Source organism: Haliotis rubra, unplaced genomic scaffold, assembly GCF_003918875.1.
Source record: "Haliotis rubra isolate DU_JTF1 unplaced genomic scaffold, ASM391887v1 Scf685, whole genome shotgun sequence".
Taxonomy (NCBI): Eukaryota; Metazoa; Mollusca; class Gastropoda; order Lepetellida; family Haliotidae; genus Haliotis; species Haliotis rubra.
Window position 1 is genome coordinate 87041 of NW_025767396.1, and position 72089 is coordinate 159129.

Here is a 72089-nt window from a genome sequence, read left to right on the forward strand (position 1 = left end):
GGTGATGGATTTATCATGTCTTGATGGGCTGGTGATGAATGTATCATGTCTTGATGGGCAGGTGATGGATGTATCATGTCTTGATGGGCAGGTGATGAATGTATCATGTCTTGATGGGCTGGTGATGGATGTATCATGTCTTGATGGGCTGGTGATGGATGTATCATGTCTTGATGGGCTGGTGATGGATGTATCATGTCTTGATGGGCTGGTGATGGATGTATCATGTCTTGATGGGCTGGTGATGGATGTATCATGTCTTGATGGGCAGGTGATGAATGTATCATGTCTTGATGGGCTGGTGATGGATGTATCATGTCTTGATGGGCAGGTGATGGATGTATCATGTCTTGATGGGCTGGTGATGGATGTATCATGTCTTGATGGGCTGGTGATGAATGTATCATGTCTTGATGGGCTGGTGATGGATGTATCATGTCTTGATGGGCTGGTGATGGATGTATCATGTCTTGATGGGCAGGTGATGAATGTATCATGTCTTGATGGGCTGGTGATGGATGTATCATGTCTTGATGGGCTGGTGATGAATGTATCATGTCTTGATGGGCAGGTGATGGATGTATCATGTCTTGATGGGCTGGTGATGGATGTATCATGTCTTGATGGGCTGGTGATGGATGTATCATGTCTTGATGGGCAGGTGATGAATGTATCATGTCTTGATGGGCAGGTGATGGATGTATCATGTCTTGATGGGCTGGTGATGGATGTATCATGTCTTGATGGGCTGGTGATGGATGTATCATGTCTTGATGGGCTGGTGATGGATGTATCATGTCTTGATGGGCAGGTGATGGATGTATCATGTCTTGATGGGCTGGTGATGGATGTATCATGTCTTGATGGGCTGGTGATGGATGTATCATGTCTTGATGGGCTGGTGATGAATGTATCATGTCTTGATGGGCAGGTGATGGATGTATCATGTCTTGATGGGCTGGTGATGAATGTATCGTGTCTTGATGGTATGTTCCAGCTTTGATGGGCTGGTGATGAGGTTTGAGTCCCCCAACCCTAGTACGAGATGGGACACTCCTCTGTTTGTTGTCCAGGTGGACGATGACCTCCCAGGTGACCAGATCTGCCAGGCGCTGTTTGATCGGAAGCCGCCACCCCCAAATCAGTCAACACAGTCGGTACGTTGCCATGGCATTCTCAGACTGACAATAATGATTATTGGCTGGCTTTATTCACAGCATCAAGCACATTGCTGTAAGCATCCCTGACCAAATCTAGACCAACAGGGCTCCAGATAAGGGCCGTAACGGCGTATATACGGATAAAAAATATGCATGATAGGGTAGGAAATAATTTAGAAAACGTAGCAGATATGCACCACAGCAATGGTGTACGGTCTTAGAATAATTTTCAGACGTACTTATCTGGAAAAGTATTGTATTTTTGTTTATTGACATGTTTAGACAAGAGTAGCAATGTTGTGGTGCATATATGAAACAAAACACAAGATTACTGATGCGCCATTAAATTCCATTCAGTATTGTATTTGTAAAGTTTTTCCAGTACTCCTATACTGAAAACATCAGGAGTACATACTCCTGATGTTGAAAAATTATCTGGAGCCCTGTACCCGGATGGGACTCAACCCAACAAAAGTACTTAGAATCTATACTTTACTATAGTCCGTTTGGCTCAAAAGCGGACCGATGAATTGCAATCTAACTAAAAAATTAATAAACATATAATACTCAATGAAACACTGATCATAATCAAAACATCAGACCAACTCTGTGAGGTTTTTGCAGAATTTATGTCCTAAAAATAGAAAGGGACAGCCAGGTGTGCGAGAAAGGATGGAGACGGCACAGCACAGGTTCATGAATCAATGACTTTGTCGGCACTTGTGCACATGCTTCTCTAACACCTGGCTATCCCTTTCTCTGCACTCCTCCCTCGTAACAAATAGTGAACTGTGTCAATATTTTAATGATAGTTTGTTAAACAACTTTTATATTTTTAGGACATAAATTCTGTAAACAAATCACAGAGTTTGTCTGATGTTTTGATTATGATCAGCGTTTCATTGAGTATTATATGTTTATTAGTTTTCGAGTTAGACTGCAATTCATCGGTCCGCTTTTGAGCCAAACGCACTGTAAGAAAGTGTAATCCCAAATGTAACATATGTTATGTCATGTTTTTCTTGTAAAAATTACTGAAAACATTAGTATACAACCCGTATCTTACTGCCTAGTAACTGGTATTAAGAACTTTTGAGTTGTTTTCATCTCTTAACAGTTTTTTTCACTTTTTCTCAAACTCTGAAAATAAATTTTACTCACTTGGTATGGTGGTAATAGGCAACCCACTTTGTTACTTTCTTAATACCCAGGGCCCCATTTCACAAAGCTCTCATAAGCCTAAGATCTCGTAACTTTTCTCGTAGCATTCATACTCCCTATGTTACAGTATAGGAGGCACGAATGCTACGAGAAAAGTTACGAGATCTTAGGCTTACGAGAGCTTTGTGAAACGGGCCCCAGGGCACTTATTATGGTGAATACGGTATATTCTCATTGTCAGTTGTCACATTGCTTACACAACGGGGAGATGAATGTTATCAAGTTTTATGTCAGCTGTAAAATGAAAATTAATTAATTTTTAGCTGCTTGTTAAGATGTTTAATGCCTATTTCTGTTTGTCTGAAATCTAACATAGGTCAAACATGATATTTTCACGTATTTCTTTCCTTCTTATTGTGAGATTCTCAGTACATATTTGGTGCGGTCGGCTAGCCTAATGGTTAAGGCATCTGTTCGTCACGCCGAAGACCCGTGTTCGAATCCCCACATGGGCACAATGTGTGAAGCCCATTTCTGGTGTCCCCCGCCGTGATGTTGCTGAAATATTGCGAAAAGCGATGTAAAACCATACTCACTCAGTAAATATTTGTGCTAGGCTGACACTTGCTTGTGTACAACTAGTTAAAGCACCACACTTGAGCAGAGTTGTCTCCCCTGTCATGCCAGGATGCTGTATTTGTGGGTTTGAATCTCTGATGTTTATCCCTGTTTGTCAGGACCAGGGGCATGTTGAAAACTTAATAATGTTCTGAGTTTACTTCCCCACATTGGTACAACATTATCACTAATGCATGTATGGCTTCTAGTTTCCAGACAGAGTTACATCCCTTGGACATGCTAAAAACCTAGGAAACCTGATAGTGGGTTTGAACATCTTATGTTTTTAGGTTTGTCCAACTGTACTGATAATTTTTGCAAAGTGTTTCATGTCTTAAGTGGCCTTCACACGGCAAACTTAAGTTTGACAACACATGTTGTTAGAATTTTTAAAGTTATCAAACTCATGTTTTCACTTGTCAAACACGTTGTCGAGTTGACCAGACGGCAAAACTTCATGTGACAAGTTCGTTGATTGCGATTGGTTGTTTCTGAACAACACGGGTTTGACAATTGTTCACACATCAAACTCGAGTTTGACAACACCAAAAGGTTGATGGAATAGTTGGTGAGAATAGAGACTGACCCTATTTATCAAAAACAGTTTGACAACTCTGAAATCGGTGTTGGTGGCGAGTTGTTGGAATGTTCACACTCTCTAAGTTGAGTTTGACAAGATGTGTCATCAAGTTTGCTGTGTGAAGGCCGCTTAGGACATGAAACACTTTGCAAACATTACCAGTACAGTTGGATATGGTGCTGACAAACCTATATTCAAACTCAGACTTTCATCCAGCATCCACCCGTGAAGATCCAGGTTAGAATTGATCTTCAGTAACCCATGCTTGTCGTAAGAGGCGACTAACAGGATCGAGTGGTCAGGCTCGGTTTTTTGACACGTCATCGTATTCCAATGGCGTAGATCGATGCTCATGCTGTTGATCACTGGATTGTCTGGTTCAGACTCAATTATTTACAGACCGCCGCCTTATAGCTGGAATATTACTGGGTGCGGCGTAAACTAAACTCACTCACTCATCCAGCATCATACTGAGATGCTGAGATGTAACTAAAAATACTGTTCTAAGATGTAACTAAAAATACTGTTCTAGGATGTAACTAAAAATACTGTTCTAGGATGTAACTAAAAATACTGTTCTAGGATGTAAGATGTAACTAAAAATACTGTTCTAGGATGTAACTAAAAATACTGTTCTAGGATGTAACTAAAAATACTGTTCTAGGAGGTAACTAAAAATACTGTTCTAGGATGTAACTAAAAATACTGTTCTAGGATGTAACTAAAAATACTGTTCTAGGATGTAACTAAAAATACTGTTCTAGGATGTAACTAAAAATACTGTTCTAGGAGGTAACTAAAAATACTGTTCTAGGATGTAACTAAAAATACTGTTCTAGGATGTAACTAAAAATACTGTTCTAGGATGTAACTAAAAATACTGTTCTAGGATGTAACTGAAAATACTGTTCTAGGATGTAACTAACAATACTGTTCTAGGATGTACCTAAAAATACTGTTCTAGGATGTAACTAAAAATACTGTTCTAGGATTTACTTTGAGTGGGGACTATGGTCAATAAAGTAATATGAGGGTTCTATAAAGTACTGAAATGGTGTAGTGAATGAATGTAGTTTATGAATGGAAAATGAATGCCACTGAATATGGATTGTACTTGATGATAATGATATTAATTAAAAGAAAAAAGCTAAAGATATAAGATTAATAATTATTATCAAATTTAGCTGACGGTAAAAATAGTTATTGTCATGAACCTTTATTTCAAGACTTATGAAATTGCCTTACTTATGAAATTTTGGCATTCTTTTCATTTTCAATGTTTATATATGGAATAGCTTACCAGAGAAAATTTGACTCGCTTTTGTCTTTGGGCTAGTGGCTGCTTTCTTGGATTTTGTTACCATAATGTATTGATAACAGGAAGATATTTCCCACTTGGGGATTAATTGAAAGTTCCTCACTTTCAGGCGGTAATGGAAGCACAGAAGATGGGTCTGCCTGGAGACAAGATTACCATTCCAGGAGCCACAGAGAAAGTATCCTTATTGTACCATCAAGATCTATTTCAGATGTTGATGTGAAATGTTTAATGCCACACTCTACAATATTTCTGCTGTATGACCCCACATGGGCACAATGTGTGAATTTCTGGTGTCCCCCGCCGGGATGTTGCTGGAATATTGCTAAAAGCGGCGTAAAACCAAACTCAGTCAGTCAGTCTGCTGTATGACTGTGGCTTGTAATCTGTTCCTTGTTGAATAACACCACTACAAGCAATATTCGTGTTAAATGACAGTAAATATCTATGTATACATCAATCTGTACATAGTCTAGCCTGGACCAGACAGTCCCATTCAGCCATTGACGTCCTGAGGACATATCTAATTGTAGCCCGTGAAGATCTGGGTTAGAATTGGTCTTCAGCAACGAACTGTTTGGGGGTCCTGACACTTCAGGTATATTTTAGTCGGAAATGCGTGTAACGAACTACGGCTGTAACGAACGAAAATAAGCGGTCCCTCTGAGTTCGTTTTAACAATAGGCAACTGTTTGTTGACGAAAATATACACATCACTAACACAGCCTTTCTTTTGAATTTACCCGTGAAGGCCCGGGTTAGATATACCTTCAGTAACCCTTGCTTGTCGTAAGAGGTGACTAACGGGATCGGGTGGTCAGGCTCGCTGACTTGGTTGACACATGTCATTGGTTCCCAATTGTGTAGATCTATGCTCATGCTGTCGATCACAGGATTGTCTGGTCCAGATTTGATTAAACCACCTCCGTGGTGTAGTTGTTAGAGCGTCCACCCAGAGAGCGGAAGGTCGTGGGTTCGATCCCCGACCGCGTCATACTAAAAGTCGTTAAAATATGGTACTTGTTGGTCCCTGCCTGGCGCTCGGCATTAATGGGTACAACGAGGACTGGTCGGCTTGGAGTCAGTATAATGTGTCTGAGTGGGGTATTCATGCTTCACTGTGGCATGGTATCTCAGTGGGCTAGCACTATAAACCAGCTTAAGTCTGGGCTAGTACAAGCAGCCGCACATACACATACACACGCATGCACGTCGTCATATGAGCGAAATATTCTCAAGCACGACCTAAAACCCAATTTCACCTCACCTCACCAGATTCGATTATTTACATACTTCACCATATAGCTGGAATGTTGCTGTGTGAGACATTTAACAACAAACAAAATTTAATACAGGCTGTGGTAAATATTAATTTATTCAATATCAGTTTTAAAGTGAGAATGTCTCTCCAGAAGTCCCGTTGTTTGATTTCCTTAAGAAGGCCAGATGGAGCTAACAAGAACGATAACTCTGTCCGAGTTACATCGGCAGCGTCGTCAGTTCATCACGTACACCAAGATGCACCCAGTCGAGGATACCGCGCGACTTGCGAACATGTTTGTCCAATACCTCAACAACAGTCTAAGGTGACCCCAGCTGTCTTCATTAACAACCTGCTTCCTGAATTTTTATTTGTAAATATAATTTGTAAATAAAATTTATTTAAGAAAATCAAAATGTGTTCTTGTTTGCCAGTTTTCACTTCTTTTGATGGATATGTTTTGTTTGTAAATGACAGGGGACCTTTAAACCAAGTGAAAAACGAAAGCCTCTGTAAATATTCAAGACCAGACAATCCTGTGATTGGTTTATCAAGAAGTGTCCATGTGTGAATACACAATGCCGTTTGGGAAAGAGATCAAATGTAACACGTTATATTTGTAATTAAACTTTCTCAGTCAGAGAGGGTTCGAATCCCGAATGAGACTTAACAAAATCACAAATATGACATGTTACATTTGACCAATTTCTAATTGGAATTGTATATTCATAGTCATTGGCAGTGGGAGCGTTGCCAATGCTCATTCAGCAGAGGGGTCCTCAAAGTATGCAACACCTTTGATTTTTAAGACTCATATAGCCATTAATATCATAATTATGTTTATATGATTATTATTACCCTCTAGATTTGCCATGTAATTATTCCTTGATAGTATAAATCATGAAGGTCCGGGTTTAAATATCAATCTTCAGTAACCCATGTTTGTCGTAAGAGGCGACTTACAGGATCGGGTGGTTTGCTCACTGACTTGGTTGACAGGTCATCGGTTCCCAATTGCACAGATCGATGCTCATGCTGTTGATCACTGGGTTGTCTGGTCCAGATTTGATTATTTACAGACTGCCGCCATATAGCTGAAATATTGCTGAGTGCAGAGTGAAACTAAACTCACTCACTCAAACTCACGCATTAAAATTATGCAACAAATTGCATTCAAATGAAGGAACCACCCCCTTGGCCTAGTGTACACAGCTGCTGTCCAGAGTGTGATTTACACTACCAGTTGTCCGACATATTTTGAGTGGCAGCTGCTGTCCAGAGTGTGATCTACACTACCAGTTGTCCGACATAGTTTGAGTGGCAGCTGCTGTCCCGAGTGTGATCTACAGTACCAGTTGTCCGACATAGTTTGAGTGGCAGCTGCTGTCCAGAGTGTGATCTACACTACCAGTTATCCGACATATTTTGAGTGGTAGCTTCTGTCCAGAGTGTGATCTACACTACCAGTTGTCCGACATATTTTGAGTGGTAGCTTCTGTCCAGAGTGTGATCTACACTACCAGTTGTCCGACATATTTTGAGTGGCAGCTGCTGTCCAGAGTGTGATCTACACTACCAGTTGTCCGACATATTTTGAGTGGTAGCTTCTGTCCAGAGTGTGATCTACACTACCAGTTGTCCGACATAGTTTGAGTGGCACCTTCTGTCCAGAGTGTGATCTACACTACCAGTTGTCCGACATAGTTTGAGTGGCAGCTGCTGTCCAGAGTGTGATCTACACTACCAGTTGTCGGACATATTTTGAGTGGCAGCTGCTGTCCAGAGTGTGATCTACACTACCAGTTGTCCGACATATTTTGAGTGGCAGCTGCTGTCCTGTGTGATCTACACTACCACTTGTCCGACATATTTTGAGTGGCAGCTGCTGTCCAGAGTGTGATCTAAACTACCACTTGTCCGACATATTTTGAGTGGCAGCTGCTGTCCAGAGTGTGATCTAAACTACCAGTTGTCCGACATAGTTTGAGTGGCAGCTGCTGTCCAGAGTGTGATCTACACTACCAGTTGTCCGACATAGTTTGAGAGGCAGCTTCTGTCCAGAGTGTGATCTACACTACCACTTGTCCGACATATTTTGAGTGGCAGCTGCTGTCCAGAGTGTGATCTAAACTACCAGTTGTCCGACATAGTTTGAGTGGCAGCTGCTGTCCAGAGTGTGATCTACACTACCAGTTGTCGACATATTTTGAGTGGCAGCTGCTGTCCAGAGTGTGATCTACACTACCAGTTGTCGGACATATTTTGAGTGGCAGCTGCTGTCCTGTGTGATCTACACTACCACTTGTCCGACATATTTTGAGTGGCAGCTGCTGTCCAGAGTGTGATCTAAACTACCACTTGTCCGACATATTTTGAGTGGCAGCTGCTGTCCAGAGTGTGATCTAAACTACCAGTTGTCCGACATAGTTTGAGTGGCAGCTGCTGTCCAGAGTGTGATCTACACTACCAGTTGTCCGACATAGTTTGAGAGGCAGCTTCTGTCCAGAGTGTGATCTACACTACCACTTGTCCGACATATTTTGAGTGGCAGCTGCTGTCCAGAGTGTGATCTAAACTACCAGTTGTCCGACATAGTTTGAGTGGCAGCTGCTGTCCAGAGTGTGATCTACACTACCAGTTGTCGACATATTTTGAGTGGCAGCTGCTGTCCAGAGTGTGATCTACACTACCAGTTGTCCGACATAGTTTGAGTGGCAGCTGCTGTCCAGACTGTGATCTACACTACCAGTTATCCGACATATTTTGAGTGGCAGCTGCTGTCCAGAGTGTGATCTACACTACCACTTGTCCGACATAGTTTGAGTGGCAGCTGCTGTCCAGAGTGTGATCTACACTACCAGTTGTCGACATAGTTTGAGTGGCAGCTGCTGTCCAGAGTGTGATCTAAACTACCAGTTGTCCGACATAGTTTGAGTGGCAGCTGCTGTCCTGTGTGATCTACACTACCACTTGTCCGACATGTTTTGAGTGGCAGCTGCTGTCCAGAGTGTGATCTAAACTACCAGTTGTCCGACATAGTTTGAGTGGTAGCTTCTGTCCAGAGTGTGATCTACACTACCAGTTGTCCGACATAGTTTGAGTGGCAGCTGCTGTCCAGAGTGTGATCTACACTACCAGTTGTCGACATATTTTGAGTGGCAGCTGCTGTCCAGTGTGATCTACACTACCAGTTGTCCCACATAGTTTGAGTGGCAGCTGCTGTCCAGAGTGTGATCTACACTACCAGTTGTCCGACATAGTTTGAGTGGCAGCTGCTGTCCAGAGCGTGATCTACACTACCAGTTGTCCGACATAGTTTGAGTGGCAGCTGCTGTCCAGACTGTGATCTACACTAGCAGTTATCCGACATATTTTGAGTGGCAGCTGCTGTCCAAAGTGTGATCTACACTACCACTTGTCCGACATATTTTGAGTGGCAGCTGCTGTCCAGAGTGTGATCTACACTACCAGTTGTCGACATAGTTTGAGTGGCAGCTGCTGTCCAGAGTGTGATCTACACTACCAGTTGTCGACATAGTTTGAGTGGCAGCTGCTGTCCAGAGTGTGATCTACACTACCAGTTGTCCCACATAGTTTGAGTGGCAGCTGCTGTCCAGAGTGTGATCTACACTACCAGTTGTCCGACATAGTTTGAGTGGCAGCTGCTGTCCTGTGTGATCTACACTACCACTTGTCCGACATATTTTGAGTGGCAGCTGCTGTCCAGAGTGTGATCTAAACTACCAGTTGTCCGACATAGTTTGAGTGGTAGCTTCTGTCCAGAGTGTGATCTACACTACCAGTTGTCCGACAGAGTTTGAGTGGCAGCTGCTGTCCAGAGTGTGATCTACACTACCAGTTGTCGACATATTTTGAGTGGCAGCTGCTGTCCAGAGTGTGATCTACACTACCACTTGTCCGACATATTTTGAGTGGCAGCTGCTGTCCAGAGTGTGATCTACACTACCAGTTGTCGACATATTTTGAGTGGCAGCTGCTGTCCAGAGTGTGATCTACACTACCAGTTGTCCGACATGTTTTGAGTGGCAGCTGCTGTCCAGAGTGTGATCTAAACTACCAGTTGTCCGACATAGTTTGAGTGGTAGCTTCTGTCCAGAGTGTGATCTAAACTACCAGTTGTCCGACATATTTTGAGTGGCAGCTGCTGTCCAGAGTGTGATCTACACTACCAGTTGTCCGACATAGTTTGAGTGGCAGCTGCTGTCCAGAGTGTGATCTAAACTACCAGTTGTCCGACATAGTTTGAGTGGCAGCTGCTGTCCAGAGTGTGATCTACACTACCAGTTGTCCGACATAGTTTGAGTGGCAGCTGCTGTCCTGTGTGATCTACACTACCACTTGTCCGACATGTTTTGAGTGGCAGCTGCTGTCCAGAGTGTGATCTAAACTACCAGTTGTCCGACATAGTTTGAGTGGTAGCTTCTGTCCAGAGTGTGATCTACACTACCAGTTGTCCGACATAGTTTGAGTGGCAGCTGCTGTCCAGAGCGTGATCTACACTACCAGTTGTCCGACATAGTTTGAGTGGCAGCTGCTGTCCAGACTGTGATCTACACTAGCAGTTATCCGACATATTTTGAGTGGCAGCTGCTGTCCAGAGTGTGATCTACACTACCAGTTGTCCGACATAGTTTGAGTGGCAGCTGCTGTCCTGTGTGATCTACACTACCACTTGTCCGACATAGTTTGAGTGGCAGCTGCTGTCCAGAGTGTGATCTAAACTACCAGTTGTCCGCCATAGTTTGAGTGGTAGCTTCTGTCCAGAGTGTGATCTACACTACCAGTTGTCCGACATTGTTTGAGTGGCAGCTGCTGTCCAGAGTGTGATCTACACTACCAGTTGTCGACATATTTTGAGTGGCAGCTGCTGTCCAGAGTGTGATCTACACTACCAGTTGTCCGACATAGTTTGAGTGGCACCTTCTGTCCAGAGTGTGATCTACACTACCAGTTGTCGGACATATTTTGAGTGGCAGCTGCTGTCCAGAGTGTGATCTACACTACCAGTTGTCCGACATAGTTTGAGTGGCACCTTCTGTCCAGAGCGTGATCTACACTACCAGTTGTCCCACATAGTTTGAGTGGCAGCTGCTGTCCAGAGTGTGATCTACACTACCAGTTATCCGACATATTTTGAGTGGCAGCTGCTGTCCAGAGTGTGATCTACACTACCAGTTGTCCGACATAGTTTGAGTGGCACCTTCTGTCCAGAGCGTGATCTACACTACCAGTTGTCCGACATATTTTGAGTGGCAGCTGCTGTCCTGTGTGATCTACACTACCAGTTGTCCGACATAGTTTGAGTGGTAGCTTCTGTCCAGAGCGTGATCTACACTACCAGTTGTCCGACATAGTTTGAGTGGCACCTTCTGTCCAGAGTGTGATCTACACTACCAGTTGTCCGACATATTTTGAGTGGCAGCTGCTGTCCAGAGTGTGATCTACACTACCAGTTGTCCGACATATTTTGAGTGGCAGCTGCTGTCCAGAGTGTGATCTACACTACCAGTTGTCCGACATATTTTGAGTGGTAGCTTCTGTCCAGAGCGTGATCTACACTACCAGTTGTCCGACATAGTTTGAGTGGCACCTTCTGTCCAGAGTGTGATCTACACTACCAGTTGTCCGACATATTTTGAGTGGCAGCTGCTGTCCAGAGTGTGATCTACACTACCAGTTGTCCGACATATTTTGAGTGGCAGCTGCTGTCCAGAGTGTGATCTACACTACCAGTTGTCCGACATATTTTGAGTGGCAGTTGCTGTCCAGAGTGTGATCTACACTACCAGTTGTCCGACATAGTTTGAGTGGCAGCTGCTGTCCAGAGTGTGATCTACACTACCAGTTGTCCGACATGTTTTGAGTGGCAGCAGCGGTGGCTGAGTGGGTTAGATCACTGACTTTGTGTGCTGGCAACTCTTGAGAGTGAAGGTTCGAATCCTGGGTGGGACTCAACCTGACAAAACTACTACTTGACTGAGAAAGTGTAAACCAAATTTAACATCGTCATTGTGTGGTGGGTAGCCAAGTGGTTAATGCATTTGCTCATGACGTCAAAGAGTGGGGTTCGATTCACACATGGGTACAACATATGAAGACCATATCTTAAATCTTCTTGCTGAAGGACCTGTGAAGAATGATGTCAGCATGAGATGAGAATAACTACTTGCAGTGGGGTTGAGCAAAATTTCAGCAACATTACATCTATGTGAGTGAGTGAGTTTAGTTTTACGCTGCACTCAGCAATATTCCAGCTATATGGTGGCGGTCTGTAAATAATCGAGTTTGGACCAGACAATCCAGTGATCAACAGCATGAGCATCGATCTGCGCAATTGGGAACCGATGACATGTGTCAACCAAATCAGCGAGCCTGACTACCCAATCCCATTAGTTGCCTCTTACGACAAGCATAGTCGCCTTGTACGGCAAGCATGGGTTGCTGAAGACCTATTCTACCCCGGATCGTCAAGGGCCTTACATCTATATGTGTGTGTGTGTCTTCATGTTGATGAGGGTACGCTTTAACCACCACCCCGAATATTGGTGATAAATGTTGAGATATTGGTTTCGGTTTAATCAATAAGAACGATCAGAAAAAGGTTGGAACTGGAAATGTTACCCGCCAAAGAGAGTCTGAATTTCCGGGGGCGGTGGGGTAACCCAGTGATTAAAGCGTTCGCTCGTCACGCCGAAGACCCGGGTTCGATTCCCAAAATGGGTACAATATGTGAAACCCATTTCTTGTGTCCCCCGCCGCAATATTGCTGGAATATTGCTTGAATATATTCAAGTTTTATGTCAGCTGTAAACTGAAACTTAATTAACTTTTAGCTGATGGTTAAGATGGTTATTTGTGTTTGTCTGATGTCTAACGTAGGTCACACATGATATTTTCACATGGCACTTTCCATCTTATGGTGAGATAAGCAAAGGAAAGGGGGAGGGTGGAAATCGGGAAATTCAGTGTTAGTGTGAGTGAGTATGGTTTTACGCTGCTTTTAGCAATTTTCCAGCAATATCACAGCGGGGGACACCAGAAATGGGCTTTACACATTGTACCTATGTGGGGATCCGAACCCAGGCCTTCGGCGTGACGAGCGAACCCTTTAACCACTAGACTAACACACCGCCCCTGTAGAGCTAAGATGGCTTTGTAGGAGCGAACCCAGGCTCCGAAGACACAGTGACAATGATATAGCTTTTGTGACAACTGGAACCCACGAAAAGGTGAGGTGAGGTGAAATTGGGTTGAACGTCGTGCTTGAGAATATTTCGCTCACATGACGACGTGCAACTATAAAGTCATTTGCAAACTATAAATGACAACTAAAAAGTCATTTGCATATTTTCCGGAAGTGACGTATTGTGTACCTTCACCTGCAAATACAGCACACGGCTCGCTTTTTAAAAAGCGGAAAAAATTATTGTTATCGTGTATCCAAATGAATAGAAGTCTCAGATGTTTTGGTTAAAATGATATTACTGATCTCAATTCCGAATTTCCTAAATAGTTTTTAATATTTAAACTAGTTTAGATTGTCCTAAGTAAACGTTTGACAATGGTTTGTATATTGTGATCGTGTTGAACGAGGTGGGACTATGTGCGACAGAATTGAAGAAAAAACATCAGTCAACCGAAAATATATATAAAAAGCCAAATGTCAATAAGTGTTCATAATCCCAATACCGATAACATTACCCATCGCTTTAATGGAGGGGTCCCATGATGCATGTCTCGGCTACACGTAGCCGATGCCATGATCTGATATGACCCTGCATCATGTCTTGACTGTATAAGAACGCACGCTTCTCTCAGCTAGGCTACCCGAACTGTACATAGTGTCTTGATTTCGGCATTACACAGCTACGGAATCTTACCTGTTCACCTCACTTATTTTCGCGTATTTGTAATCGTAAAAGTAACCTATGAATTCAGTACTGAATCCGAAATAAAGACACTGTCAGTCTTAGTTGACATCACGTGCTAATCAAAGTTAGTGATAAATCAAAATGCAGCGCCGTTTCTTTGACTTTTGACGACAGCTCATGCTGTTGACGTGTCGATATTGGATCTCTGAGAATACATGTCAGCTTGTGCTCGCATTAGCCGTGTATGCTGTTTTACAGAATACCCTGCAAGCGTGCGCGACACTGTTTCAGCCAATCAAATGGAGCCTGAAGCCCTCATGTGTGAGGTGTTATCGGAAGCGCCCAGTTTCATCGGCATGCACATGGATTTTGTAAACACATCCCAAAACGTTTTTTTATGTGTGAATTAAGGCTATGATACATATCTTTGTGAATATCTTAACTGGTATCAGCGTGCATTATTTCATTTTCAAGACGATTATAGAAAACAGACCTGTAAACCTGGCCTGTGTCATTGGAACCAATATCGATCGTATTGACGGTTCACATATATACGGCATATACACGGCTGATGCAGCCTGTTTGCTGATCCTTTTTCCTTTTGTAATTTATTAATGTTTAATGTATATTACATGTCTTTGTGGAAATAAAATACTGTTTAAATCAAATCTACAAATTATCATCATCATCATCATCTTTGAAAGAAATGTGTATCATGACGTCGGCGATTTGATTAACAAGCATCATCCTGGAAGATACTACCCCATTCCTCTTGCCCCTACAGTGTGCACAGTACTAGTATATTAAAGGTAAGAATACTATGTTGTTTCACGTACCCTGTACCTATACAGGTAACTTCGGCCAGACGCAGAAATATATACACATGCATAAATACGTTTTCTGCAGCAAAACTAACGACACACATTATCAGATGAACTTCAGGTAAAATTTGATACTTTTTTTATTTACATATACATGTATTCTATGTATTTGAGTGAAACAGAAAGGTTTTCATTCCTGGACGCCAGCTTGGACAGTACAAGTCAACCAACCGTGGGGTACAGTCCTGCATGTTGGGTTGGACAGCCTGGAGTCATCTGCAGAATGAAGAAATATATTTATTCCAGGAAGCATTGCATTATTTGTTATAAAAACGAAAATGTATAAACCCTTCACTGAATGTTTTGTATGTATTTGGTATAATTGTGAAAATGCATATTTAAAATTCTTCAGTACGGCGACTTGTATTAGTCTTCGCACATATTTTGACAGAATGCAACACAATTAAATTTCAGTTAGATTACGCAATTCGTTCTATCACACACGTGACACTGTTTTCCTGCGATGATTAAGCCGGAATAAAGACAAGGCCGAACGCGGTCAGGCATAGTTTATGACTGCAGTTGGATATCGCTGAATATACAGGTGGGAGACTGGAGACCTGCAACAGGTGTGATGCAATACAGCACGTTATTTCGGGGTATATACATATAATGGGCTTGCAGACAGCTTAGCCGGCTGACAGTCTGGTGGACACGGCGATTGTGCAATTTCCTGCATACGGTGCTTTTATGGTCCGTGGTGTAATATTTTATTATCGCTTAAAAACACATAATTAAATGCTAATTATTCCATTTCGTGTTTGTGTTTGGATAAACTGTGAAAGGACACAGAAATGTTTATTCAGTTGTGACAAATATTCAGTTGACATGGAGCTGGGCAAAATCTGCTCATGGAAATGGCATCTTTTGCCAATTGAACCGATCACGTGATGACGATCTCTTCATCGTCAGATATATCGCCATGATCGGTACCCTCATGATTAATTCAGCAACTCACTGAAATATTGAAGAGTTTACATATTCATGAGTGAAAAAAAGAGTAAAATTGTTTGGTATGATTACATACTCAAAATATTGTCTGTAAAACAACTGATAGACGACTTTTAAACCGATATATTATGGATATTGTTATTGTGTTTTGCATATATAGTGTTATATTTTGGTAAGGAGGAGCTATTCTTGTACTTCGAAGACTAATCTTCGAAGGGTATTTGAAGATGCTGTGCGTCCTTGTGAACATCATCGGCTTTTCTCTCTTTTAGTTTAAACATATTTTATTTCGGAATACAAGAAATGAGGATCGATGAACAAGCCACGGGCTTATGCAAACACCTATCCCGTACAACACAGAGAAAAAAATATAATTTTGGTGACATCATAAAATAATCATTTGAGTGTAGTTGGTAGAGTGTAATCAATATAGCAATTACAATGTCGTATGTTCTCTCTTTTATTTTGGTAGATGCATTGCACATATACGTACATCTGTTAAATGTCGCTTTTTTGTTGTGTTATATGTATTTCTATACTAAATGTGTTTATGATGACAATGATATAAAACATTAGGAAATAGATAATGTAGTCCACCAGTGTTGCATCTAGGATTTAACCATAGTGGGTCAAAGTGGCCCACTGTTTTAAAATCAGTGGGTCACTCATGTATTGACAGTGGGCCACTGTTCTGTGAGTCACTCCTCACTGTTACGATCTTATAAAGACAATAAACAATATCATGTCTTTTGAAATGTCTTCTTATTAACTTCAATGGTGTACAGCAATACTTGGAATAAAGACTAGATGAGACATCTCACCTATAACTCAGCCGTCTAAGCTTTGAAGATTCTCCTGTCCACTTTCTCCTTCCACTTCTCCAAAGCTCGCACATAGTCAAACTCATCTACCTCCTTGCCCTCTAGTTTTATCAACATCAGTGTGTTCAGCCTCTCAGCACACAGTCTGTTTCTTGCAGGGTTGTGGATGTTGTTCTGGCAGCTGAAGCCACGTTCACAATCAGCTGTTTGCAAGGGCATTACAAGAGCAAGCCTAGCTAGGGTCAGGAGGTTGGGAAACATGGACTTGTGATGTGCACATATCTCAGTCCAAAGTTTACTGAATTGTCCCTTGCATACCTTTCCTTCAGAACAACTCTCTTCAAAATGTCCCACTGACACAGAGTTCCAATTTTGGCAATTTTGGCCTTGCTAACATATTCTCCATTCCCTGTCCGATCAGAACCATAAAAGTTAGTCAGAATTTCCATTTCCTCCTTTTCATAGTTGACAAGATCCTCTTCAGACAGCATGCTTATACTCCTTAGTCCTATGACACTAAAAGCAGTAGAGACACTGACTGATTCTTTAGGAAACCTCTTTTCAACTCTGTCTTGAAGAAACATTCAAAATTTTGTCCCTGATTTCCTCTGATTTCTTTGCTTGGTAATTATGTAACTTCTCTCCCAGTACTTAGCTATCACATTGTCATTTCTTTTTAAGAATCATTTTATCTTTGAGCAGTAGCTGATAGTGGCTTTGCCACTGAGTGCACATTTCAAACAAGACAGACATCCCCAACTGCAGGCTGCACACATGAAACATCAAGATCTACTTTTTGGAATACCAAACTCAATTCAGTAAACCTGGGGATCACATCCATCATCACATGGAGCATGAAAATGAACTTGTAATCTGTGAGATTGGCTAGTTGTTCCTCTTCCTTTGAGCTCTTCTTGTCAATCTTTTTGAAATATCTCACTAGAGACCTCCATGTCTTGTACACAGTGAAAAGTGCATTGTACATAGCAAACCACCTGATCTCGTGGACTTCCTTTACTTTTATTTGGGGGTCATCCAATAATTCTGTACCTCGGCAAGTTCTGCAACTCTGCATGCTGATTTCTTAAAATAATAAAATAAGTCTGTAAGAGTTTTCTGAAACACTTTCCCAACATACTCCACTTCGTCAGCTGCCTTTGATGTGCACAAGTTTAGTCTGTGTGCCACACAATGAATATTTACAACATGGGGACTATCATCCTGCAGGAGTTTGGCCACTCCAGATTTCCTACCAGTCATCACTGACGCTCCGTCTGTGCCAAGTGCAATGATGTCACTCATTTCAATTCCTCTTGACTGCATAAATTCTTTCATGTGTTTGTAAATGACTTGTGCAGTTGCTCATGAACCCTTTAGTTCAATGTTTCCAAGAAAAATAGTTTCTTGTTGCATGTTTTCAAACACCATTCTTCCATAGATAACAAGCTTTTTTGTCACATTAATGTCTGTACTCTCATCTGTCAAAACAGATTTAAACACTGATGACCTAAGTTTCATGTCAATATCTTCTGTGATTACATCCACAAATGCATCCTGAAATTCATCAGCAGTTTCCCTTGAAGTATATGTTGCATTTTTACCAACACCTAATGACAAAATATCTTCACATCCTTGAAGTTTACACAATGATACAAGAGAAGGGTACTTGGAACTTGCAACACCTTCCTTACACAGCCAATATGCACAACGCATTGCGGCAACGATACTTCCTGATTTTCGAGAAATTGCCGTTTCTGTCGCTGTAATAAAGTCATTTCGTTGAAGCAAGTTCTTTTCGGAAGTCTTATGGTCAAGTAATTTCTCATGTCTAGTCAAAGTCGACGATCTATACTTCTTGCAAGATGTCGTCAGTGTATTACGAAAGTTACAGCTTTTACAAAGTTTGCAACTCATTATTCCACTTGCCTCATCATACTCAAGCCAATCATATTTCTTTAGCCACTTGTTCCGAAATTTGTGCACAAATTTTCGTTTTCCGGTCTGTGGAAGATTTTCTTCGCAACTGTCACTTTCGTCAGAATTAACATTGAGTTCATCACTATCACGCACGTGGTCGCCATTATCGGGAATTTCTGCACCGGAAACATTTGAATTAACTTCACAAGCACCAGGGAGACTATATAAGGGGGAGTGGTCACTCCTCGGAAAGCTCCTAAGCTATGTCTCGGCTCGTCACGTGACCAATGTAGCTAATATGGCGGCAGCGTAGTTTTTAAGATTGAGCCCGGTTTATTTTCAACAGCTGATTACATACGCTGAGTGTTGTGACAACTGAAAACCTACATGTAGAAGATAAGTTACCTATGCTGACACTTCATTTTAAGTCAAATAATTGTTATTAGTGTCAGTATTAGTACAGTAGATTTGTAGTAAAGTTTCAAGTCGGCATGTCGAGCTCACTGGCTTCAATTCTCAGTACACAGCGAAGAAAGACTAAATTATATCGCTAAAAACTTCTTTCACATATTCGTTTAATTTTTAGAAGGGAAATATAGCTTTAGTTGAAAGGTGTTTGCAAGTGATAGTGATAGTTTTATAACTAAAAACATTTGTTAGGGTGTATTTGAGGTGTGTGGAAAATATGACATATCGCCGATCTGCCATTGAAATACTACGGGGCGTTGTTTGAGTGTTTCTAGTTATTGTTCTAAAACATCTTTCACATACACCTTTAATTTTTATGAGGAGAATATACCATCAGGTGAAAGGTGTTTGCAAGTAATAGTGATAGTTTTATAATTTAAATTTTTTTGTTAGGGTGTATTTGAGATGTGTGAAAAATTTGACATATCGCCGATCTGTTCTGATACGTCATTGATGCTTGTGATGCTTGAGTGTTATAGTTCTAAAACTTGTTTCTTTCATGTTGATCTTAGTTTGTGACAAAACTGATAAGTGTGTACAACGCTTTGTGATAGTTCTTAACTTTCTGTTTTTGAGGGGTCTGTGACAGTGTCAGTTAACATTCTGTCAATGTCCATGCCATTCCACACATGCAATAAGATATCTGAATTAGTTACTAATGTAAAAAATGTCTCAAAGTAGATTTTTAGAAAAAAGGACAGCTGATGTTAACACATGTGTTCTACCGATAGTTTTGCGTTCTTTAAGATGTTAGGGGAGGAATGGTTGTGGTGTATCATTTATTCTTTCATTCATTCACATATGTATTTCTTTCTTTTGTTCTTTTTCTTTATTTCTTTCATTCATTCACATATAATTCTTGCTCTTAATTCATTCATTCGTTCATTGTAAAATTCCGACTGATACAATACACTGGCTGAAGTACTGTTAAACGCAGCCGAAGTTGCGCTGGGAACGAACCAAGTCGCTGTGTGCGTTGGAGCATGACGAGGCACACGTTAATTAGTACAAATGGTAAAGAAAGCAAGCGAGTGACCTATCCCTGTTGTAGAGTATCCCTGCTAGCACCTGCCGTTTCGTGAAAAAAGTCTGTGATTCGTCTTTTCTTCTTATTTGACGACATGTCTTTATCAACGTGATAATATGACTCAACTTTACCGAACTTGACCGCTGCCGTTACTTCGCTCGCCGATCTGGCCTCATTCACCATTTCCAAGAAAATTACGAGGTACGACGGAAATAGGCGAACAATTACGATCAATTCTGTATGGGATCTAGTAACAAACCTGTCTATCCGAGTTCCTAACATATACCGAAATGATTCCGAATGGTAAACATTAAATTTGACCAATGAAAAAATCACTTGGAAATCACTGCGATATCCAGACGTGTCCGGGCATGTTCTTGGAAAAGTGCTATTTATAGCTTGGTATTTCCAATATAGGGAGCAATGGCAAGTAACAGTTTTTAATTCATGTAGTTTCGCTACGCGTTAGCAACGAATATATGCGTGAAAATAATAACTCGCACGTACTATGTAGCGCACACATGAAATATCACTGCGTCATTACGCAAAAACGCGCTCTAGATGCAACACTGGTCCACTGAATTTTTACTTACCACTTGTTGTATCACTTGATTGAGCCAGCATATTGCGCACCGGGTAAGCCGGTGCCACGCGATCTATTTGCACACGCTTGCTCTCTTGTACGCGAAGAGCTGTCAGTTCAAATGGATATGTTTCAACACGATGGCACACCCATGCGCGATCGTGTACGTGAAAAAGGACTTACACGAGGCAAATCTCCATTGAATGAGCTTTCAGAATATTAAAATCATATTTCTGTGAAATTGGCACATAGGTCAAAATTGTCTTAAAAAACTGACTACTTTTGCTCGTGATTCTGAGAGGCGTCTCTCGTACGCGTAACGGATCTGTGAGGAAGGTTTGTTTGTCTGTGAGGAGCAGTGGGAGGAAAGTAGACATGATTCAACACGATGGCACACCTATGTGCGTTCTTGTACATGGAAAAGTACTTACATGGGGTAAATCTCCATTGAATGAGCTTTCAGAAAATATTAAAATCATATTTCTGTGAAATTGGCACGTAGGTCAAAATTGTCGTAAAAAACTGGCTACTTTTGCTCGTGATTCTGAGAGGCGTCTCTCGTACACGTAACGGATCTGTGAGGACAGTTTGTTTGTCTATGACGAGCAGTGGGAGGAAAGTAGACATGTTTCAACGCGAGTTCGTGTACATGAAAAAGTTTTTACACGAGGCAAATCTCCATTGAATGAGCTTTCAGAATATATTAAAATCATATTTCTGTGAAATTGGCACATAGATCAAAATTGTCCTCAAAAATTGACTTCTTTTGCTCGTGATTCTGAGAGGCGTCTCTCGTACGCGTAACGGATCTGTGAGGAAGGTTTGTTTGTCTGTGAGGAGCAGTGGGAGGAGAGTAGACATGTTTCAACACGATGGCACACCTATGTGCATTCATGTACATGAAAAAGTACTTACATGAGGCAAATCTCCATTGAATGAGCTTTCAGAAAATATTAAAATCATATTTCTGTGAAATTGGCACATAGGTCAAAATTGTTGTCAAAAACTGACTACTTCTGCTTATACTTAGCTCAATTTCCTTAAAAAATGTCTGGTATATTAAATATATATTTCAAAGCTCAATGAAGTATGTACTTCTCGATGTCAACGTATGGTCGGGTTTGATTTTTTGGTTTTTTATAAATTGTACTTAGAGACGTTTGTGTGCTACTGGTTGAAATATGTGGTCCATCAACAGGTAGTCAACGCCTACGAGCAACCCTCTCCCAAACAGTTGTGCACTTGCTTCTGCAAGGCGTCTCTCGTACGCGTAACGGGTCTGCACGGACGATATGTTTGTCTATGTCGAGCTGTGGGAGGAAAGTACATGTTTCAACGCGATGGCACACCTATGTGCGTTTGTGTGCATGAAAAACTATTTACATGAGGTAAATCTCCCTTGAACGAGCTTTCAGAAAATATTAAAATCACGTTTCTGTGAAATTGGCACATGGGTGAAAATTGTCGTAAAAAACCGACCAATATAACAGCAAACTAAAAACTTACGCCGGCGCATTGTTTTTACACCGGTAGAAGTGACCACCTCTCTTAGTCCTTTTTCCAATGATTATACTTCCACCAAATAATATAGTCCGTATGAAAAAAAAAATTTATTCGTAAATGTGTATTAATTTATTATATCCTCTTTGTTGTAACGCAATAAAAATATCCCCATATATAGTACATACGCTTCTGACAGTCCAAGTCATAAGACGAATGTTTTGATAGAGCAATTTAGTCAGGCATCAGTTACCTCCCCTTAATGACTCGCTTCCCCAGTCACTTCTACGCGAGACGGTTCGCGCAGTTTTTAAGAAAGTAAACATGTTTCAACACAATAACTAACGGGTGTGCGTTGGTGTGCCTCGAAAGCTGCATATATATTTTGAATCTGCGATGAATGAGCTTTCAGAAAATACTAAATGTAAGTTTCTGAAAAATATGCACATAGGTGAAATTCGCTGTTCAATATTGTCAAATTTTGCACATTTTTGTCAAAATTTGACAATCTAATGTTTACTTTACACGTTTTCATTCATGTCAATCAATAACTTGAACACCTATTAATGACTGTAGCAAATTTTGTTTAATTATTTTCATAAATAACACTTTTAGACACGTTTTTGTGTGACATGCAGAACTTCCCTGTCTGTGATCAGGCAGTCACGCGAATGAGTGACCCCCTCTCAGGTAGTCACTTGTACGCGTAACGGGGGACCGTCTCGCGTTCACGTTACGTCCTCTACTGATTATGTAACAGATGTTATATTTGGGATGACACTTTCCCATAAAAGTACAAACCTGACCCTCTCAGTCAGGCACCTAATCGCCAGCACACAAAGTCAGTAGTTGAACCCGCCAGCTTCTGAGTGGCTGAATAGGTTCGACGGGATAGTGTAATCCCAAATATAACCTGTTACAATTGAACACTTTCTAAATGGCATTATGCATTCATAAAGGCATTGTTTGAAAGGCACAATGTCACACCACATTTATATACATAATGCATTTCTCTCAATATTACTAAAGCCTAAAAAAAAAGCTTGTGGTTCCGATTTCCCGACCGACCCTAAATATTCCCGCCGAGCCTAACAATTTTACTCACCACACAATAAATTAAATTTATTTTCTGACACATGACTATGATGAGTAATGTAAAAATATTTTGCAAAAAAACCCAACAAACCCCTACCTACCTACCCTAGTTCTGAAATGTAGGAAATCGGAACCATAACATTTATTTTGTTTGGCCTAACTATCAGCCCTCAGGGAAGCTACCATATAATTTATTCCAACATTATTTTTTTTTTTACACATTTAGATTACAATGTCAAAATTTGTTTGAATGAATTAATGCAAAGTGGCATTAAATTGACACTCTCGCCCTTGTCGGACAAACATTATTTCAACCCCATAGTTATGTCCCTTGGAGCACTTTATAGGCCAAACAAAAAATATGTTGTGGTTCCGATTACACCTCTTTAAAATTAAGGGTAGATAGGTAGGATTTTGTTTTCTTTTTCTTTTCTTTTTTAGAAGTAAAGTACAAACTAGTATAATTCAATGTATAATTGTTTATGCAATCAAGGTTTAGGCCATCATGTTGACTTTCTCTATCCGTAGGTACAAAAAAACAAAACCAATGGTATCTGAAAGCTCATTTCATTCATACCGCTTTAAAAAAATAGGGTCGGCACCAGAATTCTAGGGTCGGTCGGGTAAACGGAACCACAAGATTTTTTTTTAGGCTTTAGGAATATCCAGGGGTGGAAATAACCCATTGCACGACGTCTGAGTCCAGTGTTTTTTTCTGTCGGGCAAGCAAATTTGTATATCACACTGTACCGGTGTCCAGTTGACTTTCCAATATTAATAACGTTGTTTATTTTAAAAAATCAACAAGAAAACGACCGGTATAGTGGAAAAATGATCAGGGCAAATGATTTTACATGTGCCACTGTTCCGGAGTACACTAGCAATTTTAAAGTTGTTTCCACCCCTGATATCCTACGCACCTGTGATTGAAACCAGTTCGGCAAACGCAGACAACACGTTTTCATTCCATACATGGCAAGTGATGTCTGATTGGAAGCTGTTCACCTCGAAGTTTCAATTATCGATTTCAGGCAAGTCGCAAGGGATAAGGTTTTTTTTTATTGCATCAACAGGAAGCTAAGGTGAGCGGATATGCCCCAATGTATATGATATAGGCCAAAATATTGTCGAAAATGTGCAACATTGTGCCTTTAACTAAACTCATGTCATGATAGGGGGCTGGTGCTAATTTCCATCTGTAAAAGTTATTTGGGTGCCACATATTTTCAAATGAACTACGACATCTTTTGAAAGTAGGTTAGAGGTTGAGAATAAAGCTGACAGAATATAAAGTACGGAACATACCTTTAATTCTTGTAGTTTAGGAATGTATATTCTCTCACAGATGAGCTGTGCAATACAATCACCACAGTTCACTGAAAACAAGGACATTATTGTCAGTCCAAATAAGACCCAAAATATTGTACCATGACTCTAGCTTTCAAGAGGTCGCCCTGACTGTCTGTTTGAAACTTGCATATCGCCTTACTGTGAAGTTAAACTTGAGGTGCATGTCGCCTTTCTGTTAAGTTAAACTTGGGGTGCATGTCGCCTTACTGTTAAGTTAAGCTTGAGGTGCATGTCGCCTTACTGTTAAGTTAAACTTGAGGTGCATGTCGCCTTACTGTTAAGTTAAGCTTGAGGTGCATGTCGCCTTACTGTTAAGTTAAGCTTGAGGTGCATGTCGCCTTACTGTTAAGTTAAACTTCAGGTGCATGTCGCCTTACTGTTAAGTTAAGCTTGAGGTGCATGTCGCCTTACTGTTAACTTAAACTTGAGGTGCATGTCGCCCTGATTGTTAAGTTAAGTGCATGGACAGACAGAGTCCAAAATAATACACACATTTGTAACTTTTAGAGCACATTTTGTTGCTATGGAAATCCAGAGCAGATAATTCAAATGGAGCCAACTCTGGATGATCCAATACATTGTAGAATCTGAACCATATCGCGATATTCAACTTGGTGCTGGTCGCCCTGACTTGTCTAGTTAACATATGAGATGCAAAAACTAAATTTTGAAAAGTTTTGAAATTTTGAAAATTTCCCTTGCACTACTTAAAAATTATGATTAGATATGGGTCATGAGAAATATTGCAATGTTGTTTTTTCCCCCGTGTTTTGAAATACTGCGTAAAAATACACAGATTTCATCAATATTTGAACAATTTATCATAAAAATCATTTTGTAGTGTTAGTTGACTGTAATACCACACACAAGTTTAACATATTTCCTTTATAACGCCGACCCCAAGGCAGGGAAACAACTAGAGGTGTGACGATACAGAAATTTCACGATACGATACGCATCGCGATATCTTGGAACAATACGATTCGATGCAAATTACGATATGCTTTTTTAAAGTTATTTTCTTTAAAAAATCATATTTTAATGGCAAGAAATTTTGACATAACCATCAATATCAAATGAAAATTAACAATTTTAAGGTCAATGATACATATCACGATATGAACAAAGGTATCAATATATTTATCGTCAGATAAAGTATTACAATTATCGATACTACGATATATCGTCACAGCTCTAGAAACAACCCAATCTTCTAACACCTGTTGGTATGACATTGGATTCAACCACAGACTTCATACTCTCTGAGCATACACTTAGTCCACTGGACCAATGAGGCGGTTGGATCAGGTCTGGATGCAGGCATAGGACAGCGGAACAAAGACTCCACCTTAACATTTGTTACCAGTAAATTATCGATATTTGACGTAATGATTGATTGTGTAACGCCGCCCTCAGCAGTATTCCAGCTACATGGCAGAGGTCTGTAAACAATCAAGTCTGACCAGACAATCCAGTGATCAACAGTATGAGCATCGATCCACATAATTTAGATACAATGTCAACCAAGTCAACCACCCGATCCTATTAGTCACCCTTTACAAGCATGGGTTGCTGAAGACAATTCTAACCTGGAATTTCATGGGTCTTTTTTAGAAATTTGTCTCACCTTTGAAATCTTGTTTGCCAAAGTTGAACATGACAACACCAACATTCCCTCTGTAGTCCTGGTCTATAACACCAGCTGTAACATATAACGCAACCAAATATAACACTTTGTATCAGAATCAGGGGTAGAAATAACTTTTAAATTGCTAGTGTACTCCTGTACAGTGGCACATGTAAAATCACTTGCCCTGAAAATTTTCCCGCTATACCGGCCGATCTTCTTGGTGATTTTTTAAATAAACAACATAATTAACATTGGAATGTCAACTGGACACTGGTACAGCATGATATACAAATTTGCTTGCCCGACAGAAAAAAAACACTGGACTCGGGCAATGGGTTATTCCACCCCTGAGAATCTGTAGTTAAACAAGAAGCATTTGTAGGGAACCTTTAGTGCAGACTGAATAATTTGGCAGCTGTGATTGGATGATTTGTGAGATTTTGTGCCTTTTTCTAAAAACTTGTACAGCCATCGAGTAACTAAAACTGACCATGTATTTCAACATTTAGTCCTGTTTTCAAACACTGACTAGTGCTGAAATGGACTGCAGTTAATATCAAGCTGTTTATGGATTAATTGAGGGGGCAGATGTCTCTGCTGTGGCTTGTGTAGAGCTGTTGCCTCTTTGAGTGAGTTTCGAGTCTGGACCAAACAATCCAGTGATCAACATCATGAGCACCGACCTTTGCAATAGGAACAGGTTAGGCTCATTTTCAGTGTTTATTGTCACTTTAAGGCCAGACTATATACACATACTATATGTAGAAGCTGTTGACAGTTAATCTTTTAAATAATAAAACCACTATAGAAGCCAAAGATAACATTTATGGCTCTTAGGGGTGGAAATAACCCATTGCCCGACGTCCGAGTCCAGTGTTTTTTTCTGTCGGGCAAGCAAATTTGTATTTCACACCGTACCGGTGTCCAGTTGATATTCCAATGTTAATTATGTTGTTTATTTAAAAAATCAACAAGAAAATGGCCGGTATAGTGGAAAATTATCAGGGCAAGAGATTTTACATGTGCCACTGTACCGGAGTACACTAGCAATTTTAAAGTTATTTCCACCCCTGGCTCTGTATGACCTATATACTACTACTGAAATATTTTGAGGCTGTTAACATGCTTTAACAAACTGTATGAAAGGTGTATCGTGTAAGTGTTTGAAAATAAGCATGAATATGAACCCTGTTTATATTTGACAATTATATTGGGTCTTCCTGATTTGCCACCTCCTATTGTTTATTTAGGTTGTGCAGTCAGGTGTGGTAATTGATAGAACAATAGGATGAGGTGTGGGTCAGCTCAACATTTAGACATGTGGTGGCAATATATTTCTTTATTTCTTTGTCATTTCACATGAATATACATTCAATATGAAATATTCCACGCATATTTTTATAAACATCAACCATGACTGAATTACATGTTCATTACACTTAACAAGTCTTTGTAAACCTTAATCCCATTAATGTTGAACAATGCCAGTGATCTTGTAATTGCCCACCAGGAGTACTTGTAAGTTTTTTAACTACAAATGCAATTTATTATTTATCAATCAAAAGACGAAATAGTGACCTCTTAAATTCACCCTCCACTGTCTCCAGGAGATATTGTCAAAACAAATTTCCATTGAGTAGGAGAAAGGTGTACCTGGATATTTCAAACATTTATTTGCTTTACTGACAAACTGCAAACAACCATTATGGTGGGTGGTGGGTGGTGGGGAGGGGAGAGAAAGAGAGAGAGAGAGAGAAGAGAAAAAGAGAGAAAGAAAGTAGAAAAATCGAAAGATCTCACCTCCTACATCAATGAAGTGTTTGGTTGCCAAGCCGGATCGTGGAGCTGAAACATAGGCAAGGTTTTACACAGACTTTGAAAATTGGGAGTCATGGCGACTCACAGTATTTATTTTTGACAGTCATTTTCAATATTTGGTAGTCATGGAAATTTTAGTTTAATATTTAGTGCAATATTTCATTGTGTAAATCCAAACGCAAGAGTTGTGCCAAGATTTTGTTTTGTGTTGTATTGTCATTTATATTAGTCCATGCAGGTAGCACAAGCACTGTACGTCCCCATGGCCCCTAGTGTGGAGACAGTCATCTACTTATGGAATGTTTTTATATTGTATTGTCTTCGTAAATAAAATAGTTTTAAATTTCCGTGCTAGTTTTAGACACCATCTGTGACACTCTAGTTATTTTACAGTCCTTTGATGACTGATTATTTAACAATTAAAATTTATTGTCTATGTAAAACATTTCTTGTCACTATATGGCTGAAATATTGCGGAGGTGACGTTCAATTTTAACTCACTCACTCATATGATTAGTTTTTAATACAGTTTACAATAAAACGAAAGTTATCATTGTTTGCTTATAATATCGATCTTATTGAACTGTCATAAACAAATATTTCCATTGATTATAGATAGTCTTTAACTATGACAAATTTATGTAAAAAGTTAAATTTGGACAAGACAATCCACTGCTAGACATTGTCAGCCTTGGCTTCTGGGGACATAATCCCCCCGACATGGTATGAAACTGTGATAAAATAAAATATAAATTTAGAAAGTTATATGCCTTCCAGTTGAGTGAATATGACTGAAGGTTACATTATATTACTTTATAGAATGTGAAATCATACTGTGGATTAAAAGACTGTTCATTTACAGCCTTGACCTCCTAGTGAAAACCTTTGATCCCACAAGCCAGAATGTATATCAATATTGATGTCATTAACTGTGGTGGTGGTGGTGGAATTGGGTTTAACGTCGTGCTTGAGAATATTTCGCTCATATGACGACGTGCATGCATGTGTATGTGCGGCTGCTTGTACTAGCCCAGACTGAAGTTGGTTTTATAGTGCTAGCCCACTGAGATATCACGCCACAGTGAAGCATGAATACCCCACTCAGACACATTATACTGACTCTGAGCCGACCAGTCCTTGTTGTACCCATTAATGCCGAGCGCCAGGCAAGTACCATATTTTAACGTCTTTTGGTATGACGCGGTCGGGGATCGAACCCGTGGCCTTCCACTCTCCAGGCGGAGGTGCTCAAACCAAACAGAACTTAACTCACTCAACGTAAAAATGTTTTGGCAGGTTAAGGCTTAGGTCGTCAATGGCGAACGGGTACGACACAATCTTGTTTGCGATAAATAAATGTACGTAAACTCATTATGACAGTGAGGTGTAAGTGTCTCCGACTAGCGCGCTGACAGATGCCATCAGTTCAACATATTTTGATGCCGAGCGCCAGGCAGGGACCAACAAGTACCATATTTTAACGTATTTTGGTATGACGCGGTCGGGGATCGAACCCGCGACCTCCGCTCTCCAGGCGGACGCTCTAACCACGGAGGCTGTCAGTTATTTTAAGAGGTACGATAAAATAATCTTTCAGGTACCATGGTTTTAGCCCGGCACCAATGGACATCGGTCATACACTAAGAGAAAGTTGACATGATGGCCGCAAGGCTTGATTGAATAAACAATTATACATTGATAAATGTGTTATTAGTTCATAATTTACTTCTAAAAAAAAATGTAACAAAAATGTAGCAGATGCTGCCTCACGGCTCATTGTGTGTGTATATATAGAGATGTTGGGTTTTGTAAATACATGCTCATTTTTTGTGTATAACATTTTGCAATCAACAGACATCATAACATGTCATGTGTTCAAGTATCACACCTGCCTGTCTGTGTAATAACATGTGACAGAGACCGAACTCGGGCCATAAATCAATGCGTTTTGTTTATGGTGTATAGCCTGATTGGTGTTAAGTTCAAATTGCATGTGGTCAGTGATCGCAGTTGTGTATTAAATATTGTCATTAGCAGACAGGCAGGCAGGCAGACACACAGGTGTCAATAAAACAAGACATTGAGTTTTGTCTGTGACAACGACATATCTATATCACAGTTAGAAATTGTGTCAACGCTAAATAATGACATTGCTTTTAAGTATCGAACTGAGAAAGGGACTCGGTAAGAAGAACGTGTGGTGAAATAGACAAATGAAATTATATAAACAGTTTATTTACTGTCATAACGTATAAAAAGCTCGCGCCTGTGAGATATCAACAAAACATTAGAAAAATAGCTCACACCAAAGCCTTCACCGAGTATTCACCCGACAACCCGCTTCCAAGCTGCGCGAACCTATTTACTTGCGCACGTGCTATGAGCGCAGCCCAGCTGTTGAAACCCGTATTCCCCAGAAAAGTCTGGGGAAAATTAGTGAAACGTTTGAACTCCGATTTCGCGCGGGTTTTTTTTAATCGCGTTATTTTTCAACTTTATAAGTTGAATTTGCATTTTTGACGATTTGTTTCGCTATGTCCATACCGAAAGGTATCAGAATCTGCAAAGTTGTGTTTTACGTTGCATGTGACCTTTAACAAATTTCATAAATGACGCTAACCAATTATTTTCGATGATTGATCGGTTGTAATGAACCAATCATCAATTATGAAAGTTTAACCAATTCCCAACACTACTACATACCAACTCTGCCATAAGACCCCCTCAGGAACAGCTATCTGGATGTCTGTCTTGGCGATAATCTTGTCTCCCGCCGGGATCAAATAGTCATAGGCACTGAAAACAGACAGTGAGTGAGTGAGTTTGGTTTTACACCGTTTTTAGCAACATTCCAACAATATCACGGCAGGGAACACCAGAAATGGAAAACAGACAGGACACATTTAAATTGTTTTCTGTTGGTGCTCTGATGGGAAGTTGATGATGGGGAGGGCCTACAGATTAAACACCTCCAAATATATAATTATGTGGACTCAAGAGCCTTCATCAAACAAGGGGAGATAACACACATATATTCACTATTCTAACACACAAGAGCAGACATGGAAGGGAAATGATAGTGTCCGATAGAATTTAAATAAGTAAATATGTGCCTATATATCAGGGTGGATACAGCTTTTTCACCCGTTACATGGCAGTTTCAATGGTCATTTAATACATTTTCAGGACAAAAAAGGAGGTTACGCACACCTGCACACCCCCTCTGGATCCGCACATGTATAATATGTAGTGCACTGACGTTAATATAAAGTTAACCCATGAAGATCTGGGTTAGAATTGATCTTCAGTAACCCAAGCTTGTCATAAGAGGCGACTAACCGGATCAGGTTGTCAGACTCGCTGACTTGTCACCGGTTCCCAATTGCGTAGATCGATACTCATGCTGTTGATCACTGGATTGTCTGGTCCAGACTCGATTATTTACAGACTGCCTCCATATAGCTGAGTGCGGCGTAAAACTAAACTCACTCACTCACATATAGTTAGGCACTCTAACGCTGTGTCAGACTAAGATGTTATGATGCGAGTTATATCCCTTTGTATCACTCTCATTGAGTAAGTTATTAAAGAATTAAGTTCATGTTTTAGAAGACGCCATTTGTTCTGTGGTCTATTGTTATGAAGTTCTGCCAAGTCTAGAACACTATATGTATGTATCAATGCATGCAACCCCAAAAATACAAATGGAGTAATAAAACGTTTGAGGTCTTTCTCAACTTGTCAGTTACATTTATGACTTGGAAAGAGAAGTATCTGGATGCAGGATGCATTTAAACCAGTGTTCACGAATAGTGTCTGACCCCCTGACAAATCTGGCAGATTCACCAACGGTCCAATAGAAGTCCACAACCCGCCGGCCCCAGTGTCTGACTGTATGTTTCACAATGACTTTGACTGAAGTTGTTATATGTCACAGGGGCGGATACTAAGGCTGTAACGATTCACTCGCATATTCGGTGAATCGAACCGTAGCCCTTCATGAATTCAATTCGTTATTCGTGGTCACCAGAACCGAATATTCATGAATATTTACAATTTTTATAAGGGATCATGTTTTACTTGAACCCTTATGTCCTTTTTCAAAACGAGATATGCAAGAATGCAATATGTACTAGCCTTGTAGTAGCCCAAGTCATGTTAGTTTGCCAAGGCTGCACATGTTACTGTCAACTATAACTATTACATACAAAATTTGAGTGTCATGAGATGACTGGTTATTGCTGAGACAAATTAACACTGTCAACATGGGCATTCAATATTGTGCATCAATCACTTAACTACAATATTGTATTCATGAATAATTATTCGTATTCGTTACCTAATATTCGTGATACGTATCATATTCGCAACATAGTGTATTCGTTACAGCCCTAGCGGATACAGCTTTTTGAGAAAGGTGGGGTGCACACTATTGGCAAAGGGGGGGTGCACACTTTTCACCCGAGTTTCAATGGTCATTTAATAAGCTTTCAGGACCACACAAAAAAAAGGGGGGAGGGGTTGTGCACCCTGCAGCCCCTCTGTGTCACATGTTACATGTGACACGTGTTTGCTGTTTATAAATCTTATGTTTGTTAGTAACTTTAAATGCCAATTATAAGAAATTTTAAATCTGAAATGTGTTTAATTTTTATTCTATGGGTCCTGTGAATTTTCAATGGGCCAGACATCTGAAGCCTGCAGGATCCTATGTCCTGTAACTTTGAAACACCATTCGTGAACATTGTTTAAACTAAGACTACCATGATTAGGTATAGGAAAAGCTAAGAAAAATATCGATTGTACAACCTATATAGCCATCCCTTAAAAATTGTGTACTATAGGGGTTGGAAATTTTGATTGTCTGCTTGTCCATACAATACTGTGCCAAATAGTTTGAAATTAAAATTCTATTCGACCTTCGACTAGTTAACATTAGTCTAGCTCGATCCTAAAAACGCAGCTTATAAAAACATCCGAAATAGTGCACGCTAAATTGCAAGGTGTTCGGAAAAAAAGCACTGATAAAAAAGTACTAAATTTGCCTAGGAAAAAAAGTCCTCCGGAAAATAAGTCCTACTCTTATGTTTTTATAACAAATGTTCAGAAAAAAACTTTGATATTCGGGTTTTTAATACTTTATTCACATGCAACAATGTAAATTGACAAAACTACATTTGCAGGACGTTTTATTTTTTTTACTTTATTCACATAGACACTTTCACATACAACAATGTAAATTGAAAAAAAATTGCATCTGCTATGATACATTTGCAGGACTTTCACATAGGCACTTCACATTGCTCTGAAAATTGACAATTTGCAAGACTTTGCTGACATTAAATGATGTCAGAACTCAAGCTAAATCCTGGATTTGAATGCCCAGGTAAAATATCATTGTTCTTGGTTATTTAATTCTTGTCTTTAATACACAATCACTTTTCTCAACAATAACTTTGATGTCAACATCCATTTAATCTGTTTTCACAATAATAGGACTCTTATTCCGGAGGACTTTTTTAACCGGTACTTTTTCCTATAATCAATTGCAAGACTCCATCAACCCAAGCAAGGAGGGTGGATCAGAAATCTTGACAGAGGTGTCAGTGTCACGCCTTCCCTGGATCTTGGTGGTAGATGAATCTGGCCCCAAATCTGCCGCCAAATCTGGCGACCACCAATCACATGCAGCATCTGGCCGAGGTAGGATAACTCCAGTAAACTTCCGGTAAATATTTTCATCATGCCTTTAGTAGTTTTGTGTGGTTTTCCATCGAGTGGCAAGACTAAGCGAGCAAACGAACTAAAGAAGCACATAGAAGCAAATTATACGAACAGGAAAATTCATGTTGTAAGCGACCATAACAATGACGTTGAGAGAAATGCTGTTTACGCAGGTAAAGTACATTGACATTTTCAAGAAATGTTGTCATTCATTCTACTGAAATGAATACTGAAAATGGTTGTATTTAGCACTTTCAAGGACTAACCGTGAATATTTCTGTTGTATGATTAATATGACAACACGTTGATATTGTGCTCACAGATTCCAGACGAGAGAAGGAAGTACGGGGCTCGCTGAAGTCAACAGCTCAGAGGTGGGTGCAAATTGTCTCCACCGATTGTAACCATATGAAGCGTCGATAAAATCATCTTGTGAATGCGTCATGGCATTATCTGCCACCATTTGACAAAGGAAAGGAGAGTTCATGTTGTGGCAGTTACAGGTGTTGGAAAGATTTCCTTCCGATCCCCCAACTCTAAACCGAGCCCTAACTTAAATTTTGGACTTTTAATCATTTTGTGAGTTCTCTAGTAATTGTTGTGTTAAGTTTTGTTTATAATTCTAGAATATTTATACATATTATTTGGGATGGGGGAACGGGAGGAACTCTTACCCAGGTGTTGCCTGTGCCATTTATGTGATAAATATGCCACAAAATAAATGTCCTTTCAATCAAATCAGGTATTATTTCGGAGTGGTGGGGTAGCCCTGTGGTTAGAGAGTGTTCCTAAGTTTGATTCCCTATATGGGTACAATGTGTGAAGCCCATTTCTGGTGTTCCTGTCGTTAGATAGCTGGTATATGGATAAATGCTGCGTAAACTAAACTCAAGTTTATAACAGCGTTATGGGATGATTGTTTTTTCAATTGAATTAAACTTTATTAGAGGCATTTTGATTAGTTGTTGGTTTCAAGTTCACGAGCAAGCATGAGCATGATGAGTGAGTGAACTCGGTGAGAAATAATTCACTGGAAATTTTAAAATGGTGTGTCAGCTTGATGTTGGAGGCTTGAAACCTGAATTCTACCATGAACCAAGAAAATACTAGATTCTGATTGGTTGTTCAGAAAAATCAGACGGCATCAATTGTGGATTGACGCTCATCTGATTGTAAGGCCGCTTCACCTCGCATTAACAAATCTTATTGTGAGAACTACTTCCGTTTGACCACAATGATGGCGGATCATAACAACAACTCCATGGATTTTGACGCTGAATTTCGAATTTTACACATAGGCAATTGGAAATTTTTGGATTAAAAATGCGTTTGATTTCATTGCGCTTCACTGCGCACGTATAGAACACTGCCCCACTACTTCAGCTTGACCACCAACATGACTAATATCAACACAACAGACGTGATGGAAATGCTGATGAAACATTTATTAAACTAGAAAAATACAGTTATATGATTCTCCCCCCAACAATATATGAGGGAACCTCACTATCATATTACCTTCTATTATCAAAATATTCAAACTCAATTACAATACACAGCCCCAAACATAAACAAAACAATATCTAACATATAAATCAGAAAGCCTTGTAAAAATACATCCCTATCTATACAAAATATGCAGCAAAACATTAGTAAACATCCCTTCACAGACGAGTTCAATTCGCCTCTCGTCCCATGCCGGATGACGCGGTGTCTTCCGCAGAGCGAGGAAGTTCGATTATAAATGGGTCATGGTAGAATGGAGATAACCCTGATAACTCTGATTTTCAAACACACTAGGTTTATCTCCTAAGTAAGGCAGCTTTCAGAATTTATCCCTTTGTGAAACCCATGAGCAAGGGTTTGGTGCTGAAAATCCTTAAAAATATATCCCAACACGAGCTGAATTCAACGTTCTGGTGATTTTGACGATTGTATTGCTCGTGCTATATCGGGTGAGTACATGTGCGATTGGAGTGCACAAACAGTTTCACTGGTAGGGTGGGTGCCCAGTCGCTGTCATGAGAAGTTTCATTTACAATGGCAGTCGGGAAGTAAAGTTATATAAAAAGCAAACAAACATCAATATTATTTACCCGAGATCGTTAACACCACTTTAGATGCAAAATCAGTTGCCTGTATAACAAAAAATAGCAAGCAAAAATTCAGGAAGATCAGTCGTCTGCTGGTGACAGGCAATATATAAATAGGAAGCCACGTGATCACAACACTCCCTCGCAGTGCGGAGCAAAACGTATGGCTCATCGTCGAAAACCCATACAAAATACCCGGATGTTACGAGCGGCCACTGTTTCGCCGATGCGATGTCATCAACGCTATTTTTGTAGGAAACACTTGATATTTTTGTGTGAAATAGATGAATATATCCTTTATCACCCGAGGTTAGTAAAATAAAAGCTGTAAATGATATTACTGATATAATTACGTTTTTGTCTTATATCGTCGAAAACCCCTGACACCGGGATATATGAAGCAAACCTGGATGTGAACCCTTGATCATAAGTTTCTGATGCACTAAATCTGCGTTTAAGTAAAGTTGTGAATTTTTGTGATCCTTAGCAAAGTGTGAGTAGTAATATAGAGATATTGATGGATGATGCTTGTGATTCAGTCCAGATAAATGTTTTGTCTTTTCAGGTTACTGAACAAAGAAGATGTAGTCATTCTTGACTCCTTGAATTACATAAAAGGTAGGCTGAGACAGTCTGACAATCAGACAAAGAAAAGTCATATTCTGTTTTGGTGTTTTTGAGATGATTTTTTCCACTGGTTTCAATTATGGTATTTTAAGTGGTTTGTTTATGCATCAAGCAAGAATGAATATGATCGAACCCACAAACAGATGATCCTGACATACTAAAGGGACCTAACTCTTTCGTGTAGATTTTGATTATGGATGGTCAGAGGATTGGGTCACTTGTCCTTGTGAGATTTGTAGAATCCGCTGCCATTCAGTATTTGCTTGTTTCTCTCACTTAACATGTTAAAATACATTGTGAGAAATGTTTCGATTTTGTTTGCCCAAGATGTTTTTTCTTGAATGTTGTTGTTTGATCTTTCAGGTTTCCGCTATGAGTTGTTCTGTGTAACAAAGGCCTGCCACACACCCCATTGTGTTGTAAGTGAAACGAAAACATGTTCAATTTCATAAATAACAATTGATGACACAACCAGGGCTCCAGATAATCTTTAAACACCAGGAGTACATACTCCTTATGTTTTCAATATAGGAGTACTGGAAAAACGTAAGAGTACATTTAGAGTACTGAATGGAATTTAATGGAGTCCCAATAATCAATAGTAATCGTGTGTTTCGTTTTATATATGCGCATAACATTGCTACTCTTGTGTAAACAGGTCAATAAACAATAAAACAATACTTTTTCAGATAAATACGTCTGAAAATGATTCTAAGACCATACACCATTGCTGTGGTGCTTATCTGCTACGTTTTCTAAAATATTTACTACTGTATCGTGCATATTTTTTAGCAGTACATACGCCGATACGGCCCTTATCTGGAGCCCAGCACAACGTTTTGAAAAAGGTTGTTGTTTGTTTGTTTGTTGCGTAATGCTACTCAGCAATTTTCTAGCTGTATGATGGTTGTGTGTAAATAATGAGACCAGACAATCCAGTGATTAACATCATGAGCACTGAATTAAAAGGATTGGTTTGTTGGTTTGTTGTTTTGTTGTTTAATGCCACACTCAGCAATATTCCAGCTGTCAGCAGTCTGTAAATAACCGAGTCTGGATCAGACAATCCAGTGATCAACAGCATGAGCATCGGTCTGCACAATTGGGATAGTATAACATGTGTCAGTGAAATCAGCGAGCCTGACCACCCGATCCTGTTATTAAATATTTATAACATTATTCGTCATTTTATACGTACATAGATAAAGAAATTCGTGCATTGAATCAACGCATTGCAAAGTATGAACTATACTTAACCGTTTAATGTTTAATGGAGGATGTTGTGCCTTTGCATTATTCATCCTAACAATGGTGATCTTAAAATGTAAATGTTCTGTGGCACCAAGTCAATAGCTTAGTGTTGATATTAGTGGTGGTCCGATTAATTGAAATAATCGAAGATTGGTCGCAGTGACCAAACGACCAAGCAATCAATCACATGTTCTCATAATCGAACATAAACGATTTTGGAACTACTGTTGTAGTCTTTGAAATACTTGACAATGGAACATATCGTAGAAGTTGTCAGGGCCTGAAAACGTGTTGAAAACTCACTTTCACTAACTGAAAAGCCATGACTGAATATATTTTTTTGAAGCCTCCGGGAAGTTTATGTTCATGATATATTAGTCATCACTTTAAAGTAGCAAGTTGCATCATGTTATACATATCTGCAATAACGACCTGGATAGGAAAATCTGAAAAATATGAACCAATTTTTGTTGGTGAAATGTTCATTGGTAATAAAGCAATCAGCAATTGTGAGATTTCAACCATTTCCCAACACTAGTTGATATGCATACATATATATTGTGTAAGTCACGGATGGAAACAGAATTTTCGTAAAATTTAAAATTGAGCTTTCTTTCTTTGTTTACATCATGTAAATTTGAGAAAAAATAATTAGTAATTTAGTAAAACCCATAAATGACGTTTCAAAGTACACACGGACACATCACCGTGTCTATAGGGAAAGCTAGCAAATATTTATTTTGTCTTGAATTATTTAGCATTAATTTTCATTTTTGTTATTCCCACCAATGCATTGTCGAGGTAATGAAGGCATACAAAGTGACCAACAGGGTCGAGTGGTTACTCACTGACTTGGTTGATACAGGTTAATGTGTTTCTTTTGGTTGGTGAATGCTCATGATGTCACTCACTGGTTTGTCCTGTCCAACATTGATTATTTACTTACCTACATTTGTACTATTGCTGGGTGTGATCTGTTCTGTTTGATTGACATTAGCTGAGTGCGGCAGAAAAAAACCCCAATAAAATCCCAAAACTTTACAGTAGTATCTATATTTCTTCACATAATGTCAAATTTGGGCGGTGGGGTAGCCTAGTGGTTAAAGCGTTTGCTCGTCACGCCGAATACCCGGTTTCGATTCCCCACATGGGTACAATGTGTGAAGCCCATTTCTGGTGTCCCCTGCCGTGATATTTCTGAAATATGGTTAAAAGCGGCGTAAAACTGAACTAACTCACTCACTCATGTCAAATTTAACAGAAAATGTACCAATGGTTCTGCAACATTAAAAAACACAGTTGTTATTCATCCCTACATGTTGTTGAGAGTCAAAATCTAAATAAGATTCATTTTCAGATATTCTGTGATATCAGTTCGGATCGTGCGTCAGAGTTCAATCTGCAGAGGAATGAGCCAGACAGATACACCCAGGAAATGTGAGTCTCCTTGATTCTTACACTGTTAAAATTGACCTTCAGTAACCCAGGTTTGTCGTAAGAGACGACTAATGGGATCGGGTGACTTGGTTGACACATGCCATTGTATCCCTCTTGCGTATATTGATGTTCATGTCATTGATCACTGGATTGTCTGGTCCAGACTTAATTATTTACAGACACCTGCCATATAGATGGAATATTGCTGAGTGCGGCGTTAAACAACAGACCAACTCATCAGTGTAATCAAACCTTTCATGGTTAGTGGTGTCAGTAAATATTGCACAAATCAAATCATTTGTGTTACCCAGATTTTATTTTATCACCCTGCCATGATATAAATGGTATATTAGATATTGAGACCCAACAAAACCCAACAGACACACACACACACATGTTTTGTATATAGATCAAATGCCAATGTCTGAAGTGATTGTGTAAAGTCATGCAGGAAGCATAGGTACTGAAAGTTCCATTGATCCTTAGGGGGTGGTGGGGTAGCTTAGTGGTTAAAGTGTTCACCCATCACGCAAAAGACCTTTGTTCGATTCCCCATATTGGTTCAATGTGTGAAACCCATTTTTCGGGAACACCAGAAATGCTTGTATTTAAAAGCTGGTGATGAATGTATCATGTCTTGATGGTGTGTTCCAGCTTTGATGGGCTGGTGATGAGGTTTGAGTCCCCCAACCCTAGTACGAGATGGGACACTCCTCTGTTTGTTGTCCAGGTGGACGATGACCTCCCAGGTGAACAGATCTGCCAGGCGCTGTTTGACCGGAAGCCGCCACCTCCAAATCAGTCAACACAGTCGGTACGTTGCCATGGCATTCTCAGACTGACAATAATGATTATTGGCTGGCTTTATTCACAGTATCAAGGACATTGCTATAAGCATCCCTGACCAAATCTAGACCAACAGGGCTCCGAATATGGGCCGTATCGGCGTATGTACAGATAAAAAATATGCATGATAGGGTAGGAAATAATTTAGAAAATGTAGCAGATATGCACCACAGCAATGGTGTACGGTCTTAGAATCATTTTCAGACGAACTTATCTGGAAAAGTATTGTATTTTTGTTTATTGACATGTTTAGACAAGAGTAGCAATGTTGTGGTGCATATATGAAACGAAACACAAGATTACTGATACTCCATTAATTCCATTCAGTACTCTAGATGTACTCTTGCGTTTTTCCAGTACTCCTATATTGAAAACATAAGGAATCATGACTCCTTATGTTGAAAAATTATATGGAGCCCTGTAGACCAATCTTTAAAAAGCTTTATAAATATGACCACGTACGACCGATAATCTACATGAGCGTCATGACTTTGTGTGCTGGCCATTAGGTGCCTGACTCTGAGGGTGTGAGTTCGAATCCCGGATGGGGCTCCACCCAACAAAAGTACAAGAATTTGTACTTTACTAAGAAAGAGCAATCCCAAGTATAGCATGTTATGTCATGTTTTTCTTACGAAAATTACTGAAAACATTAGTATACAACCAATATCTTACTGCCTAGTAACTGGACTTTTGAGTTGCATTCATCTTATTTTCTTCATCCTTCACCTGATGAAGGAGCAAGCATACAGTCCGAAACGTCGTGTTATTCACAATAAAGAAGTTGACATCCATAAATCTTGCTTTTCTTATGCATTCCACTTCTAAAATGCCCTTCAAAGATTTGTTCAGTATATTCTCATTGTCTGTTGTTACATTTTAACATACTGACTCTGAGCAATGGGAAGGTGAATATATTAAAGTTTTATGTCAGCTGTAAAATGAAAATTAATTAATTTTTAGCTGCTGGTTAAGATGTTTAATGCCTATATCTGTTTGTCTAAGGTCTAACGTAGGTCACACATGATATTTTCACATGACACTTTCCATCTTATCGTGAGATTCTCAGTAAATATTTGAGGCAGTCGGCTAGCCTAGTGGTTAAAGACTCAGTCGTCATGCTGAAGACCCAGGTTCGATTCCCCACATTGGTACAATGTGTGAAGCCCATTTCTGGTGTCCCCCACCGTGATATTGCTGGAATATTGCTAAAAGCGGCGTAAACCCATACTCACTCACTCCTTTATCATTTGGGGTGGTGGGGTAGCCTAGTGGTTAAAGCGTTGGCTCGTCACACCGATTCCCCACATTAATACAATGTGTGGAGTCCACTTTCTGGTGTTTAGAATCCGATTTCATCTGCAGTAACCCATGCTTGTCGTAAGAGGAGACTAACGGGGTCAGGTGGTCAGGCTTGCTGACTTGCTGTTGGTCACTGGATTGTCTGGTCCAGACTCGATTATTTACAGACCGCTGCCATATATTGCTGGAATATTGCTAAAACCACACTCACTCACTGGGGGTGAAACGGTATACCGCGGTATTAGTAGAACCGCAGTATTTTGCCTTTGGTTCGGTATACCGTAATGCAATCCAAAACTTCGGTATTTTCGGTTTCGTGCCGTCATTTTATTAATCATTTTAAACTTTTTCTAAAATGTCTACGATCAAATCATCTGGTCAAAATCTATGCAATTCTTTGCTTGACGGGCCGCTATTTTCCTGGGAGTAAGTTCGAGATCGCCTCAAGTCGTCTTCTTACAAAGTCAGCAAGACAGAAACTGCAGATACCAGATCAGTAGCCATAGCTGGGTTCTGTTTCTTTTCAGTTATTTCAAATTAGGTGAACAGCGAAACATCGTAATAACTTGTAAAGTCAACATTATCATAAAGACACGCCATCAGCCGAGTACTTACGATGTTTGCTGTGATGCAACACACCGCGATATAGCTCGGGTAAACACTGCCATCCAAAAACGTATGATGTCAGAAACCTCAATTATTAAACGATCTTCCTCGATTTCATTTTATTTGATTAAATTTTTTCCCATTTTCATTCATTAAAACTGTTTACAATAACATCGGAGAAAACGTGTGTGAAATGGCATCCCTCAATCTATATGCGTACCACTTCCGCTTACTTTGTTCATAAGGGTCCGCTTTTCGCGCCCACCGCGTTAGCACCAATTTCACACTATTTTCAGCACTCACGAACAGATTACCGCCCCGTCATCCACAGACCCCAAGACCCACGTTATTGACTCATTGAAGTCATATTTCACAATTAATTACCAACATTTTGTTTTTACGATCAAAGTGGCAGATACCGCGGGAAGTCAGTGGTGATTTGTCAAACTGTCTCATACGTAAAATGTATCCAGCTACGTTACCCAAAGTGCTGAACCTAGTATGTTAATTGGGCGGTGGGGTAGCCTAGTGGTTAAAGCGTTGGCTCGTCACGCCGAAGACCCGCGTTCGAATCCCCACATGGGTACAATGTTTGAAGCCCATTTCTGGTGTCCCCCGCCGTGATGTTGCTGGAATATTGCTAAAAGCGGCGTAAAACCAAACTCAGTCAGTCAGTAGTATGTTAATTTTTATGTTAAGTATGTTGGCAGAAAACATGCATAATACTAATGCCATAGCGATATATATTATCTCTGTTCAAATAACTGCTTGAGATATGAATTATTATGGTAATGGAATAGACATCCTTTGATGTTATATTTTCATATCATTTTTAACTGAATCACCGGTAGACTGGAGCAAAACATGAGTACACAGCTGATTGTTATATCTGGCTTAGTTAAATAACAGACCGGTTGAATAACAGGAAGGACAACTGAATTATCATGTAGAGTGACAGAGGCCGAGATAAGCTGCGTATCCGGGTAAAATACGCATAGAAAATTTCAAATTACGCATTGAAAAATAATTGTTGCGTACCAATTACGCATTTAAAATGTTAGATATGCAAAAAGTTTAAAACAAATGCGTACGGAACATATTTATAAAAATCTCTTGCGTAATGAAAAGACATCCATTGCTATCAAGTTGTACTGTTAGTATACGACAAGTGTTGTACTGTCAGTATAGGATGAGTGATTTGTTATGAAATCATTTCCATTATATTTAAGTTGGTGTTGATTAGGTATGACATAAGGCAGAACATACCTGCTTAGTAAACTTACTTACTACTTAGGTGAGTAAAATGACTGAAATACGCACATATTTGAAAGCAGTTGGTAACGGAAAATGAAATACCTACTCAACATTCATAATACCGACTCCAAAAGAATACAGTGGGTACAGTACCCACATGAGCTAAATCTTATCTGGAGCTCTGTGAGTGATGTTTAATTTGATTGCAGGTTTCCTATACACATATTTATTTTCATTTACAAAGTTTGTTTTTTAACTACGAAGATACGATATAGTTTTGACTGGGCACAAGACACGAAATATCAGTTCTATTATGTCCATGGAAATACATTTTTACTTGGCCTATATTCCGGGTAATGTATAACGTGGGTGTCTCATAACTCGGGGGCCATCCATTGACCGGAGTTAAGACGAGGGATGACTGTAAGTATGGGTATGGATCTGGTGGCCTCCCTTCACACTTATGTTTGTTTGTTGTTGCTATATCAGAACAATGAACATTTAACGATCAATAAAAAGAGAAAGCAGTATTCTCAAGCTAAAACGTATTTGTTTCAGAAAGGAGAAATACATTTCTGAGTGAAATTTAAAAGATATTTTGAATGAATCTGAAAACTGAATAAAACAAAATTCTGGAATGTGCCAAGATAGCAGTACTATGTAGCAGTACTTTCCAAGGACTGGAAAGTCTCTAATGTTTAACTGACTGAAACGAGGGATAGACAATGATTTAGAGCAAGGACAATGATCTGTCACACAAACTGTAACTGTCTTATGACAACTGTGTTGAGTTAATTTGTTTAACTTATTTATCTGTGGTATGTCATCAACAGAGTCACATTCGACAGGATCTGATTTGTGTATTGTTTTTTTGGTGTGTTTTTTTAAACATGAACATTTCTTGGACGTGGTCTTTTCACTGCAGTAAATGCTGATGTGATTTTAGTGTTTTTTAATCATACTTGGCTACTTGCTATTTTGCCACACAGCTGTGAGCTCCAAGGTTCCAGTGATGCTTTAGTTATTCTAACTTGTCATGAAATGACAGTTTTGTTCATTCAAAATAACAAAGATTATGATTATTTTTTCCCATGTTATTAAACAATGTAAGGTTTGGCTCTTGTTGTCAGTTTTCTGTATTATGATCATATCTAATATACCGGACCGAACCAAAGGCCTTGTACCGCGTCATCAAGTTTGCTGTGTGAAGACCGCTTAGGACATGAAACACTTTGCAAACATTACCAGTACAGTTGGATATGGTGCTGACAAACCTATATTCAAACTCAGACTTTCATCCAGCATCTACCCGTGAAGATCCGGGTTAGAATTGATCTTCAATAACCCATGCTTGTCGTAAGAGGTGACTAACAGGATCAAGTGGTCAGGCTAGGTTGGTTGACACGTCATCGTATTCCAATTGCGTAGATCGATGCTCATGCTGTTGATCACTGGATTGTCTGGTTCAGACTCAATTATTACAGACCGCCGCCTTAAAGCTGGAATATTGCTGAGTGTGGCGTAAACTAAACTCACTCACTCATCCAGCTTCATACTCAGATGCTGAGATGTAACTAAAAATACTGTTCAAGGATTTACCTTGAGTGGGGACTATGGTCAATAAATGTTACGGGTCCTTGCTGGTAATATGAGGGTTCGGTGAAGTACTGAAATGGTGTAGTGTACTGTACGTTGAGGTAATGACTTCAGACCCTGGAGGGGACTAGTGCTTCCCCACATGGGTACAATGTGTGAAGCCCACTTCTGGTGTCCCCCGCCCTGATATTGCTGGAAAATTGCTAAAAGTTGCATAAAACCATACTCATTCACTCGGACCCCGAAATGAATCTGTAGTCACAACTGATGGGTGAAATAATGCACACAGATAACCACTCTTGGTACGATACGCTGTAGGTTCGCCCTCGGTATTCTTGTGCTTTTTTCCGGATGCTGTAATTTGGTTTTTCAGCGTCCATTCTCTACATTTGTGCGTCACGTAAAAATCCTGCTGTTCTAGGTGGCGTTTACCAAATTCATTCACTCACATACTCACTCACTATTACAGCAACCTCTCTCCTCCACCAACTTCCTGTACGAGATGGACCGCATCACCCAGGAGACACTTACTGTGAGTAACCATGGCAACACAAAATATCACAGAACAAACCATGAAGAGGCATCTTTTATTGAGTAACTACAAGTTCGTGTGAAATTACTTAAGTTGTATCAATTATCTTTTTTCTCTTTAAGAATGGAAAATGAATGTCACTGAATATGGATTGTACTTGATGATAATGATATTAATTAAAAGAAAAAAGCTAAAGAAATAAGATTAGTAATTATTATTACCAAATTTAGCTGACGGTAAAAATAGTTATTGTCATGAACCTTATTTCAAGACTTATGAAATTTTGGCATCCTTTTCGTTTTCATTGTTTATATATGGAATATTATTAGCTTATCAGAGAAAATTTGACTCGCTTTTGTCTTTGGACTAGTGGCTGCTTTGTTGGATTTTGTTACCATAATGTATTGATAACAGGAAGATATTTCCCACTTGGGGATTAATTGAAAGTTCCTCACTTTCAGGCGGTAATGGAAGCACAGAAGATGGGTCTGCCTGGAGACAAGATTACCATTCCTGGAGCAACAGAGAAAGTATCCTTATTGTGTACATCATCAAGATTTATTTCAGATGTTGATGTGGAATGTTTAATGCCACACGCTACAATATGTCTGCTGTATGACTCTAGCTTGTAATCTGTTCCTTGTTGAATAACACCACTGTCGGCATTTATCGTGTTCAATGACAGTAAATATCTGTGTATAGAGTAATCTGTACATAGTCTAGCCTGGACCAGACAGTCCAATCCAGCGATTGACGTCCTGAGGACGTATCTAATTGTAGCCCGTGACGATCCGGGTTAGAATTGGTCTTCAGCAACCCATGCTTGTAGTAAGAGGCGACTAACCAGATCGGGTGGTCAGACTCGCAGACCTGGTTGACAACATCGTATCCTAGTTGTGTAGATCAATGCTCATGATGTTGATCACAGGATTGTCAAGATTTGATCATTTAGAGACTTCACCATATAGCTGAAGTATTGCTGTGTGAGGCATTAACAAACAAACAAGCAAAATTTGATACAGGCTGTGGTAAATATTAATTTATTCAACATCAGTTTTAAAGTGAGAATGTCTCTTCAGAAGTCCTGTTGTTTGATTTCCTTAAGAATGCAAGATGGAGCTAACAAGAACGATAACTCTGTCCGAGTTACATCGGCAGCGTCGTCAGTTCATCACGTACACCAAGATGCACCCAGTCGAGGATACCGCGCGACTTGCGAACATGTTCGTCCAATACCTCAACAACAGTCTGAGGTGACCCCAGCTGTCTTCATTAACATCCTGCTTTCTGAATTTTTATTTGTAAATATAATTTGTAAATAAAATTTATTTTAGAAAATTAAAATGTATTCTTGTTTGCTAGTTTTCACTTCTTTTGATGGATGTGTTTTGTTTGTAAAGGACAGGGTACCTTTAAACCAAGTGAAAAAGGAAAGCCTCTGTAAATATTCAAGACCAGACAATCCAGTGATTTATTTCATAAGAAGTGTCCATGTGTGAATACACAATGCCGTTTGGGAAAGAGATCAAATGTAACACGTTATATTTGTAATAACACTTTCTCAGTGAGAGAGGGTTCGAATCCCGAATGAGACTTAACAAAATCTCAAATATCACATGTTTCATTTGACCAATTTCTAAATGGAATTGCATACTCATAGCCATTGGCCGTGGGAGCCTTGCCAATGTTCATTCAGCAGAGGAGTCCTCAAAGTATGTGATCTACACTACCAGTTGTCCGACATAGTTTGAGTGGCAGCTGCTGTCCGGAGTGGGATCTACACTACCAGTTGTCGGACATAGTTTGAGTGGCAGCTGCTGTCCAGAGTGTGATCTACACTACCAGTTGTCCGACATAGTTTGAGTGGCAGCTGCTGTCCAGAGTGTGATCTACACTACTAGTTGTCCGACATAGTTTGAGTGGCAGCTGCTGTCCAGAGTGTGATCTACACTACTAGTTGTCGGACATAGTTTGAGTGGCAGCTGCTGTCCAGAGTGTGATCTACACTACCAGTTGTCCGACCTAGTTTGAGTGGCAGCTGCGGTGGCTGAGTGGGCTAGATCACTGACTTTGTGTGCTGGCAACTCTGAGAGTGAAGGTTCAAATCCTGGGTGGGACTCAACCTGACAAAACTACTACTTGACTGAAAAAGTGTAATCCAAATTTAACATCGTCATTGTGTGGTGGGTAACCAAGTGGTTAATGCATTTGCTCATGACGTCAAAGACATTGGTTCGATTCACATATGGGTACAACATATGAAAACCATATCTTAAATCTGCTGCCATTTCTGCTGAAGGACCTGTGCAGAATGAGGTGATATGAGGTGAAATTGGGTTTAACGTCGTGCTGGAGAATATTTCGCTCGTATGACGAGGTGCATGCGTGTGTATGTGCGGCTGCTTGTACTAGCCCAGACTGAAGCTGGTTTTATAGTGCTAACCTACTGATATACCATGCCACAGTGAAGCATGAATACCCCACTCAGACACATTATACTGACTCCCAGCCGACCAGTCCTTGTTGTACCGATTAATGCCGAGCGCCAGGCAGGGACCAACAAGTACCATATTTTAACGTCTTTTGGTAATACGCGGTCGGGGATCGAACCCGCGACCATCCGCTCTCCGGGCGGACGCTCTAACCACTACACCACGGAGGCAGTCCCCACGAAATGTCTTTCCATCTGTTTGTTACTGTTTCATATTAGTTTATTTTTTGGATAATGCAAAAAAAAAATGTTGCTGGCGTGTATAAGGCTTTCCTTCTTCGGCAAGTTCGCTGCCAGTGAATTGAATTTGAAAATAACAGAAATGAAATTGACTCAAAAACATCATGTGTATATGAAATGAAACATTTGAATTATTTCATATATGTAGGGCGTCAAACAGAAATGCATACAATGCTACATATATGTTGATTGACAATAACATTATTTGTAACAAATGTCCTGTAAAGTATTAAAATACTGCTTAATCACATTTTTAAATACATACACAATTATGCTTGAAAGTTTCATGCGGTAAATCAATAATTCAAGAGAACATTTATCTTCGTACTCAATACCCTCGCCGAATCTGATCTCCCCCGTATATATTAGTACTGCATGTAAAAATCAATGCATGGACTAAAATTTGAATTATAAAAAGATTAAAAATAAACTGTCAATTCGTTACTGATTATCTATATAAGGTGACGTCAAAGCACTATTTAAATTTCAGAGAATTTGATCAATAGGTACGTACCGACCGACCGCGGGTGTAACGGGACCCCAGAGGTGGAATGACTTACCTGAGTGCATTTCATTCATAAACCCGGTACTACCACCCGGTACTGACGAATGAACAAAGAACACGCAGGTGGAAATACATCTGACCTTGTAACGATTTCAAGACATATTTGATGAATATTATCTTTTAGAAAAACAAGTAAAATATCGACATATACCTGGTTTGTTTTGCTATTTTATGTAGCAAGCAGATAACAACTCCAATTGGTCGTAAACTAATGCAATCGTGGTATATGTAAAAAAAATAAAATTAGTTATTTCCAAATGTATCCATGAACAGCGAATGCAAGATCAATATGTTGCTAAGATGTTTTAAAGTAATTATTATAATTTATCCATTTTCTGCATTGACTATATCATCAACGCAATTTTGTACATTCCATGCACACTGTTTGTCTAAGAAACGACCCTTGCAAAGTAAACCTGTGACTAATGTGTTCCTAAGGATGACGTTTGGAAAGTAGCTGCGTGACTGTCATTTGTTTGTATAGGGATGATTGCTGGAATATTGCTAAAAGCCACGTAAAAACTCACTCACTTGACCAATCACTCACCCGACCAATCACCGACCCAAACCCACACACACACGCTCGCTCGTTCGCCCACCCGCCCGCTCGCTTTTTGGCACTCACTCACTCACTCACTCACTCACTCACTCACTCACTCACTCACTCACTCACTCACTCACTCACTCACTCACTCACTCACTACTCACTCACTCACTCACTCACTCGTAAGAATGATCCTCAAAATAAACGTTTGACAGTCATGTGCCCCAGCACGGCCCAGACTAAACTAAATGTACGACTGTCAGTGTCTCAGTTTTCCGTACAGGCTATTTCACTTACATTGTAAAATAGTCTAAAACAAACTATAACAAGAGCATCCGTAGGGTATCGATCCACCCGATTCGCCTGCAGTGGGACATTGTCACTTGAAGCCCCAGTATCGATCTACGTTCACTGCTATTTCCTCCATCACAGCACTGCAAGACACTGGGCGACCAAACACGCCTACAGCAGCCGGGAAGATTTAGATTGTCATTTCCACAGCATTATTACTGGTTGACAGACAATGCCAAACTCCTAAAGATAATCATGTTGGCATTAAAACGTTTATGTGTCAGTAAAGAGGATATTCCACAGGGTACTCGATGTTAAAGCACATAGAACACGCCCAAATTTGATGGTGATTAAACTTGAAACAAACAAAAATGTTTTTCGTTGTGAAGTATTTGATACGGGTATCTTCATTCTATTTTAGACGGGGGCAGTGGGGTAGCCTAGTGGTTAAAGCGTACGCTCGTCACACTGAAGACCTGGGTTTGATTCCCCACATGGGTACAACGTGTGAAGCACATTAATGTGTCCCCTGCCGTGATATTGCTGGAATATTAATAAACCTAAAGTCACTCACTCTGTCTTAGATCTTCAGTTTCGGCGAATATCATCAGCCTTGTGACGTTTTGCTGACTTTTGTAACTGACTGACAGATCCAATATTTAAGTGTTTCCCCAACGACTCGACCTTTCAGCAAATGAGTGATTGGAATTTTACGCCGCTTTACCCTCTGTATTACTTCGTTGCCAGGGAAACATGTCACCTTGGCGACCCTCTTACTGGCCCGACTTTGTTATACTGTTGCCCCGTAGATACGTCACCATGACAACCTATTCGGCTCTCCGTAGTTTCCCGTTTCTCTGTGTTCACCCCAACGACAAACACCTTTCCCAAAATACCCTGTATGATGCCTCGCTGATGGTATAACAGAATGCTCTGTCACAAACCCTTACTCAAAGTTTTCCATTCGAAACAAATTTTGATTTGCACGTAATACCGCTTTCAAAAAATTAACATGATTCAAAGAATCTAACAGAATTAACAAAAAACTTTATTTTACCACGTTAAAGATTAGTCTAATGGTGTTTCAGTCAAAGTCCATTAGACAAATCTTGATAAAATAATTGTTACATGTACGTTCTGTTAATTCTGTTAAATTCAAAGTCTAATGACTCAGCCTCGAAACACCACTCAGTGGTCGGGTATACATTATCCTTTACGACCAATTTCAGTCGCCTTCAGTAACGATGTAAATTATTCCAAATTCTATTTCCTTATATCCGGTTACTCGGCATAGCTAACGACGCATAACCGCCTCAAACGCTCGTTCTCTTTTACATATTCCTAGCAGAGGAATACGTCCTTTCATTCGACAGTTGTATGTGGAGCAACTGAAAATCGACTATTCTAATACAGGCTATAGCCCTGCTGAAATACTTCATTGATTGTCAGAATCACCGGGTGGTGTGTTCCGAATGTGTCACAGTCGGCGAAGAAAGTGTTCTCACGCACACGTTGAATGCCGTCACGGCAGATATGGATACTGTACAGCACGCGTCTCGAACGCCCGAGTGATTGTGTGAGGTAGGTATATACAATATGTACACTCTCATTCTGTTATTACAATAACATACCTTTCAATATGTGCCAGATATGTCATGGTAGCTCAGGTGATAAGTAATATGATACTATATTGGTTCATATTCATGTATAATGTCCCACATTGCTGTAACAATACTTGTAACACAATATACATATGATAACACAATATATATACTGAAGTATGCACATTCGGCATTTATGTTATAACACAATTTGCTAGTACATATACATGTATAGTTTACTGGAGTTACAAACGTTTGAACGAGCTGCTGATAATTCTATACGAATGACACAAGTTGTTGACAATTCTATACGTATGACACAAGTTGTTGACAATTCTACATTATGACATAATTTGATGACATTTCTATACGAATGACACAAGTTGTTGACATTTCTATACGTATGACACAAGTTGTTGACAATTCATAGTTGAGTTGACAATTCTATACCTATGACATAATTTGATGACTATTCTATACGTATGACACAAATTGATGACAATTATATACGTATGGCACAAGTTGTTGACATTTCTATAATGTATGACACAATTTATTGATAATTCTATACGTAAGACACAAGTTGTTGATACATTTCTATACCTATGGCACAATTTATTGACAATTCTATACCTATGACACAAGTTATTGACAATACGTCTACGAGTTATGACAATTCTAAGTTATTGATAATTCTATACGTATGACACAATTTGATGATAATTCTATACGTATGGCATACTTTGCCGACAATTCTATGCGTATGACAATATTTTCTGACATTAATATACATGTATAAACATAATATGAAATAATAATGAAAATATACATATTATAACAATATGCAGGTAAAAACATTTCCATATCTATAAACAAAACTTACAACACACTGTGTTGCTGATGATATACATATAACGAAGACAATATGTTCATTAAAATACATAAAATATTGACAAATATAACCTTATTACCAGCACAATTTGGTAAACCACATTTATAACGACCACGCTTGTAACGAATTGACAGATATAACGAACTGTTTGGGGGTCCTCGTCACTTCAGGTATATTTTAGTCGAAAATGCGTGTAACGAACTGCGGCTATAACGAACTAAAATAAGCGGTCTCTCTGAGTTCGTTTTAACAATAGGCAACTGTTTGTTGACGAAAATATACACATCACTAACACAGCCTTTCTTTTGAATTTACCCGTGAAGGTCCGGTTAGCCTTCAGTAACCCATGCTTGTCGTAAGAGGCGACTAACGGGATCGGGTGTTCAGGCTCGCTTGCTTGGTTGACACGTGTCATCGGTTCCCAGTTGCGCAGATCGATGCTCATGCTGTTGATCACTGGATTGTCTGGTCCAGACTCGATTATTTACAGACCGCCGCCATATAGCTGGAATATTGCTGAGTGCGGCGTAAAACTAAACTCACTCACTCTGTTGAATGTATTAGCAACGTAACAAACATTTTCTGACAAGGGGTAGCCTAGTGGTTAAAGTGTTTGCTCGTCATGCCGAAGGCCCGGGTTCGATTCCCCACATGGGTACAATGTGTGAAGCCCATTTTTGGTGTCTCCCGCCTTAATATTGTTGGAATGTTGCTAAAAGCGGCGAAAAACCCAACTCACTCACTCACTTTTCTGACGAAAATATTTGCTGTGTAACAGACCGTTTCTGAAGAACATATTCGTTAAGTAATATACCTTTGTGATAACTATATTAGTTGAGTAAACTAGCCTGTCTGGTGAAGATATTCGTGAAGTATCGCTTCATCTCCAGTTAATATGTTTGTTAGATAACAGTCATTTTTCTGGTGAATACTATCGCAACGTAACAGACCATTTTTGGTGAATATATTCACATATAAAAGACCGTTCTAGTGAATATGTTTCTATAATATTAACACATTTCATGAAACCCAACTTTTCTAGCTAATATGTGCATACGTTACACGCCTAGTTCATGAAACTGTTAGCATAATTCGCAAAAATGGGTTCAAATTTTCAGCCTTGGAGAAATCAGCTGATGTTCGGGTCTTTTATTATGCGAATATATTCACAGGAAGCGTTACGATAATATTCACAAGAAAAGGCCTCTACCTATTCATCATAGAGGGTCCTGTTTGAGAGAGTATTTTTCCCGTCCGCCAGTATTCTAACAAGATTACTGTGGAGACCACCTGAACTGAAATACACAATGGGAAATCGAACCCGGACTTTAGGTAAGACGAGCGAACGCTTTAACCACTTGGCCATCCCAATACATCCTACGTTACACAGATAATGTCGACCTTCCATCTTCTCTTGAAAAAATAATCTTGTTTTGACAACAGGTTTATAGTATCATTCTCCGTTAGACGGTTATAAGAACCTTTTCACTGAAACAAAGATCGATTTTTCAAGGTGTTCGAATTTGAAACTATGGTTGTTGTAGAAAAGGGTTTAAATATTCAACACATCTGCACAAAGCTCCGGTGGAGCGCAAAGAGGCATGAAAGAGACTGTCTTTCTTCCTGCCCCTCTTCAAACAAGCTTTAAAAAAAATGAATAAAAAATTCAATATACTAAATTGAAAAATGAACATCTGATCGATAAGCGGACGAGTGTTTTCATTGTGTGCTGACTGTTTGCTCAATGGGGCGCTGTGTACAGACCCGCGCCAGGTATGTTCGGACACTTGACGGAATTTCCACAGACGTACATGTTAATTTAGTGTAGCATAAATAATTTTCATGAATTTAATTTTCGAAAGATCCACGTCAAATTTTGCACATTTGTGAGAAATCATCTTACCTACAATCACATAATTTCTGTTTAATTTTCCGTTGCTTATTTATCGAATGGCAACAATTTAATCAACATATGCACAGTGCCGTGAACTCCTTTAACATGGCGGTTTATGGGATTGCGCATTGTGGAACCATACGTAATTTCATAAATGTGTTGTCATTAAATGTGTTGTCATTAAATAGTGGTCGGAAAATTGAACTGAAATTATGTGCGCAGAGCAGAGATGATTTCAAAAAGGCCTGTCAAATTTTACAAAGATCCACCCTAAACTCACTTCATGAAAATTATTTATGCTGCACTGAAATAACATGTAAGTCTATGGAAATTACGTCAAGTGTCCGAATATAACTGGCGCGGGCCTGTGTATCGCTAGAACATTGGCTCGGCTTCCCATTGTGTACTTGTTGTCCCGATTGTATTCTGTTTAGTTGCCTCCACCCCTCCCAACATAATTATGTAACATCTTTTCTGTCCCCATCCCCACCGCCGGTACCTACCCCAAAATTCATGTAACAAATATGTAATAAAACAAAAAACCCGCAAACAACAACAAAACCGTAACCAAACTCAAAAACCAAAACCACAAGCCCAAACAACCACCAACCAATCAACCACCAGCCAACCAACCAACCAACCACCCACATATCCACCAGCCAACCAACCAACCAAACAACCACCCACCTATCCACCAGCCAACCAACCAACCAAACAACCACCCACCTATCCACCAGCCAACCAACCAACCACCCACATATCCACCAGCCAACCAACGAAGCAACCAAGCCATCCCAAAAATACTTACATATGTACAGCAGTTCACAAATACAAAACCGGACACAATAACCACATTATAACCAAACTGATAACCAACAAATAACCCACCAACCAACCACAAAAACATGACAGTTCAATGGAAGACTAAGAGTAAACAATGCTCTTATCTCATGTTCTAAAACCAATGTGAAATCAAATGTGAATATATGCTAGTCATCAGTAATTCAAGACAATCTGCGGTATGCTGAAAACAATGAGCATTATGCTACATTGATAAGACCCGTAAAGATCCGGGTTAGAATTAGTCTTCAGTAACCCATGCTTGTAAGAGGTGACTAACGGGGATCAGGTGGTCAGGTTTGCTGACTTGGTTGACACATGACATCGGTTCCCAATTGCGTAGATCGACGCTCATTCTGTTGATCACTGGATTGTCTGGTCCAGACTCGATTATTTACAGACCGCCGTCATATAGCTGGAATATTGCTGAGTGCGGCTTAAAACTAAACTCACTCACTCATATAACATTGCCTCAAACCCTTTCCGATAGACGCGTGGCCAACCTTTCCGAAATTTGACACATCACAGACCAACATGATTTTGATCAATTACTTTGCCCTAGCATGTGTTTGTAACGTGTGTCAATCCAACTGTAGGGCACAATGTTCGTTAAGTTCAGACGAACCCGTATTATCATTTGTAATCAAAACCTTATACTTTCTAGAAAATTCCTATCTCCCAAAGCCCCATTGCCTAACGTCCTGAGACGTAAAATCGATCAGTCTCTTTACGTTTCATCACTTCATAATGAATAAAATATAGGCTGTGAGATAAACATTTGCAAAATTAAACAGTTTTTGTAAGCCCCTGAAGAATTGTAGGTGAGATGAGGGATGCTAGAATAAATGCTTATCATGATACCCACATATGAAGACAAGCTTACCTGTACTTGTTACTTTTTCTCGGGTACCTACAGAGAGACCAGCTTACCTGTACCGGGTACTTACGGGGAGACCAGCTTAGCTTTACGTTATATACTTACTATGGTACCCACATGGAGCCAAGATGACCTGTACTTGGTGCTTATTCCGATCGTACCAACGGGGAGACAAGATTAGCTGTACCTGGTGCTTATTCCAGTCTCGGGTACCCACGGGGAGACCAGCCAAGCTGTACCTGGTGCTTATTCCGATCTCGGGTACCCACGGGGAGACCAGCTTACCTGTACTTGGTACTTATTCCGATCTCGGGTACCCACAGAGAGACAAACGACAAATATTTGTGACCTGTTCCCAACCGGAATACCCGGAAGGAGACAAGTATTGGTGCAGGGGACTGAAGTACCCTAAGAGAATCCCTGCACAGAGACAAGAATGAAATGACTTTGAGTCCCCTAACACTCTACCTGAAGTACTCTGTCCTCGACATCATTGTGGACCTTCATTTTGTTTCAATACCATATAAATAGAGTCTTTGAATGGCATTTAGAAGCGATACACATGTTATTTTCTTATCCCTTGTTAAACTGCCACCATTGTTACCTCATCAATCATGCCTGGATTACCAATCCCTGGCTTCCACTTGTCCATCTACCATTTAGTGCCAATTAACTACTGGTTTCCCTTGCTATCTCATAACTGTTATCGACTAACGGGATCGGGTGGTCAGGCTCGCTGGCTTGGTTGACACATGTCATCGGTACCCAATTGCGTAGATCGATGCTCATCATGTTGATCACTGGATTGTCTGGTCCAGACTCCATTATTTACAGACCGCCGTCATATAGCTGGAATATTGCTGAGTGCGGCGTAAAACTAAACTCACTCACTCACTCATAACTGTTAATGTTTTAACATGTACATATATAGCTGGCTGTTTCCTAATTGTTTCATTCACCTGATGAAGGAACAAGAACATAATCCGAAACGTCCTGCCTAGCACAATAAAGAAGTTGAAATCCATAAAAAAGTCATGCTTTTACCACGTAAATAATTTATCAAATAACCTTAGAAATATATACAAACCAAACAACTCAACATCTTCTGTCTGACGCTGTCCTTCTAAAATATAATATTTAACATGGTTCCAGAATGTTATATAAAGAGTGTCCGTTTTTCAGAGGTTTTTATTCATTTCGAAGCACAAGGGTAAAAACGTATTCTCTCTTGCAGTCGGTCTCTTGTATTTCGTCGTCCCCAACGTCTCCGGTTAATGTTGAAACGGATGTTACAACCACTGTTGAAAGTTGAATTCCTTCTAATCGTTGTGTACTTCATGCTCAGTGCTTCTCATCAAATTTGAATGTCCACCACTTGAAACATGCACATTTTTGTAGAACGAGCCTCAGGTGATTCTCAGTCTCTGTATTGAACGACGTACAGCCAGCAGCATTGATGAGTGCATCTTTTGTAAGACGTACGGTACTGCCTGTCAACCGGTAGCCTTTGACAAGCGTATATACTGAATGGAGTACCGTACTCCCCCTGGACCAGCAGCATTGGAAAAAGCGCATGTATTTTTGGACGAACGGTCCTGTCTGTTAACCAGCAGCACCAACAAGCATCAATTGTACGATGCACGGCACTGCTTCTGATCCAGCAACATTGATGGGTACATGAGGTTAGGACATACGGTACTGCCTCTGAACCAGCAACATTGAGGGGTACACGAGTTGGGACATTACATTGCAACATTGGGGTACTAGGATGACGGTTAGGAACCATACGGTACACGAGGTGCTACGGTCTGAACAAGCAACATTGATGGGTACATGAGGTTAGGACATACGGTACTGCCTCTGAACCAGCAACATTGAGGGGTACACGAGGTTAGGACATACGGTACTGCCTCTGATCCAGCAACATTGAGGGGTACACGAGGTTAGGACATACGGTACTGCTTCTGAACCAGCAACATTGAGGGGTACATGAGGTTAGGACATACGGTACTGCCTCTGAACCAGCAACATTGAGGGGTACACGAGGGTAGGACATACGGTACTGCCTCTGAACCAGCAACATTGAGGGGTACATGAGGTTAGGACATACGGTACTGCCTCTGAACCAGCAACATTGAGGGGTACACGAGGTTAGGACATACGGTACTGCTTCTGATCCAGCAACATTGAGGGGTACACGAGGTTAGGACATACGGTACTGTCTCTGAACCAGCAACATTGAGGGGTACATGAGGTTAGGACATACGGTACTGCTTCTGAACCAGCAACATTGATGGGTACACGAGGGTAGGACATACGGTACTGTCTCTGAACCAGCAACATTGAGGGGTACATGAGGTTAGGACATACGGTACTGTCTCTGAACCAGCAACATTGAGGGGTACATGAGGTTAGGACATACGGTACTGTCTCTGAACCAGCAACATTGAGGGGTACATGAGGCTAGGACATACGGTACTGTCTCTGAACCAGCAACATTGATGGGTACATGAGGTTAGGACATACGGTACTGTCTCTGAACCAGCAACATTGAGGGGTACATGAGGTTAGGACATACGGTACTGTCTCTGAACCAGCAACATTGAGGGGTACATGAGGTTAGGACATACGGTACTGTCTCTGAACCAGCAACATTGATGGGTACATGAGGTTAGGACATACGGTACTGCTTCTGAACCAGCAACATTGATGGGTACATGAGGTTAGGACATACGGTACTGTCTCTGAACCAGCAACATTGAGGGGTACATGAGGCTAGGACATACGGTACTGCCTCTGAACCAGCAACATTGAGGGGAACACGAGGTTAGGACATACGGTACTGTCTCTGAACCAGCAACATTGATGGGTACATCTTTTGTAAGACGTAGAACGAGCGTTACGGCCTGTCAACCAGCGCCATTGGTCAAGCGATTTTGTTGTTGTACGTACGGTACTGCCTGTCAACAAGCTGCACAAAGCACACCAATTGCACGACGTACGGTACTGCCTGTAAACCAAAACCCTTGAAGAGGAAACCGTTTGGACGACGACTTCTCGGTAGTGCTTCTATTATAGGATATACGGTCTATCAAGGAAAGCATTGAAAAGTACACGTATTGGTCTGTCAACCAGAAACGTTGAACACTACATATATTAGATGACGTACGGTACGACCTGTTAACAAGCTCCACTGAAGAGTTCATCTAGTTGAGGAAGTACGGTTTGCCACCTGTCAACAGGCAACATTGAGGAGTGCATTTATTGTAGAACGTTCAGTACGACCTGTCAACCAGCAACCTGTCAACCCATACACATATTGGTTGACTTACCGTACTGCCTATATACCAGGCCTTGTTCCACGAAGCGATCTTAGCGCTAAGGTTGTCGTAATTAACTGCCATACTTAACACTGGCCATACTTAACGTAATTAACTGCCACTGGCCTACTGTAGTCTTAGAGCTAAGATCGCTTTGTTGAACGTCCTGTGGCCGACTCTCTAGCCCCCGGTCACTGCCATCACGCACACACCCAAATTCTATTCTCAACGTTCTTTCAGCATGGACAACCGTCAATGAGAATTCTCCAACAATGGCACTAGACAATTCCAACCACAAAGTTCTGGCAACAATAATTATTTACAATGTCCATGAAATAACGTCCCACAGATCAATAATGCCTACAAATCGATCACTTTGTTTCGACTACCCAATCACAGGTCCAACTAGCAAGGTATTATTGACATCCAATGTTGGGGAAACGAACCAGGCGCGGGAGGCGATATATTCCGCCTCACCGTTACCGTCAGATCGATATAATAGAACCTGATAGGACTTTGATTGGCTTGATAATTGTTTGCAATTAGCGTGTGTTCATCGTACTCGACAAAGCTATCACAATTCATTGCCGGCGGATTGTTAATAACCAAATAGATTTCTTTGCCGGTATCTGTACTGCCAGTTGTAGAAGCTGAAAGCAGATATTGGCAACTGTTTTATGAACTATTTGTTGGCGATGAGTAGCGACTTGAGTGGACGTAGACTTTACCATTGCAGATGCCCGACGACTTCTGAATATTTGGTGACCAGTGGTAGATCGTTGTGTATGTAATACCGTATTACCTCCAACAGGTGGCTTGTCTAGACCAATATGACATGATGGATTACTGTGTATGTAATACCGTATTTCCTCCAACAGGTGGCTTGTCTAGACCAATATGACATGATGGATTACTGTGTATCTAATACCGTATTTCCTCCAACAGGTGGCTTGTCTAGACCAATATGACATAATGGATTACTGTGTATGTAATAGCGTATTTCCTCCAACAGGTGGCTTGTCTAGACCAATATGACATGATGGATTACTGCCTATGTAATACCGTATTTCCTCCAACAGGTGGCTTGTCTAGATCAATATGACATGATGGTTTACTGTGTATGTAATACCGTATTTATTTGAAAAGGTATAGACTAATTTGAAAGAAAAGTGCTGGACACTGTAAGAACGCCCACGCATGCACACACGCACACACAAGCATGCATACATACATGCACGAGCACACGCACGTACGCACGCGACGAAGTTTACGTTAACTTGGCTCCATCTTACCGCAACGGGCGTACTAATAGTTAGTTAACTAGTTATCTTGCAACTCACCCGCCATTGCTTTGCCAGTTTACAAGTATATCATCAGAGTATTAGACGGTATTCTAATGAAACAAATAATCACCATGTTTGTATTCTTTAGATACCTAGTACACCTGCATACATATAAACAAACTCTACGTTCATGATATCAATCACTGGATTGTCTGGTCCGTTTCTATTAACTAGACAGCCGTCATGTGACATGACTATTTCTGTGTGTGGCCTTTAAAAAGACAAACAAACTAATTAAGGATTCCCTGACCAAAGTATTAATAATTCATCAATATTTTCAGCGTTTAAGGCGCACAGAACATTGCCTGACAGGGGCGAATCCTGTTGAAATTGCGGCAAGGGGCGAACGGGAACGAATGTGGTCACTTCGTGCCAAAATCATGTTATTCGTGTCGTTCCGGGTCAAGCCGAAGAGACTTTTTTGCGACTGGGTTCCGTCTGATCGCAAACGGGTATGCTCGTGGGACTTTTATAATTTTGATATTCACTTCCATATGGATCATATATATTGCTGATGCCGTTTAAAACACAACATGCTTAAGGGATTAGTTGATTTTCCGTATGACTGAACACAATAGATACAAGACGTATCTCATATAAAATTTAAAAAAATATTTCAGAAGGATTTTGTATCCGAAATACTTGTAGTGATCCGCGTATTCTGATTTGGTCGACGCTTTTTTCCCCATGTAACGTTCATCGACTGGGTGCTAATGCTGTTGTTCACTGGATTGTCTGGTCCAGACTCGATTATTTACAGACCGCCTCCATATAGCTGGAATATTGCTGAGTGCGGCGTAAAACTAAACTCACTCACTCACTCATCGACTGGGAAACGAATCTTCTCGCTGGTTACGGAAAGTGGTCCACATGAATCCTGACCTGACCAACAGGTTATGGAAATATGGATGTCGTGACAACTGACCAGACTCTTGTGATCGGCCATGTTGTACCATACTGTGGTATAAATACCTCTGTGGTGTACTGTAAATTGCTTACGTTGTCAGCTGTAGAAGAAAGCACCACTTGTGTGACTTCTGTCACTTACGTCGGAGTAAGTAATTGTACATTCGGGAAGACGTCGATTTGCAAATAACCGAGTCTGGACAAAATGATCAGTGAGTGAGTGAGGGAGTTTAGTTTTACGCCGCTTTTAGCAATGGGCTTCACACATTGTACCCATGTGGAGAATCGAACCCGGGTCTTATGCGTGACGAGCGAACGCTTTAACCACAAGGCTACCCCACCGCCCCAAAATGATCAGGCTTGTTGTGATTTGTTTGTTGTTTGACGCCTCGCTTGGCAATATTCCAGCCATATGGCGGCGGTCTGTAAATGTTCCATTCTGGACCAGACAATCCAGTGATTGACATCGTGAACATCAATCTATACAACTGGGATATGCTGACATGTGTCGACCAAGTCAGCGAGCCTGACCACCCGATCCCGTTAGTCACCTCTTACGACAAGTATGGGTTACCGAAGATCAATTCTAACCACGGGTCTTCACGGGTCGGATCAGAAATGATCCAATAGCATTATTGGTCCGACCAGCCAATCCTATTGGTCCGATAACCAGCACAGTTTGCAGGGGACTCTACGGGGACCACGTGTTCATTTTGCATCAGGTTGTCCGATATTTCTAATGAACTAAAGACCAATGAATATCATTTTAGTGTCATCCAATCACAGCCTACGAAATATCTGCCACCGTTTTCTCATTTCATTAGACAGGAACCCAGTTAGACCCGTAATCCGCATGAGTGACCGTGCCCCGCTTTTCTTTTGGTTTGATTTTACAGAAGTCCTATACACACTAATATCTCAAGGGTATCCGAGAGCCGCACGCATATTTACCGTAGCGAGGATGTAAACCCGGTTTATCACGCAGGGGTGCCCATCTTTGATACTGCACGGTGTAACAGAAATTAATGTCCACCGTTAAATCGACCCTCTTAACAATGCTACGGGTATTTAAGTCCTGTGTGTGGGTTCAAAATCGATGAATTCACCATTACACTAATTGCTATTTGCTGTCCATTTCCCCTGTTTAGATCATATGAATATACGACACTCTGATCACAAATCGATCAAGCAGATCGATATGGTATAATTATTTGTGTAAGTAGAATTTCATGTTTTTTCAGGGTGTTTCTATTATCAACTTCTCATCAAGGTCACGTGCCTATTTGTAATGTATTTAATTTGTTAAATTTGCTTTCCTTTTTTATCTTGTAAGCGATAATTCCCTACGTTGTGTTATACAACTCCATGGAGGAAAATTTTATTATTCTGAAGCAAAAATACCCCCAAACATGGAAAACAAATCGAAATATCTTTAATGGTAAAATAAACGGAAAATACTTGTACAATATTTGCATAGTTGATTGCATCCATTTTTAAATTGATTTACGTATTTCGGATCTAATATTTTTTTTTACATTCAGCTGCATGTATTATTTGCAATGTGGCGTCATGAGGCGCAATGACACTTGCCGAATTAATATGAAGACATTCAGATGTTTGATTTCTATATTCAGTCTTGGAAATCATTATTTTGATAGAAATAGAATCCGTGGTATCCAGGACAATGGTATTGCTTTGAAACTACCAGCAAACTTTGTGTCACTAAGGCTCTTTTGTCCACGACGTTACAATTAACGACAGACATATAGACAGACAGACAAACAAACAAACAAACAAACAAACAAACAGACAGACAGACAGACAGACAGTGTTAGGTGGCATCCATTACGTATGTAGTAGATAAACGTTTCTACATACGTAAACTATATTAATGTCACGGTGATCGCCTATTAAAAATGTTACCTATAAAAAGAGAAAAAAAAGATAAACGTTTCTCATAGCAGTTCTTGAAAGGCATTTAGAAGTTGGACGAACATGAATACATAACACATTTTTATGGATAACAATTACTTGTTATTCTTTATCAGGACTTTTCAGAGCCAATTCTCGACTAGATCAAAGTTATTATCCATAAAACGTGTCAGGTAGTCACGTTTCTCTCACCTCTTTGGATATACAGAAAACATACATGTGTTATATATACAACATCAAAGTTTTCACATGAAATAATTTCTGTCAAAGATTTCTAGTTTGAGTCTTGATATACTGTTTGAGATACACACATGTACTTCTTAGTACTGAAACACACCCACATGAAATACATCTTCTATAAAAGATTAACCCTTTCCTTTGAAATATCTACAGTCATTCAGTTTAAGGGGTATATGTGAATCTCCCAAAATCAAGTTTATATCTGCTGCATCTGATACGAGTCTTACATATTCTCAGATGTTAAGGGATATGGTGTCAAAGAATGTTTTTCATTTAAGAGGGGTTTAAAATAATTGCAACAAAAGGTATCAAACATACTGTTGATGGGTGGTTTTTCTTTCACAAAAGCTGAAACCTGGATAGGCCAACAGGCCTAGTGGCGTATATAAACGCCGCTCCAGCACATTATTCCAACAGCTGGATGCATTAATGGAATAATTTAACAAGAGAATAATACTGAGAATGAATATTGAGAGAACATCAAACAATATATCAGATATATGATTGAATATTGAATATGCTCGTTTTGGTGTTGGTTATGCCAAGCAACGAAATAAGCTGCAGCAGAAAATCCAATTATATAAACCTGAGGTACATTGAATATATAAGTTGTGGTGATAATCACTGGAAGCGGTTACTTTTAGAAATGAACTAATGTAATGAGTTGAGAATGTCACTATTAGTTGAGTTATTCAATGCGTCGTTAACGTATAAAGTAGTTTTAACATCGTATCCTTAAATATAAAAATACAAGCTGTTCTTAAGTTTTGATAGTTCCAACATGTAAAAAGGTAGTGAATAACGTCTTCGTTATAATGGCCACATGAACACTTGGATGTTTCCGATATATGCTGATGGATGTCAACCACGACTGCAAAAGGCTAACAACTAATCTTTGTTTCAAAAGGTGTATAAATATCTTCAAATTGCGAAGTTCTTGTTGAGATTTATATACTGCGTTTATGGGGTCTTTCAGTGGCATTTAGAAGTTGTACATTGATGTCCACCTGAGTTCACCTGATGAAGGAACCTGGAATGGTCTCGAAACGTCGTGAGAGAAATTAAAAAGAAGTTTAATCCATAAAAATATCTTGCGTTTATGGGGTTTTTGAATTATCTTTCTGTAGCCCTTGATTCATCTTTTGAATCACACTTCGCTCGACTTTAAATTGCTTTTTCATGTGGACTATCTTGATGTCACCTTGTCGGCTATACGTGATTCTGTAATAGTCCTATAAATTAACCTGGGTTTTGTTGGAGCTTTGATATTTCCCCCTTTAGGACGAACCATCTTTTAGTCTTCTTTGCATGATCTTTCACTTGTCTTGGGAATCTTTTCAGTTATTTGTAGTCATATTCATCTTTCTTATTTGCATGATCTTTCTTGTCTTGGGAATCGTCTTCAGTTATTTGTAGTCATATTCAAGTTGTCTGTGGACGAACCATCTTTTAGTCTTCTTTGCATGATCTTTCACTTGTCTTGGGAATCGTCTTCAGTTATTTGTAGTCATATTCAAGTTGTCTGTGGACGAACCATAATTTAGTCTTCTTTGCATGATCTTTCACTTGTCTTGGGAATCGTCTTCAGTTATTTGTAGTCATATTCAAGTTGTCTGTGGACGAACCATAATTTAGTCTTCTTTGCATCATCTTTCACTTGTCTTGGGAATCGTCTTCAGTTATTTGTAGTCATATTCAATTTGTCTGTGGACGAACCATAATTTAGTCTTCTTTGCATCATCTTTCACTTGTCTTGGGAATCGTCTTCAGTTATTTGTAATCATATTCAATTTGTCTGTGGACGAACCATCTTTTTGTCTTCTTTGCATCATCTTTCACTTGTCTTGGGAATCGTCTTCAGTTATTTGTAATCATATTCAAGTTGTCTGTGGACGAACCATCTTTTAGTCTTCTTTGCATCATCTTTCACTTGTCTTGGGAATCGTCTTCAGTTATTTGTAATCATATTCAAGTTGTCTGTGGACGAACCATCTTTTTGTCTTCTTTGCATCATCTTTCACTTGTCTTGGGAATCGTCTTCAGTTATTTGTAGTCATATTCAAGTTGTCTGTGGACGAACCATCTTTTTGTCTTCTTTGCATGATCTTTCACTTGTCTTGGGAATCGTCTTCAGTTATTTGTAATCATATTCAAGTCATTCGTCTTTGAATAATTTTTCAAATGTCTTTGAACGAACCACTTTTTAGTTTTCTATGAACCATCTTTCAGTTGTTTTGAATCATTAATAAGCCGTCTTCACGTCATCTTTGAATGGTCTTTAGAAGATCTTCAAGTCGTCTTCAGTCATTTTCCCATCGTCTTTGAACCATAACATATTCTTCCTATTTGAATCGTCGTCTGTAAGGACTTCCTACCAACTTAATAATCGCTTCCTCGCTCTTTCTGCATAGTCTTTGAATCGGAGGAAGTGATCTCAACTGATCGATAAAGAATCCAGTGTTCCCCGAATCGGTGCCCGTCGTTAGGCGTATTGGCCCAGGGGGAGCTGCACCTGATTGGCAGCTATTGACGCAGTGTCATCAACGTATCGATCCCTCCTGAGCAAACAATACCACCGAGCGGGGGTATCTTGTCTGCAGTAGGCGGAGAGGATAGCCCTACCCCGGGTCATTGCAAAAAGAACATCACGCGGACTATATACTTTTTCAGCTGCGGGCGAAAAGGATCGCCCGAATATGGTTTGCGTGTTTTGGTTAGAAACCATCATCTGAGAGGTGTGCCTCGCCGGGTGTGGGGAGGTAGCAACGCTTACCAAGGTAGGTTGGGTTTCTTCATCTGGTCATAGGCTCATATTTACTTGTCATATCTGAACTTAAATGTAGGGTACGAGGGGCTGCGTCGTCCAGACCGCCGCATTTCGCTGTACAGAGTGACGTCCCTTATGTACCCCAGAGACTTGTGATTCCGGGTTCGAACCCGGGGTCGACTTGGTTTATCTTTGGTGTCCCCAAGGAAATAGAAATTCATTATATTGTTCTTTCCTCTTACGCCAGGTAGGAACAGGTATACAGGTAGGTATTCTTGGTATACAGGCACATTCTGTATGTTAGATATACGGGCAGAAGCCTCTACGCTATATATATCTACGAACACATTATTACGAAAGATATAAAGGAAAATGTCGTTACATTAAACACATAAAGGCACATTGTTATGATAGATATATAGTTACTATGGCAAATATACAGGAGAATGTCGTTATGCTAAATATAGACGGACACATTGTTATGATAGATATACAGCAAAAGGTCGTTCCACTAGATATACAAAGGCACGTCGTTATGATAGATATACAGCAAAAGGTCGCTCCACTAGATATACAAAGGCACGTCGTTATGATAGATATACAGCAAAAGGTCGTTCCACTAGATATACAAAGGCACGTCGTTATGATAGATATACAGCAAAAGGTCGTTCCACTAGATATACAAAGGCACGTCGTTATGATAGATATACAGCAAAAGGTCGTTCCACTAGATATACAAAGGCACGTCGTTATGATAGATATACAGCAAAAGGTCGCTCCACTAGATATACAAAGGCACGACGTTATGGTAGATATACAGCAAAAGGTCGCTCCACTAGATATACAAAGGCATGACGTTATGATAGATATACAGCAAAAGGTCGTTCCATTAGATATACAAAGGCACGTCGTTATGATAGATATACAGCAAAAGGTCGCTCCACTAGATATACAAAGGCACGTCGTTATGATAGATATACAGCAAAAGGTCGTTCCACTAGATATACAAAGGCACGTCGTTATGATAGATAAACAGGAAAAGGTCGCTCCACTAGATATACAAAGGCACGTCGTTATGATAGATATTCAGCAAAATGTCATTACACTGGATGTAGAAAGGCACGTCGTACCCACAATAGTGCGTGTAACTGCAATTACCGCTGTTTTTTGCCCTCTGCAGTTACCTCCTACGGGAGTTGATTATGAATAAGTCATACATCTAGAGACTAGGTCTTGCTTTACACAATGACATTATGCCATTATTCCATTGTTTCCCCACATCGTATTGTTGCTGTTTCTCCGGGGAAAGTAAATCCAGATATTGTGCTATCAGTTGAGATTCATTATTCAACACCGTCGTTTGAAGATGCCGCTCACCCATTCATTCACTCACTCATTCAACCATTTATTTATCCACCTGGCCCATCTCTCATCCATTCTTTTATCAACTAACTCATTCCCCATTCTACCAACTCATTCACTCGCTTCTTCATCTGCTTCCTCATCCACCCACTCGGCAACTCATTCTGCCGTTAACTCTTCTATTTATCTAATGTTTCCATTCATACACCTGCATATCCACTTCATCGTCCACCCATTGATCCACTTACTCATCCACCCATTCATCCTTTAACACATCAATTCATTTATCCTCTGACTCATCAACCCATATGTCAACTAACCCATCCACCCATTTTTCCACTAACTCATCCACCCATTCATCCTTTAACACATCAATTCATTTATCCACTAAATCATCTACCCATTCATCCTTTAACACATCAATTCATTTATCCACTAAATCATCTACCCATTCATCCTTTAACACATCAATTCATTTATCCACTAAATCATCCCTTTTTACCAATTCATCCTTTAAACATCCATCCATTCATCCTTTTAACATTTATCCACTAAACCATCTACCCATTCATCCTTTAACACATCAATTCATTTATCCACTAAACCATCCACCCATTCATCCTTTAACACATCAATTCATTTATCCACTAACTCATCCACCCATTCATCCTTTTTTAACACATCAATTCATTTATCCACTAAATCATCTACCCATTCATCCTTTTAACACATCTAATTCATTTATCCTCTAACTCATCATCCATTCATCCTTTAACACCATTCATCCTTTTAACACATCAATTCATTTATCCACTAAACCATCCACCCATTCATCCTTTAACACATCAATTCATTTATCCACTAAACCATCTACCCATTCATCCTTTTAACACATCAATCAATTCATTTATCCACTAAATCATCTACCCATTCATCCTTTAACACATCAATTCATTTATCCACTAACTCATCTCCAGCCATTCATCTTTTAACACATCAATTCATTTATCCACTAAATCATCTACACATTCATCCTTTAACACATCAATTCATTTATCCACTAAACCATCTAGCCATTCATCCTTTAACACATCAATTCATTTATCCTACTAATCTAGCCATTCATCCTTTAACACATCAATTCATTCATCCTTTAACACATCAATTTTTAACATTCATATCCACTAAACCATCCACCCATTCATCCTTTTAATACATCAATTCATTTCATTTTATCCACTAAATCATCCACCCATTCATCCTTTAACACACATTCATTCATTTATCAACTTCATTCATTCAACCATAACACATAAATATCCACCTACCTCATCTAGCCATTCATCCTTTTAACACATCAATTCATTTATCCACTAAATCATCCACCCATTCATCACATTTAACACATCAATTCATTCATCCACATAACACATCATCTCCACTAAACCACGGCATTCATCCTTTAACACATCAATTCATTTATCCTCCAAATCATCTACCCATTCATCCTTAATCATCACATCAATTCATTTATCCACTAAATCATCCACCCATTCATCCTTTTATCCATTGTATCCACTTAAATCATCCACCCATTCATCCTTTAACACATCAATTCATTTATCCTCTAACTCATCCACCCATTCATCCTTTAACACATCAATTCATTTATCCACTAACTCATCCACCCATTCATCCTTTAACACATCAATTCATTTATCCACTAAATCATCTACCCATTCATCCTTTAACACATCAATTCATTTATCCACTAAATAATCCACCCATTCATCCTTTAACACACCTAATCATTTATCCTCTAACTCATCTAGCCATTCATCCTTTAACACATCAATTCATTTATCCACTAAACCATCCACCCATTCATCCTTTAACACATCAATTCATTTATCCACTAAACCATCCACCCATTCATCCTTTAACACACATCAATTCATTTATCCACTAAATAATCATAGCCATTCATTCATCCTTTAACACATCTATCATCATTTATCCTTTAACAAACACATCAATTCATTTATCCACTAACCCATCCAGCCATTCATCCTTTAACACATCAATTCATTTATCCACTAAATCATCTACCCATTCATCCTTTTAACACATCAATTCATTTATTCATCCTTTTACACATAAATTTTATCCACTAAAACCATCCACCCATTCATCCTTTTAACACATCAATTCATTTATCCACTAAATCATCTACCCATTCATCCTTTAACACATCAATTCATTTATCCACTAAACCATCTAGCCATTCATCCTTTAACACATCAATTCATTTATCCTCTAACTCATCCACCCATTCATCCTTTAACACATCAATTCATTTATCCACTAAATCATCCACCCATTCATCCTTTTAACACATCAATTCATTTATCCACTAAATCTCATTCATCCTAACCATCATTCATTCATCCTTTAAACACATCAATTCATTTTATCCACTAACTCATCTATCCATTCATCCACCCATTTAACATCAATTCATTTATCCACTAACTCATCATTCATCCTTTAACACATCAATTCATTTATCCACTAAATCATCCACCCATTCATCCTTTAACACATCAATTCATTTATCCACTAAACCATCTACCCATTCATCCTTTAACACATCAATTCATTTATCCACTATCACCCATTCATCCTTTAACACATCAATTCATTTATCCACTAAACCATCCACCCATTCATCCTTTAACACATCAATTCATTTATCCACTAAATCATCTACCCATTCATCCTTTAACACATCAATTCATTTATCCATCTACCCATTCATCCTTTAACACATCAATTCATCATCCACCCATTCATCCTTTAACACATCAATTCATTTATCCACTAAATCATCTACCCATTCATCCTTTAACACATCAATTCATTTATCCTCTAACTCATCCACCCATTCATCCTTTAACACATCAATTCATTTATCCACTAAACCATCTAGCCATTCATCCTTTAACACATCAATTCATTTATCCACTAAATCATCTAGCCATTCATCCTTTAACACATCAATTCATTTATCCACTAAATCATCTACCCATTCATCCTTTAACACATCAATTCATTTATCCACTAAATCATCTACCCATTCATCCTTTAACACATCAATTCATTTATCCACTAAATCATCTACCCATTCATCCTTTAACACATCAATTCATTTATCCACTAAATCATCCACCCATTCATCCTTTAACACATCAATTCATTTATCCTCTAACTCATCCACCCATTCATCCTTTAACACATCAATTCATTTATCCACTAAATCATCTACCCATTCATCCACTAACCCATTCATCAATTAACTCATCCACCCATTTATCCACTAACCCACCAATTTATTTGTGTTGAAAGTTCATACCATGACAGAATGGACAACTACATATTTATATGTATTTATATGTGGCATGTATGCCTTCAGAACAAACCAGAAGAAAACCGGATAAAACAGAATAAAACAGGACAAGAGTGAGTGAGTGAGTGAGTGAGTGAGTTTGGTTTTACGCCGCTTTTAGCAATATGCCAGCAACATCACGGCCGGGGACACCAGAAATGGGCTTCACACATTGTACCTATGTGGGGAATCGAACCCGGGTCTTCGGCGTGACGAGCCAACGCTTTACCCACTAGGCTACCCAACCGCCCCCAAAACAGGACAAGACAAACCAGTTAAACATTAAATCGAGTACTTTGGCCACACACACTAGAGTACAATTGAAGTAGAAATTTTGACTGGTCACCCAACAGCAAGTACACTTATCAACGACGTAGTGCAAAAACGCGTGTCAAATATTTGGCAACATTTGTCCTCCCGTGAACGTAATTGATATCGAGAAAGCATATCAAGTTTATAATAACATGAATATATTTTAAACCCAGGTATTGATGTTTTTCACAAACGTCTTCTATGACTCCAAGATTGCATAACTGAAATATTACGTTTGAGGGATCATTTTCTTCAGACTTAAGATAATTATTAATCTTAAAATTGTATAAAGAAATTATATGTTTACTGAAGGCACGTATAAATGATTTATCGAGTAAATATGTAATGCACATTTCAGGTTGGAGATGGGATTTATGTTTACAATAATGCTTACGAAATTTTGATCTTTTAAAATTGGAATACCTATTCGGAAAAGGAAACATCTGTGAGTCTTTGTCTAAATTTACACAAAAACAAAGATTCACGCCAACATCTTAACTAAATAACCAGTGATAAACAATACATATCTCACTTCACAAACAAATTACAAATGCACTTTAGCACATTTAACATATTATAACATTGGCATGTTTATCAACTAATTATTAACAATTTAATCCAATATTTGATAAACTCTTAACATGTTATGGCGACCGACCCTCGTCAACCAAAATAGCCTTGTTTTATGTAAATTTACAAACTTTAAAAATCGTTCAAAGAAAGTCCCATGAACTTTTGTAATGACAGTATATCATTTAGTAGGGGTGAAAAGGTATACTGCTGTAGTTTGCCTTCGTTTCGGTATACCGTAATGCAATAAAAGAAATAGATATTTTCAGGTTTTGTACCGTCATTTTATTAACCTTTTTATACCTTTTCTAAAATGTCTACACATCGAATCATTTTGTCAAAATCTATGAGTTTCTTT

General features: G+C 39.6%; 3 protein-coding genes across 3 annotated transcripts in view; 2 read left to right on the plus strand and 1 right to left on the minus strand.

Annotated features, from left to right (window-relative positions):
* Nucleotides 1–1185, plus strand: part of LOC124258176 (protein KTI12 homolog) — a 6851-nt gene extending 5666 nt beyond the window's left edge. Inside the window, exon 6 of the mRNA XM_046692230.1 lies at nucleotides 1074–1185. Coding sequence (XP_046548186.1) covers nucleotides 1074–1185 — 112 coding nt within the window. The remainder of the gene's footprint in view (nucleotides 1–1073) is intronic.
* Nucleotides 1186–14933: 13748 nt separating this feature from the next.
* LOC124258173 (deoxyuridine 5'-triphosphate nucleotidohydrolase-like) lies at nucleotides 14934–30859 on the minus strand (the record flags this gene model as incomplete). Its single annotated transcript, XM_046692228.1, is given in 6 exon segments — nucleotides 14934–15087; nucleotides 24539–24609; nucleotides 26211–26285; nucleotides 28014–28058; nucleotides 30735–30747; nucleotides 30749–30859. Coding segments are annotated over 6 exon segments (369 nt in total), but the record flags the coding sequence as incomplete, so codon positions are not given.
* A 2876-nt stretch (nucleotides 30860–33735) lies between these two features.
* Nucleotides 33736–46643, plus strand: LOC124258170 (protein KTI12 homolog). Its single transcript, XM_046692226.1, has 9 exons — nucleotides 33736–33928; nucleotides 34078–34129; nucleotides 36414–36466; nucleotides 36839–36894; nucleotides 39084–39163; nucleotides 39818–39977; nucleotides 45237–45299; nucleotides 45761–45829; nucleotides 46413–46643. The coding sequence occupies exons 1-9, from the start codon at nucleotides 33775–33777 to the stop codon at nucleotides 46554–46556; spliced, it is 831 nt and encodes a 276-aa protein (XP_046548182.1). The 5' UTR covers nucleotides 33736–33774; the 3' UTR covers nucleotides 46557–46643.
* The last annotated feature ends 25446 nt before the right edge of the window (nucleotides 46644–72089 follow it).

Excerpts from the sequence above, each read along its gene's own strand:
- LOC124258170 (XM_046692226.1), top strand. The coding sequence starts at position 33,775 with ATGCCTTTAGTAGTTTTGTGTGGTTTTCCATCGAGTGGCAAGACTAAG. Across the intron at positions 39,164-39,817 it reads GACAGATACACCCAGGAAAT|CTTTGATGGGCTGGTGATGA; the intron begins GTGAGTCTCCTT and ends GGTGTGTTCCAG. Across the intron at positions 45,300-45,760 it reads TCACCCAGGAGACACTTACT|GCGGTAATGGAAGCACAGAA; the intron begins GTGAGTAACCAT and ends CCTCACTTTCAG.